At 38.5% G+C, this 63795-nt stretch overlaps 1 pseudogene across 1 annotated transcript; it reads left to right on the top strand.

Moving 5' to 3' along the window:
• Positions 1-23706: 23706 nt before the first annotated feature.
• Positions 23707-24640, top strand: LOC116527438 (annotated as a pseudogene). The gene has a single exon (XR_004258543.1). The product of XR_004258543.1 is annotated as an elongation factor 1-gamma-like (transcript).
• The last annotated feature ends 39155 nt before the right edge of the window (positions 24641-63795 follow it).

Here is a 63795-nt window from a genome sequence, read left to right as displayed (position 1 = left end):
ATCGGGGGAGTGGCTCTAACTGTGGCCTTGAGTGTAAGATTACCAGATAAAATACAGGACACTCAGATCTCAGACAAGCAACAAATAATGTTTCGGTATAAGGATGTCCACATTCTTATGTAAGAATTACTTATTGTTGGCCTGCAATTTAAATTTAACCAGGCAGTCTCTATTTTCATTTGTACGTCTATCGACATTATCCAAGGCACTCATGTTTGACAGTAGGAATAAAACTATTGACCTGTGCAGCCGTTTGGGGATTAATAGTGATAGAGATAAATCACTTAGCAGGGTGAGTGACACATAGGAAATACTCCAAGCAGTAACTACTAATATTTTTACTTTAAGTTCATCCGGAGTAAGAATTATGTGTTATAAATCTGCATATCCCCATTTCTGTGCACATTTTATTTGGATTCATTTTTATTAAACATGAAGTAAAACATTTCATGTGCTGGTGAAGCTATCGGTGACAGGGAATGGTTATACACTGCTGGTGGGAATGTGCATTAGTCCAGCCACCGTGGAGAGCAGCTTGGAGAGTAATCAAAGAGCTAAGAGATGAACCACCATTCAACCCAGCCTTCCCATTACTGGGTAGATGCAAAATACACACATGCACCTTCATGTTCATCACAGCAGTATTCACAATAGCAAAGACATGAATCATCCTAGGGACCCATCGAAGGGGAATTGATACAGAAAATGTGGTACATACACACCATGGAATATCAGGCAGCCATAAACAAACATGTCTCTTACAACATGAATGCAGCCGGAGGCCATAATCCTCGGTGAACTAACACAGAAACGGAAAACCAAATACCACATGTTCTCACTTACAAGTGGGTGCTAAACGTTGGGTACACATGGACATAAAGACAGGAACAATAGACACCGGGACTACTAGAGAAGGGAAAGAAGGAGGGAGGCAAGGGCTAAAATGGTACCTGCTGGGTACAATGCTCACTACCTGGGTAACAGAGTCATCCATGCTCCAAACCTCACACGAACGCCTGATTTGAAAATAAAAGTTGAAAAGAAGAAAAAATTAAAATAATTTTTGAAAAACCAGAAGTATCAACCAAAAACTGAAGTGAAACCAGAGGCAATTTCATAAGAAACCTTGCTGAAAAGCACTTAATAAGCATAAGTAAATAAAATACATATATATAAACTAAATGCATATCATATAATTTGCCCTACTTTACCGATGAACTAACTTGCTCATTAGAGTCATCAAAGTTTACTCCATCCTGGGCCTTCCCATGAAAATCTGCGTGTGGGAATGCACACTTCATACAACACAATGAATAACGAAGGATGGGCACCTGATGTCCCAGGGTGTGCCTGCCTCCAGGACACATTCAGAGGCTGAACTCGAATGCGCTTGCCCTCACAGTGCCTTTATTTCATGACATGATTTTAATGATAGTAGACTAATTGAATAGCTTAGCACAATGTCCTCCAGATTCATCCATGTTATCTCAAATTCAAGGATTTCTTTCTTTTTAAGGCTGAATAATATTCAATTGCATGTATGTGCCACATTTTCTTTATTCATTCATCTGTGGTTGGATATTTGGGTTGTTTCCATATCTTGGCTGTTGTGACTCATGCTGCTATGAACATAAACATGAACATATCTCTTCAAGATCCTAATTTCAATTCTTTTAGATTTATATGCAGAAATGGGATTGCTAGATCACATGGTTGCTCAAGAGGTAAAAAGTTGGGAGAAATGAATAAGTTCTAGCTTTCTAGTCTACAACATAATGCCTATAGTTAATAATGCAGTGTTGTGTACTTTAAAATATGTTGACAGTATATCCTATGTTGTGTTCTTATTAAAAAAAAAAAAAAGCACTAGGAAATGTAGTGCCACGATTGAGGTGATGGTATCTTGCACGGATGCAGATGTCTAAACTCATCAAAATGTATACATGAAATATGTGCAATTTTTGAATATCAACTGCACCTCAAAAAACCTTTAAAAACTTGAACAGTTTTAAAAGCAATTATTTTACAATATTTAACCAAAACATCTCCTTACCCTGATTCCTGGGGTGACAGGAAAAGAGAGGCTCAGGGCTGTGGCCCTGTGGTTTGTTCCAGTTTGCCATCCTCAGGCAAGTCTGACACCTGGAACCAGGCGGTGGGTTTGTTCTGTGAGCAGTCTTCTGGAAGCACACATAGCCCAACAAGAAGCATCATGGGTGGGGTACCTGTTCTACATAAGATTTTTAAGTTTTCAAAACAGAGACAGAGACAAAGAGAGGGGAAAGAGGGAGGAGGAGGGGAAGGAGACAGAAAATATTAAGTTAAATCATGAATAAACATATCCAGTAAATACGCAGCCCACAGCTGTCTTGAGTTTTTGTCCCCTATGGTAGGCACAGCACTATTTGCTGGAAAGAAAAAAGGAAGATGCATGAGATCCAGATCTTATATCCAAATTTATAGAATTTGAACTCTTGATCTTATGAATCTTATTGACTAACAACAAACTAAAACTACCCACAGAGAGAAACGTATTTACGCATCGGCACCTGGTCAGTTGGTAGCAGGGCTAAGCTTGGGAGAAGAATTTTCTCATCTCCAAATCTGGGCTCTTTCTACTTCCCAATTCCTCCCCAGGATACTCCACTTCCCCTTCATACCACTGCAGAGAGAGCCCTTGGGTCTGGATGAAGAAACTCTTGTATTACATTGTTATATCACCTGGCTTCCGCTCTCATCCAGGGAGTTCTTGAATATCACTTCTTTTTACCACAATGGAAACTTTCCTCTTTCTCAAATTACAATGGATGAGGTATTGAGCTAGGCTTCTTTTAGCATCCAATTATTATTTGAAATATTTTTTTCAGAAAAAATGATATTTAAGGCCAAGGCAACTAATAAATTAACTTTTTGAGACAACTGTGTTCATGATTTGGAGAACTGACTATAAAGTCATGTGACATAGTTTGTATATGTGATGTACTTTGAAAGGAAGATTTTCAAAACATTCTGTCCAATGGAAGCTGTCAGCAGGTGATACTTTGAGAACATTAGGAGGCTTCATAGGTGGTGGGGAGTGCAACCATGCACTGCTTAACATACGCATTGGCGTTGGCACCCTCACTTATATAAATCTTATCACACACTGTCTTACATATTCACACACCGGCATCAATACACGGATTGATAAATTAATATCTTGCATTTTCCCTCATCTTCAGAAGCCTAAAAATTTGAATCTGCCCAGTTTGCTTTTGGAATAAAATTGCATGTTAATATTTTCTTTCTTTTCCCTAATTAATGTACCTGATTATAACTTAAAATTTAACTTTAAATGTATTCATAACCAGTTTAATTTTCCTTTATATTCTTCCTTAGTAATCCCTGAAATCATCAAACACTTTCCTCTGGAGTTGAATCCGAGAGGTACATGGATCTGGGGAAGGAGCAAAACTTGAGAGAGTAGAGTTCTGTGATTGGTTTCTGATCCTGCTGTTTACATTGTGTACATCTTGGCACATCACAGCCCTTGGCCTTTCCGTGGTTAGGCATTTACCAGGGGTGGTGGGAGGGAAATAAGTGGAAGGAAATCGAGTCTTTGGAGTCTGTGTCCAAAAGAGCAAAACTGAAAGATCTGCCAAGGCCTTCTCCTTGAGACACATACATGAAAGTTACCGTAACTGCAACTTTCTTCCAAACTGACAACAAGAGAAACAACCGTATACCCACATACACCAGTGACTTCCACATGTAATTTCTGTGTTGGGCCCTTCTGCTGAAGTCCAAACCCACATATCCAAGAGCCTGCTGGAAGTCTCCTCTGAGATGCATGGGCCTGACTAGAGCACCTAACACTGAGTCCATCATCTCCGCTCTTTCTCATCTGTAACCCGCCCACCATCCACCTACCAAAACCCAGATGATCCAGTGGGGAGTGAAGTAGTCAGAGTTCCTGCCCTAAAGGTAGTGGCTTCCAGTTAGAGACAGCAGGCAGCTGGCCCACCCCAGCCTCCCTGCTTTCTGCCCCTGGGAGCTGCACTTTCCTGTAAACTACAAGGCCCTGGTCACAAGGAGGCAAATGTCACATGATGGAAACTCACAGATGCTTCAAAGAGCACCCTGTTTTCTTAATATTGGACATGCAACTATTCTCCATAAATGGGCATTTGGATGGTTCCCATATTTGCACTAACAGACAATGTCACATTTAATCACAGTGTTGCTGTGAGCACAAGATTCAATAGATGATGTGTTCACAAGCAGAAGTGCTGGGCTTAGAGTGTGTCCCTTTTCAAATTTACTGGTTATTTCTAAATTTCTCTTTAAAGTCATGCCACTCTGTGGGCCCTCAAGCAAGCAAGATATCTGCCCACATCCTCAGCAGCATTTGTATTATGACACTGTTGTATTTTTGCCAATCTGATTTGTGTGAAGACGTTTCTCAGTGTTGGCTGCATGTCTATGACTCTGATTACTAGGGAGACTGAGAATCTTTTAGAAGTTTATGAGTCATACGTCCCTCTTATGTGAACTTCTTGTTCATATTTTGGCAAGTTATCTCTCAGATTGTTTGTTTGCTTTCTCATTTCGATACATTACTTTAATATTCCGGATATTGATCAGTTTATTATAGATGTTATAAATACTTTTCCCAAATGCTTTCTATTTTTTAGCTTCTGTTACAGTGTGTTTTTTCAAGATGAGGTTTTCAGATAGATGTAAACTAATTTTTTTCTTTACTAGTTACTCTTTTTACATTTTGTCTAATATATACTTACCTTTTCAGATCATAAAGCATATTTTTCTATGTTCTACTAACAATTTTCATTTGAGATATACATATATTTTTCTTGATTCTGTCTTCTGTTTCATTGATGTATGTATTCATCACTAAGTTAATTTTATTATAGCTTTAAAATAAATGTAATATGTAGCAGGCCATGTCTACCTTCTTTGTTAAACTTTTTCATAAACTTTGCTCTCTTACTTGAGTTTTCTTACTCCAAATGCACTCTATAATCATGTGTCAAATTCTTATTATTTATTTGGAAATAAGTTGTACAGATTGATTTATCCACCAATAAAATCTTCATAACTTTGATTCTTATCACAATTAAATATGGACTATGTCATTTTAAATTAAGATATTCTTTTTTTGTACAGGCAGAAAACAAAGAAATTTAATGTGATCACAATGTTTTTTTATACAAGGCTGGTTTAAGATTTACAACAAATTAATTACAGTGTGTTTTCTTTTCCTTACATTTTGTTTTCTTTTCTTTACAGTTGGTTTTCATTTGTTTTCAAATCTAGGGGTATATTTAACATTCCATCTTAAGAAAATGTAATAGCCACGAAGTCTCTGTGTGAGAAAGGTAAAAGGGAGGTTATTCTAAAATGAAAGTCAATAGTGAAGAGGGAAAGGATCTTCCACGGTGCACTGCAGCCACTTACAACATTTTTCAAAATTAAGATATTCTTTAATACTTTAATATCTTCAGTATCATTTTATATATGTTTTCCATATTTTGGTAAACACTTTGTTACCTTGATTCCTGCATGAACCCATAGTTTTATTTCCTTTACAAGTGGTGTGTTCATGCACCTATTTTTCCTGGTTACTTCTCACTGGTTTACTCTAATGCCATTCATTTTGTGCTTTGATCATACATCCAGTGATTCTGATGAACTTTCATTTAATTTTAATGGTTACTGGATTAATACACCTCTCTGAGCCTTACTTTAGTTTCTTCTATGAGAAAGTCAGAAAATATAGTATCTACATTTCAGATTTTTTTCTGATTATTAACTGAAATATTTATAGTATAAAGTCATAATATTTGGTATACATTACTCATATAATGAGTATTCATTCATTTCTTTTGCTTTCTCTATCTCACAGATAAATGTAGTAACAAATACAAAGACATTTTATTCACTAACTCTATGCATTCAGGAGATCATAAAGTATGTTTATGATCTAGGCAGTGGATACTACCTAGAATTCACGCTTTTTGAGAGCAGGTAGTCTATTAATCTACTGATGTGCCCCAGGGCCCAGAACTGGGTGTGGCATATAGTGAGCATTGAATAAAGGTCAAATAAAGAAATTAATATATTCAAACATGTAGTAACTGAGGAAGATCATAATTTTTTCCCCAAAATGGCATTCAAATGGGATTTGCTATTTTGAGCAACTTACTTTTAATCCAATATTTTAGGCCCTATTTCGTTTAGTCAAATTGTGTTGAGGCAAATTTTCTTTCAGTCTCATAATCTACCCCACCTATTAATTCTGGACTTACTCTACATGGACTCTCCTTCCATAAAGATCTTCCTCTTATTTCACATTACTTATCTCTCCTTGAATCTTGCACAGCTCTTAACCTGCACGGCCCTTTGACAGTTCACCACTATCTGACTCTTATGCCCTAGGTATCCCACACAAGACTCTATGCCCCTCAGAGTGTGTCTTCAGGAGTTCCCTGGGTGTCTCTGAGCCTTCCAGTCTCGGAATGACTTCCAACTACAACACAGGTACTTATCACCTAATGCATGTTGAACGCATGTGAGAACCAATGAGGGGATAGCTCCTACATTTCTTCACACATTTGGCTCCTCATTACATGTCTATCCCCTCTCCAGATTAACACTCTTCAGCAGCTCCCCTCACTCAGGGGTCTGCCTCCGGGACTCCTCCCATGGCCTGTATGCCCTTATTCATCAAGCCTCCAGCCAGCTTCCCACATCCATGCTGCACATGAGTCACATCAAATATCTGTGTATTCCATCATGGAGCTTCATTCTTTTCTGGGTCTCCAGCCTGTGGACATGCGTTTCTCATATAGACTAAATTTCTCTACACCACACTTGGGCTATTCCTTTTCGTCTTTCGCACGTGAGCCACGTGTCCCTTCTGTCTTCTGCCCATGTCCCGTGTTCCTACAATAATTGCTGATGTTCCACCATTGGCCTAAAGGTCCAAAGAGGACATGTGCTATGTTATTTTATCATTAAAACCCCATCAGCTACGACAGCATCTGGCAAAATAGAGATGATCTATAAATATTAAACTCAGTGCTCTGTTAGAATAACAGATTTTTTTTTAAATTTCAGAGGTGTGTCCTGAAAATGGAGGACAGAGATTTGGCTTATCAAGATGAATAAAAAGAGCTGGGGAGATGTCATGGAGGCTCCTTCAGCAGAGAGTGGCTGATGACAGTAAATCAACGTACGTAGAAAGCCAATCAACACAAGCGTGTGCATGCGGAGACTAATTGACCCATAGGACTAGCAACTCGGCATTCATTTTTCTTTTACAACTGTTTTATGTATGTCATGAATGTATACATCCATGTAGAAGATAAAAAGACAAATATATGTTGGCTTTAAATTACATTAAGCTTGAAGATCATTTTGAAATCATTTTAATCAGTATACACAGCCTAAATTCTTTGACTTTATGGCATTCCTGCATCCTGTTTTCTATGCATATGCCACTGTTCACAGCAGGAATCAGCTCTTCCCCAAAATAAAGCAAGAAAAAATATTTTTGTTTATCTCAAAGTTGTAACAGATATGCAGATTTAAAGTTATTTTCCAACCCCTCTCAAGAATAACCATTGATGTATTTTTTGGTATTATTAAAGACAAGACAATAGATTTTCATTGTTGATGTTGATCAGTAGCTAGTTTTTTAGATGAGTAAATATATACATAAATGAAAAAATACTTGTTTTCATTACTAAATTGCTTTTATAAAAACATCTAAAAATTAACAATGAAATTCAGTTATGGTTATGGTAAGTGTCTTTTATAAGTTTTGAAGCACAAATAAGGAAATATTTAACAACTGAATCTTAAATTTACCAAACCACTTTGCAAGGGATTTGGTTATTTAGGGAATTTTTTTTTTTTACTTTGTAACAACAGAATAAATGTGGATGAAATTCAGAAACCTTGGGCAACATCCATTGTTTCACAATAACTGTGTGCACCAGATTCCCCATGGGCCACTCCATGTGTAAATAATAACGCCAGCTATACCGGGAAGTTGAAATGCTTCCATGTGTAACAGTGCTGGGGGGTTCCTCTGAAAATGGAACGCTAGACACGGCATCTTTTTCTACCCAAAATGGTCCCAGATACTCGGCGACAGATTTAAAGTTGAATTGTTTAACATGGACAAATAAAAAAATTATCCAGAAAGACAAAATGTTGTGGCAGTATTTTTTTCTTCTTCTGATAGAATCTTTATTATAGTCAGATACCTACTCCCCCAGGTAACCTGTTTCCCTCTGGGAAAGCATAAACTCTTAGACCCCTGGGCACAATGAATTTAACTACAGTCACAACCTGTTCCCCATATCAGTGGGCCTCTAGAACAATTAAGGCCAAATCAGTGCATCTGGATATTTTCCTGTGGCTTCTAAAAAAATTAGCTTTTGGTTCTCATCCTCTCTTCCTCTTCCCTTCTTTCTCCTCCCTTTCTCCCCCCACATCTTCTGTCTCTAGCTCCTCCTCCTCTTTTCCTTCTCCTCCTCTTCCTCCTCCTTCTCCTTCACTTTCCTTCTCCTTCTCCTCTCTCCATGCTTTAATGGAGAAATGTGAGAGACTGAGAATGGAGGGCAGAGATATGAATGGACAATGGCCAGACCAGATACAAAAATAAACCTGACCCACAATCTATGGCAACCTGCCCAGGAAGCCAACTCACACACTACAGTACCAGCCCAGGAAACCAGCCCACGATCTGTGAGTCAGACTGATAGGAAGCCAGCCCACTCTAACAACTGGTTCAGGAGGCTAAACAATAACTCCTGTAATACTTGGCTGCAAATGACTAGGACATGATTAATAACTGGCAGCTTCCCTGATGTTGTCCCTGCTTAGGACCAACCAGAAGAAGCCAAATATGCTCCCCTAACCAATCATGTAGGCAGCCCTGCTTCCAGTGGACTGCCTCAGTTTCCCCCGGCAGGCGGTCTGCACTGCAACAGGGCTCACCTGAGCTGTCTGTTTCCCACTGTGAAGCTTCCCCTCTCCTCTGCATGCCTGTGATTCTTGAACAAATGCGATGATGGTGGCCGGCCCCCTTGCTAGAGCAGCTCTGAATGAATGGCCTTTGCCTGTTATCTTTGGGTAATCTTCATTAATTCCCGTAGATGTGAAACAGATCATCTCTCTGCCTGTCAGGGCTTAAATGGATGTGCATAAGAGGGCAGACCTTCGAGCATCTCAGAATCAGAACTGGGCCCTGACTGAGCACATCCTGAGGGGTCCCTGACTCAGATCCCGAACTGGTAAACTCATAAGTGTCTTTCATTTTTAATGCCAATTTTCCTTTCAGTTTCTATCACTTTCATCTCAAAAACTCCAAGTCAATACAGAACTTAAAATCGAGATTTCAAAGTCAACATAGAACTTAAAATTGGGAGTGCTCACATAATGGACTGAAATCTCAGGCTAAAAGAGTGAGGGGCAGTGAGGACTCCCCTCTGCTAGGTTGGGAAGTGGATTAAAGCACTGTGTTATGGGCCAAACGGTACTCCTGCATTTGGAAATATGGCAGGAAACCAGACAGTCAGGAGAGGACTGTATTCAGGCTATTGGGAAAGGGAGAATATTTATTAATAAAAAATGGAGGGTCCTGGCATTTTAAGGCAGCCAAACAAGAGAGTTAAATGTAGTCTTATCAGAGCCATGTGGAAGGATAGCAGTGGCTCTTATTTGGCAATATGTGGAGACAGAGTAGGGGGATTTCCAGGAGCTCAGGGACTCAGCTGAAGTTCAACATTGTCATCAGCACGTGTTGACTTGCGCTCTTCCTCAAAACCACACGTCAAGAAGCAGTAAGGCTTTAGGCTGAAGGTGACCTGCCTGAAAGTAAAATGGCAAGAAAGACCAAAACCTTCTTAGCCAGTGGAGCAAACTTCAAAAGGAAGACAAAAAGTTGAGCCATCTTCTGGGGTTAAGAAGATGCCATTTGGTCCCAAGTAAAAATCTGTTAGAGACTAGTTAGGTAGGTGCAAAGTTTAGGAGGAGGTAGATGAGACATGAGACAAATCTGAACCCTGCTGTATGAGTTTGTTCTCATGCTGCTAATAAACACAAGCCTGAGACCAGGTAATTTAAAAGAAAAAAAGGCTTAATGGACTCACAGTTCTGCATGGTTAGGGAGGCCTCACAATCAGAGTGGAAGGCGAAGGAAGACCAAAGGCACATCTTACATGGCAGCAGGCAAAGGAGCATGTGCAGGAGAACTCTTTTTTATAAAACCATCAGGTCTCATGAGACTTATTCATTACCACAAGAAAAGCACGAGAAAAACTTACCCCCAAGCTTCAGTGACCTCCCACCAGGTCCTTCCCACAACACATGGGGATTACTACAATTCGAAATGAGGTTTTGGTGGGGACACGGAGCCAAATTATATAACCTGCTGAGCACCCCCTCTTAGGCACTATTGACCTAACAGAGGGGAAGGCAATCTCTGAGAAGGTACAACTCAGATGCATCCTGATTCTTTGATCTTTTTTTCACCTAAATGTCCCAAAGCTTTGGCTGGAAGAAAGTTGAGTCTTTTAAACTTGATCCTAGGGGCTCAGTGGCAGCAGCATTTTGCTAAGAGACAGAAATTTCCAGACTCAAAGGAAAGGGGCAGTCAAGACCATCAGTTGCCTAGAAGAAGACAGTAACCATTTAAAGGATTCAAACTGCCAAAGAAATCCAAGTCTTGGCTTGTGTAGCTTCTAAGGTGAGCACCAGCCCAGCATCTCCGTCAGCCCAATTTGCAACAGTAAGATTTAGGTTGTTAAAGTAGAATCAGGAAGGACATCCAAGATCTCAGATGCAATTCAATGGGCAAGATGAGGCTTCCCACGGCAGAATTGAGCTCCATGGGCCTCAGGGCAGTGGAGATTCTCAGAGTGAACAGTAACAGCTAGCTGGACTTGCTGAACAAGGTGTCCACTCTGTATCTGTGCAGGGGAACTGGCAACAACCGGTCATCAGAGTGTGTTTCTCATGTTGCATCATATGAGATTGACTTTTTGATTCTGCGGCCCCCTCCTTCAATACCACTACATGTTGGCTGTTGCAGGGTGGGTTTTGCGGTAATAGGAGGAACAGAGCGGAAGCTGCACAAGCCAGAGATTCTGGACTTGGTTTTGATGCAGTAACTGGATGAGGCTTTGGGCTTCTCTATTTGACTAGAAACTCAGTATGTTTTTGTGGAGATAGACGTTTTGCATGTGAAATGAGGAGAAGGAGCATGAATCTGTGAATGCCGGGTCTCCCGGTGTCCTGAGGTGTGGGCTGTTGTATGAATGAAGGTTGACCTCACACTGAGCATGCCATAAAGCCTGGGCCTTCGTGCCAGGGAATCCTCCCTCCTCGAATAGTCCCAGCCACACACTGCTGCTCGGACTGCCTCTATGAGGCCTGTGCATGGCAAGCTGGAGCCACTCTGTGTGCATGTCACCCCGAGCTGGGGCTTATGCAGGAAAGAACATATCGATAAGATCTAGCAATAAGGGACAATTTCTGAACACTCTGGGAAGTATTTTCTGACTCTGAACAAAAAAAATAAATAATAGCCTCTCTCCTAAAAGTGGCATTACACAGCTGTGGGCTCTAAGACTGCCATAGTCATTTTCTCCCAACCTAAGAACAAAGTCAGCAAAGAGAATCCCAACCAGAAGCGTTCTTGAAGCAGAAGGGCAGCTGTGAAACTCTGCTTCTGACCTTGGGGTGCTGGCTTGTGGAAAACCATAAAGCTTCACCCTTAGACCACTTTGATTTGGATTTTCTTGCAGCTCAAATCTCCTAAAAGTTTAAACTCTCAAGCCTTTAGTTAATTAATATTTTGTTTACCCAGCAAAGTTTTGGCTCTCTGAAGGTCATTTTGTTCAGATATTTATATTCTACACATTGTCAAACAAAAAAGAAAATGAATGGTAGTTGTATTTGATTACTAGATCAAATACATTAAACAGTATAAATTTAGTGAAACAATATCAATAAATATTAATTAATATTATGAAGAACTCCTGTGTCCATCACAGTAGGGTCATTCTTTTGTTTTTCTGCCCATGATCATCCCTCTCCTAACACTAAGGTTTAACCTGGCAACTGCTCAATTCACATGGATTTAGATGGATGAACAGCACTGGCATTAGAATGCTATGGTTTTCTCAATAGCCATGCACCCAGGTACTGCTATGATATCAAATTATAGTGATGCTCAGACAGGTTCTACAGATGCTTCCACGTCAGACAAACCACAGAAAGGGAAATTAAAAGACAAGTCAAGTGATCTCAGAGCACACCCTGCAGCTGAGTGGAAGCCCTCCTGATGTCCTCATATTAATACAGACCAACTGAGGCTCTCAAACAGGTTGAAATAATGTCCCTTTCTTTTAAAGGTAGTTTAATTGCACTCTTATGACTTGTGCTTGAATAGAGCTTGACCACAGCACTAGAGAAAAGTCTCTGAAACCATTATTGGAAGAAAGTTTAGAAAGAACAAATGAGGAAACTGATATGAGTAACAATAAAACTCTGGTCTTCTGCACAGCCATCTCTGTGTGAATTATTATTTCTCTATTGCAATTCCCCTGTCTTGATAAATTGGCTCTAAGCAGCAAGCAAGGTGAACCCATTGGGTGGTTACAAATTTTGGGAGCTCATCCAGGATTGCCCTTTTGGCTACCTGCCCATGGTTTGGTAGCCTCCCTCTGGTGATGGATTCAGAGGCCAGCCCAAGAGGCTGCTTAGTTTTCTTGGACTGGGGGATGACTCTGGTACTGTCTCTACTGGTGGAGTGCTGCTGACCCAATGTGCATGGACTTAATTGCAAAAGAGAAATTGTCCTGGGAAGATGTCCCATAACTCTAGCCCTATCCCAAGGTGTCTGTCTGTAGCCCAGTAATGGGAGTGTCTGTAGCTATAGCCTTATTATGAGGTGTCTGGTTCAGTGAGTATTCTAGGCATTGCCAATGCCTCCTTCCTTCTCCTGATTGGTTTGTAGCCCCATAGTGGAGTGTCTCTCTGTAGCACCATTGCAGGATATCTGTCTTGGTTCAGTTCCTTCCGGGGTCTTAGTTGGCCTTCCCTAATTAGTAGGAAGAGTCTTGGTTCAGAAGATTTCTCCTCAATCAAGAAGATTTTGGGGATATTTCTCAGGAGGAGAACAGGAGGAGAGTTTGGAAGGGATACACTGGGAATTCTTGCTTAGGTATCTTAATTTGAAAGGCCTTCTGTATTAGTCCATTCTCACGCTGCTGTAAAGAACTACTGCCCAAGAGTGGGTAATTTACAAAGGAAAGAGGTTTAATTGACTCACGATTCCAAGGGGCTAGAGAGGCCTCAGGAAACTTATAATCATGGCAGAAGGGGACGCTAACACATTCTTCTTCATATGGCAGCCAGAAAAAGAAGTTCCAAGGAAAGGGGGGAAAGCCCCTTATAAAACCATTAGATTTCATGAGAACTCACTCTCTAGGATCATAAGAGCATGCTGTAACCACCCCATGATTCAATTACCTCCCACTGAGTCCCTCCCATGATACTTGGGGATTATGGGAACTATAATTCAAGATAAGATTTGGGTGGGGACACAACCAAACAATATCAGCTTCTGTCCATCTTGTCTGTGTGTTTCTATATGTGGAGGAGGGGATCTATGAAGGAATTGTTGATGGAAGTCCAGCAGGCCTAACTCAGAGAACCTTGCTTATTTATCAGGTCACATTCAGGGATCCCTGAAAGAAGTTTAATAGGCCTGATTCAGGATGACCACACTTTATCTTGTCCAGAGACCACCACTGAATTCCTGGTCGAAGATCACTCCTCACCATCTGGAGTGGATTGATGACAACCGGGACCAATGGGAAAAAGTTTGAGCCTTGCCAGGTCAATATTGGGTGCTAAATGAGGTGACTAGTGTCTTTTGTTATGTGTATTTTTGCTTCTGTGGGGATGAAAAACATTAATTTGGGTCCCTATACAGCCCATTGGGCAGCATCTTGCAAAACTGTGAAGCTTTTGCCTATGGATTTATAAAACAGATACGGATGATTTTCTTTTGAAATGGAGTTTGGTCTCCCACAACAATTGCCAGTCAATGGCGCCAACAAAAGCTGTTCCATTCTTCTAAAAGCTAGAGAGAAAGAGGACCTGGAAACCTGGTATGCCAGAAAAAAGAGTAAGAAATTCTTACCAGCCAAGTTTCTGGTGTGTGTGTGAGTGTGTGTGTGTGTGTGTGTGTGTGTGTGTGTGTTTGTGTGAACAATAAACATCACTGTTTGTGTCCTCTACAAGGGTTTGGTTAATAGAAAATATACCAGGATTTGTGACATAGTCTTAGGCTATAGCAAACCTGGTGCACTTTGTACTAAGAATTTGTCTTTCTATAATCGATAGGTCTCACAGAATAGAATGTGGGTTTAGGTCCTATAAAAGACTGCTTTCAAGGCAGCCCAGCAGGATAGTCAGTTACAAACTTTGCTGCAGGTCCCTGAAACCGATACCAGATGAAATTACTGTCTTCTTCTCTGTACTTAAGAGCTTGACCTTGTGACCATGTGTGGATACTTTCTCTTGGTCTCCACCATTCAGAAGACAGGAATTTTGGAGTTCATGTCATAGCCCTAAAAATTATCTTAAGTGACACTGCATGTTCTCTCTCATAGGCGGGTGTTGAACAATGAGAACACATGGACACAGGGAGGGGAGCACTACACACTGGGGTATGTGGGGGGGAAATAGGGGAGGGACGGGGGGGGGGGGGGAGTTGGGGAGAGACAGCATGGGGAGAAGTGCTAGATGTGGGTGATGGGGAGGAAGGCAGCAGATCACACTGCCATGTGTGTGCCTATGCAACAATTTTGCGTGTTCTTCACATGTACCCCAAAACCTAAAATGCAATAAAATTTTTTTAAAAAACCTACATTTAAACAAATTTTCAAGGTGATGAGTATATCAAGTCTGATAAGTACTGTATTAATGTTATAATAATAATAAACATTGGTATAATCCTATATCTGTTTTGCTGAAAATATTAAAGTGAGCTTTGATATATGTAAAAAAAAATTACCTTAAGTGGTTAAAAGCCATTGTGAGCTTGAAATTGGCAGCTCTAGGCTTCTGGGAAAAGCAATAGAAACTGTTCAATGCTGTTGTAGCTCAGTAGCTAAGGTTTTGTCTTAGCTTTTTTTTTTTTTTTTTTTGCAGATTGTCCAACAAATATTTACTGTATGCCTACTATGTGTCAGGCAGCATTTTAGACAGTGGGTCGGTCATTAATATTGCTAATGATCTGCTTACCTTATGGGAAACTGCAGATCCACAGTATGTGCAGACAAGCTCAGGGCCAGGGATACAGTCCAGAGCTTAAGGTGGGTAGTGGCCTACATTGTGCTAAGAATAATTGTTTCATGAGCTGAAGCTGGGTGTCTTTGGTAAGAGTCACATATCTTTATCCGCGGAAAACTGGGCCTTTTCCTTCTTTGCCCATAATGATAAATGATGTCAGTGGCTGAAAGACACATTGCGTGACCCAAGTTGCAGGGGTTAGGTTTCTGGGCTGCTGTGGTCATCTCCATTTCAGACACTTTGGAATGGAAAGTTTAAACGTAGCTATTGATTGAGAGAGATTTGAGTCTGTCCTGGGGCTGACTCCTGCAGAACCCTGCACCTGGCTGCAAACACACATTTCACAGAGGTGCAATTTCACTTTTATCCTCTAGAGAGAACAGACTCTTTTCCAAGTGCAGGATTTTTAAGATGCTGGGATCAAAGCTCCACTTTCATGTGTGGTTGACTCAGAGAGCCGGGAGTCAGCAGGAATATGGTGAGCCAGCTCAAGGTGCTAAAGGAACTGTAGGCAGGTTTCCTATTTCTAGCCATGTAGCCTCTCAGACATTTTCTACCAAAGGGTTTCGAGTAGGCCTCCACAGCTTTGGAACATCCCTAGCAGTCTTATCCAGAACAGGAAAATCACGCAGACAATTTGTATCATCTTCAATGGCAGGATTGTTGATAGTCATTTGACACATTTTCTGAGGTATTATCACCTTTGAGAAACGCCCAGAGATGACAGGGCCACCTCCCTCCAAAAGCTCACATTTTATATCAGGGACTTGAGCATCTGTGGATTTCGGTATCCAAAGGCAATCCTTCAGCCAATACCCCATAGACACCAAGATTCAACTTCAGGGCAGAGCAGTTGGAAGAGGTGAGCCAACAGGATTTCTGTGAGAGCAGAGGTCCCAGGAGAGGTAGAGCTGGAAGGGCTGTTATCCGGAAGGTTGTTCAAGAACTCATGGAATTAAGGAAGAGAGATAAAAAAGCAGGCTGGAAGTTGGATCTGGTATCATGCTGACTTTGAGATATGACACTTAGGTTCTGAGCCCAGTTCTGGATCACCATGTGACTCCTCCCCTGCCTTTAGTTTCTCCATCTTGCCTAGAGACCCTAGCCTCCTCGAAGACCTCCAGTAATCCCAGGTTCAATTCTTGACTTCCAGAATGATTCCTTTCTAGTTTATTATTTGTGTAACTTTGCCACTTATTGAGAGATTTTTTTCTCCATGGATAGCTTCTGATTTCCTGTCTTGAATTTTTCTTTCTCTGAACTACCCTTGGGAAGATTCTAAATCTTGTTAAACAAAGAAACTGCTTACTATCCCTTTAAAACACCTTATGTGTCCATGGTTAAATTATACCCTTAGTTGAAACTTACTAATTTCATGTGGAAGGTTACCTGGGGTAGAATTCAATAGCCAGAAATATTGGTTGCCCTGGCTAGGAACAGATTTAAAAACAATTTTTTTTCAACAAAAGAGCTCTATGGTTAAAATTAGCTTGATTAAAAATGGATGTCCAAGCTGTATGTATTTAAAAGGCCTTTACCTTTTTCTCTTCTTGAATGGTGTTTTTCTAAAAAAAAAAAAAAAAAAGTTTTTAACCAGGTGTAGTGGTTCATACCTATAACCTCAGCACTTTGGGAGGCCGAGGTGGGCAGGTCATCTGAGGTCAGGAGTTTGAGACCAGCCTTGCCAACATGGTGAAAGCCCATCTTTACTAAAAATGTAGGTTCCTCTCAAAATCTAAGACCCTATTCTGTTTTGCCCTGCATTAGGTGATGGTTTTGACTTTTAGGAATATCAAAAATAACTTTGCATTATGGGAGAGCTTTTAGCTTTGGTGTATTATAGCTAGGTAGAAAATATACTTTGAGGAAGGCTAATGCAGTTAGGAAGGGATACTTGGCTCTTTGCATGCTTGAACCAGAGACACATGCTCTTGGCCTCCTGGAAGATACAGGAACATTCCCACCTTCCACTGACAGATGAGAATCCCATGAAGGATGGGCTGATTACAAAATGAGCTGATTAGCTTTAAGTTGCATGGTAGAAGCACAACCCTATCTCCTCCCATTGTATTTCTCTACTTTTTGGGGAACCAGGATTCAGTACCAAATGAAACCCTTAATTTGGGGGATCTGTTCTTGCCTTCCAGCTGTGCCTGCTTCTTAGGCTGTAGAAACTGCAAGCTTTCCTCATTCTCTTCCTCTTCTATTTATGTGTTGTGTGTGTGATGTGTATATAAAAGAGCTCAAATTAATTGGCTTAGAAAAATAAGCACTTAAGTCATATTTTGTCAGAAAAATAGAAACTTTAATGCCTTTTCCTTCACGTAGTGTTAGTAATCTTTTGGAAATAAAGACAGTTTTAAAGATTATTGGTAAAATAAAAATGTCTTCAAAATTTAGACATTTGGTCTAAATTTAGGTCAAATATCAGATTTGCTAAATGCTTTAAGGTCATAAATTGCTACTTTGGCTTTTAGAAAATTGTTCGCTTTACCTAATTTGGAGCGTTAGAGTCTAGATAAGGCCTGGGGACATGCAAAGGTAGCCATGCCTCCTAGCCATGCTGAAAAAAGTCAGATCGAATCTGCACTTTGGTCTGATGATCTAGGCTTCACACCTCGTACATAAATAAATTGCTTTCACCAAAAACAAAACTTGCTTAGAGTTAAAGTTATAACATGTAATTGAGGCTACTGGAGAAACAGCTTTACATACAAGATGTGTAAGGAAAGTAAAATGTGTTTTTGGTAAAAGATTATAAGATGACATGCGAGTGTGATTTTTGTTAAAGGGAATGTAATTTTGTCTAGTTCAGAAGGTTTTAAAGATTGCTTTAAACTAAAAGAGTAATAGGACAAATCGAAAGTTTAAGCAAATTTAAAAGGGTCTGCAAAGAGTTGGTCTTGTGAGGAAAGTTCTGTTTATATGAGCAAGTTGACTAAGATTGAAGGGGATTTTTACTTTTTCTTTCATAGGTTAATCACTGAAATAAGAGCACACAAATGTGGTGTCCGAATCTAGGCCCATGAGCCCAAATAATGGGATTTTCGTAGAAAATTAATCTGCTGTTTAATGGAAAATTGTAAAGCATTCTAAAAAAGTTTATAAAACTATTGCCTTGTGGTCAAATTACTAAAAAATGGATGGATTTATAAAATTTTATTTAAAAACTAGCTTTAGCATTAAAGATGCACTAAAGCAAACATAAAATTTGGTTTCCTCTTTTGAAACAATTTTTTGAAATACTAAGAAACAATAAAAAAATGTTTGTTTTCCTTTTAAGTAAACTACAAAAACAAAAAAGGTGGCAGGGATGGGGAAGGAAAGAAACGGATTCCGTTGGCCTCATGCTATAGTCATTGAGTCTTGTTATTTGGAAAGCTGAGTTTCCTCTCTATCAGAGTAAAAGTTTTTCCTTTTTTAAATTTTTTTAAATTATCATTTGGCTATATAAATGACTTATGGTAACCTGGATTTCTATTTTGTGATATCCAATGTTTTAAACTTTTGATATTTAACAAAATTTTCAAGATCCTATTCTAAGTTAATAATAATAGTTAGAATCCTAAAGTCCACAAAGACATTTGCAGCTTATTTAATGTATTAACTGATGGAAAACTGAAGTAATTTGGTTTTGGCTGTTTTTACTTAAAATGTTGCTGATACTTTGCGTTTTCCAGAGCAACGAAGACTTTTCATTTTAGTTATTTACAGCTTTCAACAACTGAGTAAAACATACTTTTCCAAACAAAATTTGGAGCATATTTTTTTTCTGATTTCTCCAGAATTTGGAAACTAGTTGTGAGTATTCTTACCTTATGATGATAGTGATTTGCATGAGTTCATTAAGAATGTTTTCTTTTGCAACAGGTCACAATTGGAGAAACAGTTTGAATTTATGGGTATTTATTTTATACTTTGGATTGTAATTCAATATGATTTTATATATTTTGGGGTCACATTGCTCTAGGTTTAGCCTTTTGGAGTTCTTTAAGCAGATTCCTATGTTCCTTCAACATATCTGAATAAGTTGTTTTTGTTTGTTTTTGGAGTATTCCATTATTTGCCAGCACTGCAAAGTGGCTCCAAGACCATCTTGTATAGTCCCAGTTCCAGTCCGAGAATCAGCCATTTCTCCAAGAAGACCTGGTTTGTTTTATTGGAAAATAAGATTAGAAATCAAGATCCGTGTGTGAGATGTGCTTGTTGCTTAGTATGGTCTTTGCCTCTAGACCCACGTCTTATGGAGCAAGGACACAGGTGTGTGGATTATTGTTTGTGTTCATAATGCATGTGTGTATAAATACATAAAAATACATCCACACCTCTATCTATAACAATTTCAATGTGTAAATATCTGTGTCTATCCTAACCTAAATATGAGTCTACACTGATATTTCCAACTTAACTACCACCTGAATTATTCTAGCCACCTCTGCTTGCTGTCTATAAATTCCCACTCCAACAGTGACAAACCTGGCTCCCACCATCTACTATCCATTTACTGAACTGTTCAATCCGGGTATACATACCCAGTGGTTTCAGAATTGCCACTGTTCTATTTATCAAATAGAACAGCGCTTATTTATTTACAGTTTCTTTTGTCTTCAGTGACAGACCCGAATCATTTTTAAAGTTTCTTAGGTCGGTACCTCCTCCCCATACACTGACTTTATTGCAGTTGTTTTATACATTTGTATACAGTTAGATTTTCCTGTCACAGCTTACATTTCTTCCTGAGATCTCCTGACTTCCTATTTATTTATTATTATTATTATTATTATTATTTTGAGACAGAGTCTCACTCTGTCGCCTAGGCTAGAGTTCAGTGGTGTGATCTCTGCTCACTGCAACCTCCCCTTTCCGGGTTCAAGTGATTCTTCGGCCTCAGCCTCCTGAGTAGCTGGGACTACAGGTATGCACCACCACGCCCAAGTAGCTTTTGTATTTTTAGTAGAGTCGGGGTTTCGCCATGTTGGCCAGGATGGTCTCGATCTCTTGATCTTGTGATCTGCCCTCCTCAGCCTCTCAAAGTGATGGGATTACAGGTGTGAGCCACAGCGCCCGGCCCTGACTTTCTATTTTTAAAAACGTTTGCACATATGAAAGTTTACTCTTTGTGCTACAATTCTAGGTTTTAACAAATGTATAAAGACATGTATCTACCTGTCTCAATCCATTCATATTGCTATAAAGGTACATCTGAGACTGAGTAATTTATTTTTAAAAAAGATTTATTGGGATCACAATTTTGCAGGCTGTACTAGAAGTGTGGTGTCAGCATCTGCTTCTAATGAGGCCTCAGGAAGCTTCCACCCATGGTAGAAGGGGAAGGCAAAGAGTAAGGGATGCAGCTCTGTCACATGGCAAGAGAAAGAAAGCAAGAGAGACCAGAGGAGGTGCCAGACTCTTGTTAACAATCAGATCTTGCAGAAACTAATACAACAATAACTCAGTCGTTATCCTGAGGATAGCACCAAGCTATTCATAAGGGAACTGTCTAATTACCCAAACAACTCCCACCAGGACCCATCCCCAACATTAGCAATCAAATTTCAACATGATGTTTGATATTTAGAGGGGACAAATATCCAAATTATATGTGTCCCTGGCCCCCCAAATCTCATGACCTTTCCACATAACAGAATACAATCATTCCTTTCCAATAGTTACCAAAGTCTTAAATTGTTTCAATTCAACTCAAATGTCCAAACCCTCATCTGAGACTCAAGGGAAGTTTGTTTATAGCTGTGAGCCTGTAGAAACAAAAACAAGTTATTCACCTCCAAGACATAGTGGTGGTATAGACATTGGGTAAACATATCCCAAAAGGGAGAAGTTGGCCAAAATCAAAGAGTAACAGGCTCCATGTAAGTATGAAGTCCAGCAGGCCATACATTAAATCTTAAAGTTCCGTAATAACCTCCCTTGTGTTGCATTCTGGGCACACTGGTATGAGTGGGTTCCCAGAGTCTTGGGCACCCTCACCCTCATGGCTTTGCTGGGTACAGCCTGCATGGCTGCTATCACTGCTAGGAGTCTGGTGTTTGTGACTTTTCACACTGAGGGTGCATACTGCTGGTGGCTCTAACATTCTGGCGTCTGGAGGGTGATGATTTTATTCTCACAGCTCCACTAGGCAGTGACCTAGTGGGGATTCTGTGCAAGGGCTTCAACCCTACATTCTCCCTTGGCATTCCCTTACTAGAGTTTCTCTGCAGGGGTTCTCCTTCTGGGGCTGGCTTCTGCCTGGGCACCCTGGCTTTCCAACACTTCATCTGAGACGTAGGTGAAGTTGCCGAGTCTCCACCACTTTTAGATTCTGTGTACCTACGGACTTAGCACCATGTGAAAGCCACCAAGGCTTATAGCTTGTGCCCTGTGGAGCAGTTGCCTGAGCAGTACCTGGAGCCCTTTGAGCTGCTGGGACTGGAACTGCAGGAACACAGGAAAGTAGCATCTCCAGGCAATACAAGGCAGCAGCACTCTGGGCCTGGCCCCTGAAACTTTTCTGTCCTATTAGGCCTCTGTGACGAAAGGAGCTGCCCCAAAGATTTTTGAAATGCTTTTGGGAACTTTTTTCCACTGTCTTTACTATTAGCACTTGGCTGCCTTTGAGTTATGCTAATCACTTTAGCAGCCTGCTGCTCCTGCTCAGTCATAATGTTGAATTCTTCCCTTGAAAATGCTCTTTCCCTCCCTACTACATGGCCAGCTGTGAATTTTCTAAAGTTTTATGCTTTGCCTCCTTTTTAATTATAAATTCCAACTTCAAATCTTTCCTTTGCTCCCATATCTGATTGTAGGTTGTTAGAAGCGGCCACCCTACTTCTTGAGCTCTTTGCTGCTTAGAAATTTCTTCTGCCGGATACTCCAGGTCATCGTTCTTCAGTACAGCCTTCCACAGATCCCTAGAGCATGAACATAATGCAGTCACATTCTTTACTAAGGAGTAACAAGGGTGACCTTTGTTCTACTTCCTAAGATCCTCATTTCCATCTAAGTCCCCCATCAACCTGAACTTCAGTATCTATATTTCCACGAGCATTTTGGTCACAACCACTTACCTGCAATCTTTCTTCTTTCTAATATGTACATTTTATAATGTACACATTTAAAGCTATAAACTCTTTCCAAGCGTTGCATCCACTGCATCCCATCAATTTGGATAAGTTGTGTTTTCACTTTCACTTAGTTCAAAAAAATGGTTTTCCAAGTCTTTAAAAACTTTCTAGCTATCTTTATTACTTATTTCTACTTCAATTCCATTGTGGTCTGAGAACATACTTTGTATAATTTCTTTATTCTACATTTGTTAACGTATGTTTTATGTCCCAGAAGGTGGTATACCTGGGTGACCTTGAGAAGAATGCATATTCTGCTGTTGTTGGATGAAGCATTCTATGAATGTTCATTAGATAAGAGTTGTTTGATAGTGCTATTTAGACTGACAGTATACTTACCAATTTGTTTTTGTTCCACATATCATTAGACTGTGTGCATCATGGATCATTATGTGTTTTTGAATTTACCCCTTTATCAATAAATGGTGTCCTCTGTGTTTCTGATTATTTTCTTGTTCTGAGAGGAAGGTGGAGCATGGTCTTCAGTGTATCCATGTCCCTGGAGTATGACCAGCACTGTGTTTCTTACATTTGAATTCTTCCCCCACCCTCCACCAGTGAGGCAGGAAGACTAGAGCAGGCTGGAGGTTTCTAAATAGCTTTCCTTGCAATATACTTTCTTTATAACATCTAATTCTAACATGAAATTAAAATCTAGAGTTTGCTTGTAAGTTAAGCTGAACCAAATTTCCCTTATATTAATAAATATTCTCAGCATTATAACCACATTTTAACTGCTCTTAAGTCCTAAAACCATTTGTTAAATATATATGTGTATATTTTAAATGGGTATACATTTAAACACATACATAATTTTTAAAAATATGTGTATATATAAAATTTCTCCATAACTGATATAACCACATAACAAAAAAAAAAAGTACAGAAAGGAAACAAAGGAAGAAAATGGTTACAATTGCTTTTCCCACAGTTTGGGTTTTTCACATTGGAGAACAGACAATGTATAAGTGAGAAAAAAATGCCACCAGAAAGCTAACGAAGTTGTACGTTAAGCAATTCAACCTTTGTTATACATATAAAATTTGAAGTTAAGAACGTGTTAGGTTGATATCTGAGGAATACACTGTAAATGTGTGTATATATATATATATATATATATGTATATGTTTTACTTAGTTTCTAAGTAGGGAAACCTTGTCAGATCACAGTAAGTAAAGTTCTACAAAGAAAATGCCTTGCTTCCTGAATTCTGGGGCTGCTGGATGCTCACTTGAAGACGAGGACTTTTCTGGTGGGTGAACGAGTGACATTGGCTGACATCACAGTTGTCTGCACCCTGTTGTGGCTCTGTAAGCAGGTTCTAGAGCCTTCTTTCCACCAGGCCTTTCCCAATACCAACCACTGGTTCCTCACCTGCATTAACTAGCCCCAGTTCCAGGCTGTCTTGGGGGAAGTGAAACTGTATGAGAAGATGGCCCGGTTTGATGCTAAAAAGTTTACAGAGAGCCAACCTAAAAAGGACACACCATGGAAAGAGAAACGTTCACAGGAGAAAAACGCAGCTTGCCCGGCTTCTGGGAGGAGACTGATGAATATGAGCAGGTGCAGGTTGCTGAGCCCAAGGCCAAGGACCCCTTCGCTCACCTGCCCAAGAGTACCTTTGTGTTAAATGAATTTAAGCGCAATTACTCCAGTGAGGACACACTCTCTGTGGCACTGTCATATTTCTGGAAGCACTTTGATAAGGATGGCTGGTCCCTGTGGTAATCAGAGTATTGCTTCCCTGAAGAACTCACTCAGACCTTCATGAGCTGCAATCTCATCACTGGAATGTTCCAGTGACTGGATAGGCTGAGGAAGAATGCCTTTGCCAGTATCATCCTCTTTGGAACCATCAATAGCAGCTCCATTTCTGGAGTCTGGATCTTCAGAGGCCAGGAGCTTGCCTTTCCGCTGAGTCCAGATTGGCAGGTGGACTACGAGTCCTACGCATGGCAGAAACTGAATCCTAGCAGCGATGAGACACAGCGGTGGTTCGAGAGTCCTTCTCCTGGGAGGGGGCCTTCTCGCATGTGGGCAAAGCCTTCAATCAGGGCAAGATTTTCAAGGAACGACTCTTGCCATTACCTAGCTGCCTGCACATCCCCTTCAGGGAGATGGGAGTCATTAAAGGAAACTGAACATTGAAAAAAGAACAAGAAGAAAGAAAATGCCTTTCTTCCAAATTCACAAAATGTGTTTACATTTTATTCCACACAGGTATTAAAGGCTGTGAAGAAATCCAAGAATAATAAAATCTAGCAGGGAAGATGAAAACTGCTTACATTGAAAGGTATACTTAGAAATCTTATTTCTGTCCTCGAATTTTGGTTTCCTCACATACAGGATTAAAAGGTACAGCTACTTGGTTTGCAAACTTTTTTATAACTCTTAAAATATGTGATTCTGTAATTAAAATAAATTATAAGTGATAAACATTAATTAGAGAAAAACTCATTTTCAATAAGATGATAAAGAAAATTTGAGAAGAATTAATACAGTATCTTTAGAAAAGAGTTTGACATTAACTACAAAATTTGAAGGCAAACATTTCCTAAGACTCAGCAATCCACTTCTAGACAAATTCATGCACATTTGCATCAAGAAACACACAAGCAAATGTTAATTCAAATGTTATTTGTAACATCTCAATCTTGGAACCAACCCAAACACCTAAAGACATTTATAGAATAGATAAGTACACTGTGGGAATATTTATTATACCATGCAATAGGATATTATCCCATGCATAAACTGTCTTGATGTAGGATAATTTAGATGAAACTTAGGTAATATTAAGTAAAATAATTCACACCCAAAATAAAGCATACTGTATTATTCAAGTGAAATAAAGAGCTTCCATCCACTATCTGTGAAGCCCTCCACCTGCCTGACATCAAGTTTTTTCCTAATGTGTATGCATTGCTAAAGGTCCTGTGTATTCTTCCTGTGATAAAGGTTGAAAATAAGCAGTATGAAAATGGACGAAAACGTCTTAACGCATATTTGAGGAACACTTTGACAGACCAAAGGTTGAGTAACTTGGCTTCGCTTAACATAAATTTTGATATAAAACATGACCTGGATTTAATGGTGGACACATATATTAAACTCTATACAAGTAAGTTAGAGCTTCCCACAGAGAATTCAGAAATCATGGAAAGTACCTAAGAGACTTTTAAAAATAGGTTTTCTTATATTTTATATTTGGAAGAAAAGCTGTAAGGTGTATGTAAGCCACTTAATCACTAAATATCTTTGCCTATAGGACTTCATTGAATACATTAACCATTGATAATCTACCTGTGTAAATGACCCTTATTTGAAATCTCCTGCTTTGAAGGCCTATCTGTTCTTCCAGAAGAGAACGCTTAAAGTGCCATGTTTCCTTGTGTGTGATCTCTGCTGGTGGCACTCTGGAATTGTTTTAGTTAAGTCATTTTAGACATAGCATTTATTATATCTGTGGACCTCTACTCATTGGGTGTTATGAATTCTTTGAAGAAATATATTTTGAAGAGGTGTGGGAGGAAGAAATACATTTTATAAAATGTTATAGTGAAGCTCACAGTTGACCTTTGACTAATAGGAGTTTTAAGTATGTTAAAAATCTGTACTGGACAGTTATAAGAAATTACCAGAGAGAAGCTTGTGAGATCACCAAAAAAGGATTTCAGTGTAGATTCTGTCTTTCTGAAATGAACTTAAGGAACAAATGACAGTAAAAGTTTGAATGGAGGAACCTGCCATTGTTCCACATCTAGTTGTTGGCTGTTTACATTCCTTTGTGGAGCCTACATCTTCCTAAGCTTTTCAGCAGGTATATGTTGAACACTTCTGTTTCATGGTTAAGACAGAATCAGAGACCATGGATCCTGACAACCGATTTGTCTGTTTTTTTTGTTTTGTTTTGTTTTGTTTTGTTTTTTTTTTCTGTTTTTTTCCATGACTCTTATCTACCGCCTCATCTTGATTTATAAGCAAAACCTGGAAAACCTACAAAAATAAGTGTTGTGGTTTATCTAGAAAAATATGGAAAATGTTGCTGTTATTTTTGGTGAAGAAAACCAATTTTGTATAGTTTATTTCAATCTAAATAAAATGTGAATTTTGTTAAAAAAAAAAAAAAGCAAAACTGAACTATCGTGATCGAACTCAGGATAAAAGAGGAGTGACCCAGAGGACGCAACTAGCGGGTTGGGACTCTAGGCTCTGGCAGTGTGTTGATTATTTGGCCTCTGTTACGGTTACATGAATGTTCTCCTGTGATAATTCATTGATCTGTATATTTCATCCCAAGCGCAGGATGTTTGGAGGATTTTTTTTAATTGTAAATTTTCTCTATATGGGCTTCACAATAAACAAAAAGGGTTTTGTTCATTTTTGTTTTATTTTGTTCTGTTTCATTTTTTAAGGAAATGAATAAATGCATAATACATAGTAAATGCAGCATATTAACAGTCACAGCATTAAGGCTGGCAGGATACAGAATTTTGGGGGAAGCATGGATCCTAGGGCCGAGAATGCTAAAATATACTATACTCAAAATTGAGGAGAAGCTCTGAAGCTCTAAGACCTTGTAATCCTGCTTACTCACAATGGGAGAGAAATGAGATTGGTGTCTATAAAATGGGATGTGGTTGCTGCAGGACCATTCTCCGGGGATTTTGGATAGTTCTCCCTTTTTTTCTTGGCTTTTAGTTTTCAAGAATAACTGTAGTATGTGCTGGGAATGCAACATTCCAAAATTAGCAAGGAACTGGCCAGAACAATCTGTTCTCTGTTCTGGCCAGCCCTTCTTACCCCAAATAGGAGGTCCTTCAATGCTTTAGTACGGCTCACAAGGCCCCACAGTAAACAATCCAGGGTGGGCTGCCTTTCAGAATCTCTAAGCTGCAGTGCAAATGGAGCACATAAAGAGGAGGCTCCATCTGCCCTAGGCAGTTTTCTCAAGTTTTGGGGGACTGGCTCACAATGGATCCTAGGCTTCTGTTGGCTTTTGCTGCCAATCGTACTTAACAAATCCATTTCACGTAACTTTCTGGGCATGAGAGTTCTGTCTCACCAAACTCAGATAAGTTGGTAACCAGCACATAGCAAATCGGCTTCACAGTTGCTCAGGTACTCAATTATAAGCTTGTATTTAAAACATGTCTGTAATAAAGTGAATGTGAGATAAACTAAGCCTACAAGTGGACATAAATAAATTGACTTACTCAGAATTATATTCCAAAGAAGTAGAGCATTAACTTATGGGAAACTTTACGGGGGATATACCTTGACAGAGCTGATTTCACACAACCATTGTTGAAGCAAAGACATGTTGATTTTGCCTCAAATCAATCAATGAATAAAATACTCATAAATACCATAAAACTCCAATTTTTAAAAGAATTGTAATGCAATGTAAACAAGAGCCAAACTGAATCCAAAACAGCCCTTCCCCTCTCTCTCTCTCTCTCTCTCCATTGTCAGCCTTCCAGCCCGCTGCATGGAGTTTGGTAAGGTGGAATCAGGGTTTGGGTACGCGTAAAGGGGGACAATTTTAAAGGATATTGTTTGGCAGATGGCTCACTCCTCTAGAACTGGTGAAGGACGGGGCAGCAGACGTGCTCATGGCACACACATAAATCTGGCCCGCAGTGAGGAAGCCTCTAGGATAGACATGGAGGTCACTCTTTCTTCCCTCTTGGGCTAATGGTGAAACTTCCAGAATGCAGCACGTTGCTTTTGGTACGAACTGCTCCACCTTAAGTCCATCTGAGGAGGATGGCAGTGACAAATTTATTTAGAAGGATTATGCTCTAGTTGTAGACAACTGGAAGACAGAAAGCTGTGTTAACGGATGTTCACATTACTTTTGAGGCATATGTGTGTGTGGGTGTGTGTTCTTGTGTGTCTGTGCTGTATGTGTTTTAAGAGATAAAAAGCAGAATAATTGTATCACAAAATCTAGGCTGCCCACTTGATGCCTTCTCATAGCAGCGGATAATGAAGGCCTTGCAAGTCTGTCTACCTTCTTGGTTCGTTGGTTCCTACAAATGCATACATTTGGAGGAAGTATCAGAGATACACATTAAATCTTTTTTACATATTATGTATTTTTCTCAGTATATTATTAAGGAACAAAACTTCTTTCACCCTTCTGTATTTTTAGTTACACACAACATTAAAAACCCAATAAAAAAGAAAAGAAAAATATAACTTATCCAAAAGTTGAATTTTTGATTTGTCAACATCTGTCCTCTGTCCCAAGATCCTTTTTCCTAAGATCTAATGTAATAGGTACAGTTTTACACTCTTCTTTAGCACATTGTTTATGCTAACATTGGCTTGTAAATGCTTGGCTGTGACAGACAGCATATTAAGCTCCCTGTGATCTCTGAGTGGCTATGGTCTTTCATCCTAGAGATGAGCACTAATTTTCATTGTCATTACTTGTTACATAAGTACTTTTCCCTGTATTGCTGCTAAGCAGCTTGTCTCTGATTATACACTCTGACCTAGGTGGCGTTTTTTTTCACTAGAGTAAAAGAAGCTACTTGCAGCAAGTAGTACAGAAAAACTTGTTCCCCGTGTGCTGGCCACTGGCCTACATGGGCATCCAGCCCTACTGTGGAGTATGTTTTCTTTTCTGCAAGCAACAATATAACATCATCACAACTGGGATGCTTAGGACAGGGCAAGAAGTCTCATAACTATGATTTTTTTTCCTTTGTGCTACTCTTTTTATGGATCACTGGAAAACCTCCCTGCCACATTGGGTATTGTACTTTTCCCTAAAGTTATCCACTTATCCATAATTTCGTTGAGCTAAAAGGGACTCCAGAAATCAATGTATTCAAGAAATATCATTTGATGATGTTGTTTGTTCATCTGAAGTGAACTAATTATCTATCAAGGTGTGAAAGTCTTATGATGTGCCCAACTCTCTTTTTCAAAGTACAATAAATTTCTTCAAAAGACTGTAACAGTAATGAGCCCCGAATTTCTAAGAACAAGCTCATCCAAGAAGTCTGTATACTGTCCAACACCCCCCCTCCCAAAACATAACTGGTCATCCAAGCTGCAACTCTATTATTTTATACAACAAAAAGGGAGAGATGTCCAGCTGTCCAGGCACTATGCTAATTGTTGGGATTATACAACATGCATCCAGTGAAAGAATCCTTGTCCTCAAGGTTCTATTCTACTGAGCAAGAAACATATATAAACAAATACTTGCAATAGGGTATCAGAAAGTTAAGGATATAATTCAATGCAGGATAAAAATGAATACAGATTCAGCATCATCCACTATTCCCTGGAACATCAGAGAATACTTTAGAGAGTGTTAGTCTCAAAACAGTCTAAATGTTCAATAAGAGTTTTTAGTTATGAAATGGGAAGGTGATCTCAGGAGAGATGTGATCAGATACTCTATGGTCGAAACTGCATGGGGATCTTGGGAAACTAAACTAATTGGGCATGGTCAAAATTTAAAATCCGATCCGATCTTGCTATGAGAGTTGAGATAGGAGAGACAGGCACGAGACTGGTAATGGGGACATGCTAGGAGCTCTCGCTTACTCCTCAAGTCCTCCTTAACCTCACACAAGTAGAGATCAGGACCTCATACCTTAGAAGTCTTCGGCTTCTAAGATTCCATAATACACTATTCAAATTTCATAATCATATATTACAATGTGCTTTTGAGGACTATTATTATATTTGTCTGAAACATTCTCTCATGGCTCATTATTTCGCAACCGATCTTCATGCATAGGACACTGTTTATGTGTAGTGCATTCTACGAAACATAAAACCAATGTCCCCAAGACACTGTTTTACCACGGTACATCTAGATTCCAAAGTCCACAATAAGCCTGATCATCGGCATGGTAATTTCATGCTCTTCACAGGTACATGCTTCTGCATTTTATCACTTCTAACAATACTGACTCAACTCTCCCCATCCCAATTCCTTCTGGGAGTGAGAAGTTATGCTTCTTACTCTCAAACTTCACTCCAAGTCCTGACTTTGCTAATTCTAAGTCTAAAAAAATATATATATATATATATAAAAGAAAAGCAGCCCTCCTTATAACTTCAAAACCCCTCAGGGTCACCAAAAATCTTACCTCTAATATGAAGGACTTGCCAGTAATAGCTAATGACTATTTAAACCACAGGACTCTAAACTCCATGAGATTAGAGGCTGTTACCTGTGAGATCCTTGACATTTGGTGCTCAATGAGCATTTGCTGAGTGAGGTGAATAACTGATTAACCTCCTGCTGTGTTCCATGAGGGCAGGGATCATACCTGATTTATTCCTGCCACTGTGTCTGGCACAAAAAAAATTGGTTAATAAATGTTTGTTAGATGAACTTTCCGTTTTCTCACAACACGAAACACAACTTATGTTCTTGGTACATGATCTATATTATGTTCTTGGTATGTGATTATCACCACATGACTATGTTATTTTTGCTGCTTTGCTGCTTTAGTACCTTTTTTTTTTTTTTTTTTTTTTTTTTTTTTGAGACGGAGTTTTGCTGTTGTTGCCCAGGCTGTAGTGCAATGGCTTGATCTCGGCTCACTTCAACTTCCAGGTCTCCTAGGTTCAAGCAATTCTCCTGTATCAGCCTCCTGAGTAGCTGGAATCACAGGTGCATGCCACAACATCCAGTTAATTTTTGTATTTTTAGTACAGACAGGATTTCATCATATTGGTCAGGTTGGTCTCGAACCCCTGGCCTCAGGCGATCTGCCTGCTTCAGCCTCCCAAAGTGCTGGGATTATAGGTATGAGCCACCACGCCTGGCCATGCCTTTGTTTTATGAATTCATGTCTTCTTTCTCTAACAGAAAGCAACTTTGTTCATTATTTTCCTCTGCTTATTCAATGCAGCACACATTCACTAAGCCTAGCAGTTCTGTTAGTCATTTAAAGGATACAACAATAAATAAGATGTAGTGACTCAAGGAACAAACTCATGAAACTAACATGTTAACACCTGATGAACACATTATGCTCCAGAAAAGTTGACAAGAAAAGATGTTTATTTCTAATGGAGAGAAAATGGAGGACTCGGAAGAAAGGGTCTCTTGATTTGCCCATGTGGAGGCAAGATCATATATGAACAAAAGGGGGAAAAGCTTGGGAAAGCCTAGAAAAATGAGTGTAACTAGGATGTAGAATAGATGAAAAAGAATAATGAGGGGAAAGGTGGAGCAAGGTGGCAGAATAGAATGCTCCACTTATCACCCCCTCAACAGGGACACCAATTTAGCAACTATCTACACGCACAAATCACCTTGATAAGAACTACCAATCAGGCGAGCACTCACAGTATCTGGTTTTAACTTCATATCACTGAAAGAGGCACTGAAGAGGTAGGAAAAGAGTTTTGAATCATTTATGCCTCCCCTACCTCATCCTTTGGCAGTGGCACAGCAGAATATGGCACTGGCCAGGGTCATGAGGCCCCCTTTTCAGGCCTTAACTCCTGGCCAGCATTTCTAGACACATCCTGGGCCAGAAGGGAACCCGCTGCCTCGATGAGAAGAACTCAGTCCTTGCAGGATTCATCAGCGGCTAACTAAAGAGCAATAACCAGCTGATAGCTATGCAGTATGTCATGAGCTTTGGATGAGTTACCGAAGCTTGCTGGCTTCAGGTAAGACTCAGAACCTTCCCAGCTGTGGTGGCTATGGGGAGAGATTGTTTCCGCTTGAGAAAAGTGGAAGAACAAGTAAAAGAGGCTTTGTTTTGCACTTTAGGTACCAGCTCTGCCACAGGGGGTAGAACACCAAACAGTCTCTTGGGGTACCTGAGCCAAAATATCCAGGCCTTGGCTATTAGATGATATTTCTAGACCAGCTCTGGGCCAGAGAGGAGCCCACTACCCTGAATGGTGAGTCCCATATCAGGCAGCACTCACCACAAGCTGACTGAAAAGCCCTTGAGTCTTAAAGAAACATTAATGGTAGTCTAGCTGCACTCTCTGTGGCCTGTGGTGTCAACAGCCATGGGGCGAGGCTCTTCTGCCTTTGGAAATGGGAGGGAAGAGTTGGAAGGACTGCATCTTGTGGTTTGAGTGCCAACACAGCTCCAGTATAATAGAACGCCAGGTAAACTTTTAAGTTTTTTAATTCTCATTCCTGGCTCCTGGACAGCATGTCTGGACCTGGCTAGGGAATTCACTTCCCTGAGGGAAAGGGCACAGACCTGGCTGGCTTTGCGATCTGCTGGTTGTAGAGCCCCAGGGCCTTGAGAGAACATAGGTGGTAGGTAAGGGATGATTCCAGCAAGCCTTGGGTAAGACCCAGTGCTGTGTTAGCTTCAGTTCTGACCCAGCACACTGCTAGTGGTGATGGCCACAGGGGTGCTATGTCATTTCATCCCTAGCTCCAGGCAGCTCAGAACAGAGAGAGACTTCATTTGTTTAGTAGAAAGTAAGAGAAGAGAACAAGAGTCTGCCTGATAATCCAGAGATTTCTTCTAGATCTTGTTCAAGACCTTTAAGGTAATACCGGTATGAGTCTGCCAGAACCACAGCATTACTGGGTTTGGGGTGCCCCCTAATGCAGATACAGCATAAATCACACTGAAGTATTTTGAAACACCTGGAAAGGCTTCCCAAGAAGGATGAGTACAAACAACCCTAGACGGTGAAGACTACAGTAAATATCTAACTCTTCAATGCCCAGACACAAATATCCACAAATATCAAGTCCATCCAGCATAACAGGACCTCACTAAATGAGCCAAATAGAGCACCAGAGACTAATCCTGGGGAAACAAAGATATGTGACCTTACGGACAGAGTTCAAAATAGCTATTTAGAGGAAACTCAAAGAAATTCAAGAACACACAGAGAAGGAATTCAGAACACTATCAGCTAAATTTGGCAATGAAATTGAAATATGAAAGAATTGAAATTTAAAAGAATCAAGCAGTTCTGGAACTGAAAAATACGATTGGCGTATTGAAGAATGCATCAGAATCTTGATAGCAGGATTGATCAAGCAGAAGAAACAATTAGTGAGCTTGAAGACTAGCTATTTGAAAATACATAGAGAAGACAAAAGAAAAAACAAGAAAAAACAATGAAGCACATCTACAGGATCTAGAAAATAGCCTCAAAAGGGCAAATCTAGGAGTTATTGGAATTAAAGAAAAAGATATGAGTAAAAAGTTAATTCAAAGGGATAATAACAAAGAACTTTCAAACATATAGAAAGATCTCAATATTCAAGTACAAGAAGGTTATTGACTACCCAGCAGATTTAACCCACAGATGACTACCCTTAAGGCATGTAATAATTAAACTCCCAAAGGTCAAGGATAAATAAAGGCCCTAAAACAGCAAGAAAAAAGAAACAAACTAACATAAAATGGACCTTCAGTATGTCTGGTAGCAGACCCAAAAGACGTTGGCATGACATATTTGAAGTGCTGAAGGAAAAAAAAAATTACCCAAGAATAGTATACCCAGCAAAAATATCCTTCAAACATGAAGGGAAAATAAAGACCTTCCCAGACAAACAAAAGCTGAGGGATTTCATTAACATCAGAACTGTACTACAAGAAATGCTGAAGTGAGTACTTCAATCAGGAAAAAAAAGGACCTTAATGAGCAGTGAGAAATCACCCAAAGGTACAAACTCAATGGTAATAGTAGGTGACCAGTGACCAGAGTATTATAACACATAACTGTGGTGTGTAAATTACCCTTAAGTAGAAAGACTAAACAATGAACTAATCAAAAATAATAATTCCAACATTTTAAGGCATAGCATAATAAAATGTAATAGAACTAGCAAAAAGTTAAAACTTTTTGGGGGGAAAGGTAAGGTATAGAGTCTTCATTAGTTTTTTTTTTCTTATCTGTTAGTTTATTTATGCAAATCATGTTTTCACATTTATCATGTATTTATATTCAATGTTGTTACTGATAAGTAAAAACTTACTTCTGCCATTTTGTTGTTTTCTGGCTATTTTGGGAAAACCACAAAATAACCAGACCATTATATTCAATGTTGTTACTTATAAGTAAGAACTTACTCCTGCCGTTCAGTGTTGTTACAGAGTGGCTGAATGGATAAAAAAAAATAAGACCCAATAATCTGTTGCATAAAAAAACATACTTAATCTATAAAGTCACACATAGACTGAAAATAAAGGAATGAAAAAGATGTTCCAGTCTAATGGAAACAACAACAACAAAAAAAAGAGCAGGAATAGCTATACTTATATCAGACAAAATAGATTTCAGGACAAAAATTTTAAGAGATAAAGTCACTATATAATGATAAAGTGGTCAATTTGGCAAGAGTATCTAACAGTTTTAAATATATATGCAACCAACATTGAAGAACTCAGATATATAAAGTAAATATCATTAGCACTAAAGAGAGAAATAGACCCCAATACAATAATGGCTGCAGAATAAATATTCTTTTTCTTAGCACATGGATTATCCTCAAGGATAAGCCATCTGTTAGGTCACAAACAAGTCTTAAAACATTCAGGCCAGGCATGGTGGCTCATGCCTGTAATCCCAGCGCTTTGGGAGGCCAAGATGGGCTGCTCACCTGAGGTCAGGAGTTTGAGACCAGCCTGCCCAAAGTGGCAAAACCCCATCTCTACTAGAAATACAAAAAAAATTAGCCAAGCATGGTGGTGGGCACCTGTAATCCCAGCTACTTGGGAGGTTGAGGCAAAATAATTGCTTGAACCTGGGAGGCAGAGGTTGCAGTGAGCTGAGATCATGCCACTGCACTCCAGCCTGGGCAACAAAAGCAAAACTCCGTCTCAAAAAAATAAATAAATAAAATAAAATAATTAAAATGATATCAAGTATCTTCTCTGACCACAATGCATTAAAACTAGAAACCAATAACAAGAGGAATTTTGAAAACTGAAGAATACATAGAAATCAAATAATATACTCTTCCTGAATGACCAGTGGGCCAATGAAGAAATTAAGAAGGAAATTGAAGAGTTTCTTGAAACAAATGATAAAGGAAACACAAAATACCAAAACCTATGGGATACAGCAAAAGCAGTACTAAAAGAGAAGCTTATAGCTATAAGTGCCCACATATAAAAAGAAGAAAAGCTTCAAATAAATGTCCTAACAGTGGATCTTAAAGAGTTGGAAAAGCAAGAGCAAACTAAACCCAGTATTAGAAGAGGAAAAGAAATAATAAAGATCGTGCAGAAACAATCGAAATTGAAATAAAGAAAACAATACGAAATATCAATGAAATAAAAAGTTAGTTTTCTTAAAGTCACAGATGAAAATTGAGACATTTCAAGTAATACTGAAGAAACTCAAAGAATCATTAGTGGCTGCTATGAACAATTATATGACATTAAATTTGAAAACCTAAAAGAATTGGAAAAATTCCTAGACACATCCAACCGACCAAGAAGAAATCCAAAATTTAAGCAGACAAGCAATGAGATTGAAGCTGTAATAAAAAGGCTTCCAGTAACAAAAGAGCAGGACCCAACAGCTTCATTGCTGAATTCTACCAAACATTTAAAGAAGAAAAAATACCAATCCCACTAAACTATTTCAAAACTAGAGAAGAAAGCAATATTTCCAAACTCCTTCTGTGAGGCCAGTAATTACCCTGACACTAAAACTAGACAAAACATTGAAAACTATAAGCCAATATCACTGATGATATTGATGCAAAAATCTTCAACAAAATATTGGCAAATTAAATTCAGCATCACTTGAAAAGATCATTCATCATGACCCAGTGAGATTTGTCCAGGAATACAAGGATGGCTTTACATATGCAATCAATGTGATATGTCATATAAACAGAGTGAAGAACAAAAATCACGATTTTTTACACTGAAAAAGCATTTGATAAAATTCAACATCCCTTCATGATAAAAAATCCTCAAAAAACTGGGGATAGAAGGAGCATACCTCAACATAATAAAAACCATATGCAACAGACCTATACAGCTAGTATCAGGCTAATGAGGAGAAACTGAAAGACTTTTTTCTAAAATCTGGAACACAACAAGAATGCTCCCTGTCACCACAAATATTAAACATAATACTGGAAGTCCTAGCTAGAATGAATATACAAGAGAAAGAATAAAAACCCTCCAAATTGGAAATAAGTCAAATTAGCTTTGTTTGCAGATGATATAATCTTATATTTGGAAAACCTAAAGACTTTACCAAAAAATTATTCGAACTGATAAATTCAGTAAAGTTGCAGAATACAAAATAAACATAAAAAATCAGTAGCATTTTTATATGCCGGCAGCAATTAATCTGAAGAAATCAAGAATGTAATCCCATCTATAACAACTACAAATAAAATACAATAACTAGGAATTAACTTCATCAAAGAAGTGAAAGATTGCCACAATGAAAATATAAAACCTTGCTGCAAGATCCAAACAAATGGGAAGATATTCCATGTCCATGGGTTAGAAAAACCTATATTGTTAAAAGATCCCTACTTCCCAAAGCAGTGTACAGATTTAATGCAATTTCTAGCAAAATACCAATTACATTCTTCACAGAAATAGAAAAACCTATTCTAAAATTTATGTGGAAACACAAAGGACCCAGAATATCCAAAGCTATCCTAAGCCAAATGATCAAAACTGGGCCAGGCACAGTGGCTCACGCCTGTAATCCCAGCACTTTGGGTTACTGAGGGGGGCAGATCGCAAGGTCAGGAGTTCAAGACCAGCCTAGCCAATATGGTGAAACTCCATCTCTACTAAAAATTCAAAACTTAGCCAGACTTGGTAGCAGATACCTGTAGTTCCAGCTACTCGGGAGGCAGAGGCAGCAGACTGCTTGAATCCGGGAGGGGAGGTAGAGGTTACAGTGAGCACTGCCTGAGTGACAGAGAGAGACTCTGTCTCAAACAAACAAACAAACAAATAAATAAATGAATACTGGAGGAATCACATTATCTGATTTCAAATTATACTAACAGCATGGTACTGGCACGAAAACAGACAAATAGACCAGTGGAACAGAATAGAGGACTCAGAAATACATTCATACATCTACAGTAAACTCATTTCAACAGAGGTTCCAATAACAGACACGGGAAAGAACAATGTCTTCAATAAATTGTTCTGGGAAAACTGGACATTCAAATGCAGAAGAATTAAACTAGACCCCTATTTCTCACCACATACAAAAATCAAATAAAGATTTAAGCAAAAACTTAAATCTAAATCCTTAAACTTTGAAGCTAGTAAAAGAAAACATTAGGAAAACACTCTGAGACATTGGAATGGGCAAAGAGTTCTTGAGAAATACCACACAGGCACAGGCAACCAAAGCAAAAACAGACATATGGGATCATACGAAGTTAAAAGCCTTCTGCACAGCAAAGGATACAATCAACAAAGTGAAGAGGGAACCCACAAAATGGGAGAAAATATTTTCAAGCTACCCATCTGACAAGAGAGTAACAACCAGAATATATAAGGAGTTTAAACAACCCCATAGGAAAAACCCTAATAATTCAATTTAAAAATGAGCAAAACACCCACATAGATATTTCAAAAAAAAAAAAAAAAGACATATGAATGGCAAACAGATATAGGAAAATGTGTTCAAAGAAAAAATTGATTATCAAAGAAATGCAAAACAAAACTACAAAGGGATATCATCTCACCCCAGTTAAAATGTTTTTTATCCAAAAGACAGGCAATAACAAATGCTGATAAGAATGTGTAGAAAAGGAAATCCTCTTACATTATTGGCGAGAATATAAATTAGTGCAACTACTATGGAGAACAGTTTGGAGATTCCTCAAAAACTAAAAACAGTTACCATATGTTTCAGCAATCCCACTACTAGGTATATACCCAACAGAAAGGAAATGAGTATATCCAAGAGATCTCCACACTCTGGTGCTTATTGCACCACTATTCACAACAGTCAAAATTTAGAAGCAACCTAAGTGTCCATCAACAGACAAATGGATAAAGAAAATATAGTACATATATGCAATGGAGTACTATTCAGCCATAAAAAAGAAAGATTCAGTCATTTGCAACAACATGGATGGAACTGGGGTCATTATTTTCAGTGAAATAAGCCAGGCTTACTTCAAAAAGACAAATATTGCATGTTCTCATTTATCTGTGGAAGCTAAAAGTCAAAACAATTGAACTCATGGACACAGAAAGTAGAAAGATGGTTCCCAGAGGCTGGGGAAGGCACTGGGAGATGGGGAGAAGAGGGAATTGTTAATGGGTACAAAAAGCAGAAAGAATAAACAAACCTAGTATTTGCTACCACAACAGGGTGATTATGGAAAAATTAATTTAATTATACTTTTAAAAATAATTAGAGGAATATATTGGATTGTTTGAAACACAAAGGATTGAGGTGATGAATACCCCATCTACTCTAATGTGATTATTATGCATTGCAGGCCTGGATCAAAATATCTTCTGTAACCCATAATATATACACATACTATGTACCCACAAAATTTTTTTTAATTGTTATGAGTGATGAGATCTGAAAAGCTGCTTACGATACAGCTCATTTGGCACTTTTTGAAGGTTATTGGAGATTCACCAAATGCACTCAGGGAAGCGACAGAATTGATCTCCTGTGATTGTTTAAATACCCAATATATTGACAAAAATTCAGCCTTCCCTTTTCAATCAACTATTTTGAATACTCCCCCACCATCTCTCTCACTTGGAAATCTTATCTAGACCTAACCATTTAAACACCTTGTGGATCAGGCAAGTTTATTAGTAGCTTTAAGAAGCTGTAGGTGGCTCCGGCTGAGTAAGCAGAAGGCATGTTTATTAAATTATATGAGAGAGTACTCTGAAGAGCTGGAGGAAGAGTGCCCATCACTGGGCTGCAAAAGGGGCTTGATGATGGAACTGTTTGTTGTCACTGCTCCTGCCCCACCCAAGTGTAGAAGAAGCCAGAGCCAAGGTTTGGAACCCGCTTTGTACCAGTCCTTTGACGGCACGGTTCCTGGAAACTGCACTCACTCGCAGCCACCAGCAAAGGCCACGTGCTCCACCAACACCTGACCCACACCGTAAAAAAGGAGAGTTCCTGCAGAGCCTGCATCCTCACGCTCCTCTGCCATATTTCATCTATGGGCACAAGATAGGCATAAGCTGGCTCTTTGCTTTTATTCAGCTGCAAGAGAGAGGGCATCTGGATGTTGCCTCTGCAGTTAGAGGAAGAGAAAACACAGCAAGAATACTTTCCGAAAATGGAAATGCTAAACAAAGGAAAATGGACAGCCTTCTCATTACTACTTATGTTCCACTTCCCCTTATGAACAACTTAGTCCTGCAGCTGTTGAGTAGGGAAGCTGGGAAGGCATCTACGCTCATAAGTGGGGGACAGGGACATGAAGTACTGGAGCACGTGTCACAAAAGAAGACATAAAATAATACATATTGCATTACTTCATTTAAATGAATTTTTGAACAAAACTAATCTGTGGTAATATAAAATAGATCACTGGTTGCCTGATGAGGAGAGTAGAGGGAGCTGATTCAGAAAGTACGTGAGAAAATTTCTAGGAACCTAGGAATTGTTTATATCATAATAAAGACATATATTTTGTATTATATATTTGTCAAAAGTGTACAACTAAAATTTCTCAGATTCATACATTTGTCAAATTATAGAAATAAAAACATGTAAACCTAAGATTTATAGATTTCAATTTATGTAAACTTTACCTTAATAAAAACTTTAAAATATAATTTAGGACTTAGGCTTTACCTTAAGATGCAGAAAGCTACAAAGCAGTCATTCTGCTTGTACCACGGCCCTGTTTTGTTTAGTTGTTAAGAGGTTTATTTTTGTACTTTTGCAGGAGGAAATTTAGTAAGCTAGAACTGGAAGGTACTTTAATTTTTTTAATATATCTGTTTTTCTTTAATGAAAGCTTGATTACTTGAAATGTAAAAATTTTTGCCGAATGCAAATGGAAAAAGTGATGTGTATTATATCATATTGCTTTTTGCCCATCTTTGTGGTTTATTTTATTTACTCCATGTTTTTCCCTTATAAAATTGTCAAGCTAGCAAAAAAAAAAAAAAAAATTCTTGTTTTCTTAATCGGGAGAGAAGAGACCTGCCAGATTATCCAAACTCTTCATGTCTTAAAAGACCATTTCCTGTAAAACTGTTCTAGTAGACAAACTGAATTTGAAACAGACTGTGAAGTAAGCTATAACTTGTCATTTTAATTTTGCTTAACATGGTTACTAACTTATATAACGTACTGAATATCAAGAAAAAGAAAAATGCTTCTAAAAACTATTTAGAATTCTCTGGGTCACCAAGTCAAAGAGCTATTGATCTGTGTCAATCTGAGTAACTTATTGTCTAGCCTATAAATAAATTCCAATTCAAAAAAAAAGACCTAAAAGAAATCTGTTATAACGTTGTGAGAGTTCTTAAAAACAACTTATAAATAGTATGTGATTATAGATGTTACAGCTATAGACATGTGTGATAAATCTAGGTCCATAAAAGCAAGTGAGGGCTGGGCACAGCGTCTCACACCTGTATCCCAGCACTTTGGGATGCTGAGGTAGGCGGATCACCTGAAGTCAGGAGTTCAAGACCCCGGCCAAGATGGTGAAACTTCATCTCTACTAAAAATATAAAAAGTTAGCTGGGCGTGGTGGCACATGCCTGTAGTACCAGCTATTCAGGAGGCTGAGGGCTGAGGCAGGAGAATTATTTAACCTGGAAGGTGGAGGTTGCAGTGAGCCGAGATCACACCACTGCACTCCAGCCTGGGCCACAGAGTGAGACTCCATCTCAAAAAAAAAAAAAAAAAAAAAAAAAAAAAAAAAAAAAGTGAGGCAAGATTCTGTGTCAAATTACCAGATAGAGAGGATTTTTAGAAAAACAATCTAGCCTTACATTCCTTGTGTGTCAAGGAAAAAAGCAAACTAAATACATAAAATAAAAATAAATTATGAATAAATGAATGTAGAAGGAAATGAGTTTTGAGAAACTTTGCCCTGCCAATTTGCATCTTTCCCCCCATTGCCTTTAACATTTTATCTGAGACATGTACTGAAAATCATCAATATTGAAAGATTCTAGTGGAGATTCTATAAGTTTCATATTGCTAAATCCTATCCTGTCAAGCCCACCATTTTGAACCAAGCATGACCATAATATTAGCATTTAATATTGTATAATATATGCATGACATTTGTATTCCGAAGTAATTTCACTTATCCTGCCAAATTACTGATAAGAATCCTAATGATAAGCAAAAATGATAGCAAAGGCAATTTGAAGCAGCAGGATTATATACCATAATGTTTTGTGTAGACAGAGATTTTAAATGCAATTGGGTACATTAGTAGGAACGCAATTGCTGTGTCATATTTAACACTGCGCTTTAGTTTTGTAAGAAACTACCAAACTTCTGACAAAGTGGTTGCACCATTTCACATTTCATCTACCAACAGATGAGAATTTCTGTTGCCCCTTGTTAATTTAGTTTACACTGAAATCACCAACCTTTTAATTACTCATTATTTGTATAAGATTTGCTCTAAATAAACCTTAATTCTTTTCTGAAATATTAGAAAAGGCTTATTTGTGTGACTTGCAGAGATATCCAGAAATATGCATTTAGAGAATGCAAGTTCCTTTCCTCAGATGCCAAGTTCAGTACCTTGCCTTTGCATTGACATCTTGCTACTTCCATGGACAAACACACTGAGAAAGGTGCTTTGTACAAAGAAAGGGCATTAGTGCCCACAGCAAGAAGATTGCTCCTTACCCATTAATGAATTGGCATTTAGGTGTGTGAATCAGATCCTGTAAACTTTGTTAGTGTGAGTCACTCACCCAGAGCTGTTTAGTTGTAAATGAACTTCCACCTTGATTTCTAGAACTTTAACATCCAAAGTTCACAGCCAAGACAAGTGGTCATTTTCCAGCATGGAGAATCAGCTGGTCCAAATATTTCTGTTTTACCAGTTGTCACCGATAAAGCCTGTGTTATGATTCTCATACATGAAGAGGAGCAGGTATTTAGAATAATTTGGAACATGTATAATTAATTGACCTTGGAAAGGAAATATGGTATGTTTAAAACATAAGCTTTGAAGTTGGAACTAAATTTAAATTTGGGGTCCTTCATTTATTGGCAGTATAACCTTGGTAAATCTCATAACTTCCACAGTCCTCGGTTTTCTCATTAAAAGGATGTGTGTGTGTACGTATATATATATGCACACATATATACACTCACATATCTCATTAGTTTTTTGCAGAAATTAAATGAAATATCACTTGCTAAGTTATAAAGCACTGTGTATAAAGCACTGTGTCAATATTGGTCACTATTCAGTAGTTAAACTGAGAATTACAGGATTGAGAATCAACTTTGTTATCACTAGAATTCCATGGATATTCTAGGAGCCTCAAACAGGCCGGCCTGATTTTGAAAAATTGTTAAAGAGAAGTCAGTTTCCCTTTAACACAATTTCACCCAATGCATATGTATATAATTGGAAACAAATAAAATGACAAGAATACACGATTCTACCTAAGCATTTGTCTCATTGGTATGAAATTATGTTGACTAATCTTAAATTATTTTTATTGGTAATTTGGTTTTTAGTTAGGTTATATTATATTAACTGGCTAAGCAACCCAGGGATTCATGCTAATAGGTTCTATTAAGTCAAGGTCCCAACCTAATAAATTTTCTTTCTGTCACATTTTAAGTTATTTCATTAGTGTACTCATAAAGAAATTATCAAGTACATTTACTATTTGGAAAATAAATACAATAATAATAACAATCAAATACTAGTTTACCCTAGTTGGTTTTTTTTCACAAGCTAGGCACTATGCAGGGGCACTTCCTAAATATTTCTCCATTTTCATGTCATATCCAACTGCAATAGAGTTTTTATTTCAAGATTGCAGATGAGGAAAAGGAGTATCTAAAAGGGTAGTGGAGTCTCTATGGCAATACACAAATGCCACTTTACTATTTTTTTACCTGCCTTCAGAGAAAAAATAGCCATTTAGTTAGTCATGTTTCACCCTTGAAAACTATGTTCTTAATAACCCAGAATCAGAAGTTGTACAAGGGGGTAGTACCAGGAAAGAGCATGCTTGATTTAGCACAGCGGTTAATAGTAGACACTGAACAATCCAAAGCTGTGAAATAAGCAGTTACATGACACACAGTTCTTTGAATTGTAACTTAATACCCCGCCTTCTCATGTCCTTAGGTGAATACTAAAAATTCAGTTGCTCACAGCTCTCAGTAATGCATTTCTCCACAGGACAGTTGGAGATGAAAGAAGAGGGAAAACTTGCCTTTGTAGTGAAAGCACGTTCAAATTTGTTCAAATTACTCAGGCAGCCACTCATCAAAGAGAGTTGTAGTCTGCGGAATGGCAACACTACTGGCAGCCTTCTGAAGGGAATGAAAACCCATAATAGAATTTCTGGTCTGCCCTTATCTTATATATTTGCATTAAGGCATTATTTGTGAAAATGAGAGGTGGAATAAAATACATAAATAGAAAACTCACTGCAGGTAGGATACCTTTTAAAGTTATCCAAGTATTCCTCCTGAGTCTGCCAGCCTCCAGAGCTTCAGCCTGTGGACTCTTGCATGGCTGCATATTTGCCATCTGTGTATCTTATTTGATGCAGACTCTGTACTACAATTTTGCCCATTTTTAATTGGGTTTTCTTTTGTCTTATTATTTCAGTTTTAAGAGTGATTTGTATATTTTAGATACCAGTCCTTTACTAGGCTTGTGTTTTTCAAAGATTCTTTTCTAGTATGTACTATATCTTTTCATTCTTTTACTATTTATTTTGCTAAGTAGACATTCCTAATTTTAACAAAGTCTGACTAATCGTTTTTTTCTTTCCTTTCATAAATTATGCTTTTTGTGTTGTATCTACAAACTCATCACCAAGTTTAAGGTCACATGAATTTTATCCTGTTTTCTTTTAGATTTTTACTTTGCAATTTTACATTAAGGTTCATGATTCATTTTAAGATAATTTATATGAAAAGGGGAAGCGCTATAAACTTTCAAACAATCATGAGGACTCTTTCACTATCCCACCCCCCATGATCTAATCACCTCCCACCAGGTCCCTCCCCTGACATTAGGGATTATAATTCAACATGAGTTTCAGATGGGGACACAAAGCCAAACCATATCAATTGCCTCTGTCCAGATCTTAAGAGAAAAGCATCCAGTCTATCACCATCAAGTACAATGTTAACTGCAGCTTTGCTGAACATATTCTTCCTATGTTGAGGAACTTCTCTATTCTTAGCTTGCTGATTTTTTTAAATGAATTAATGGTAAATTTAGTCAAATACTTTTATCCGTGTCAATTGATAAGATCATAGTTGCTTTTCTTCAGATTGTTCATGTGGTAGATTAAATTAATTCATGTCTGATGTTTAAGAAAGCCTTGTATACCTGAAATAAATTCCAGATGATTGTGTTGAATAATTCTTTTAAACATTGCCGGATTCAATTTGCCAATAATTTGTTGATAATTATTAAATTTGTCTTCAAAAAAGATCGTGGTCTGCAGTTTTTCTTTTTCATAATGTCTTAATTTGTTTTTTTTTTCTATTAGGATGGAATAAAGCTGGCTTCATAAAATTAGAAATCGGTTCTTCTGCTTCAATTTTGTGAAAGATATTGAGAGGATTTGTTTTGTTTTTCCCCCTTAAATATTTGGTAGAACTTACCAGTGAAACAATCTCGCTTTATTTTTTCAGAGGGCTAGTATTTATTAATTTGTTTAATAGATTTAGATTATTTGGATTATCTATTTATACTTGTGCTAGGGTTGTTAGTTTGTGTCTTCATGTTATGTCAAGTTGCCAGATTTTGGGAAAGAGTGTTGTATTCATCAATCCTTTACTGTTTTTAATATCTAGCTGATTTGTAGGAAGCATCATTCTCTTATTTCTGACGATGGTAAATTCAGTCTTCTTTCTCTAGACCTTGGTTAGCCTGTCTAGTAGTTTATCAATTTTATCAATCTTTTTTGAAAGATCAATTTTTGATTATGATGATGTTCTCTATTGTTTTCTCGTTTTTAATCTCATTCACTTCTGCTTTGAACTTTATTATTACTTTTCTGCTCTGAATTTTATTATTTCTTTTCCTCTGCTTGTTTTAGGCATAAGTTTTTTTCTCTTTCTGTAGTTTATAAGGAGAATCTTAGATTATGGCTTTTACATTCTTTAAATATATACATTTAATGCTATACATTTCTAATCACTGTTTTTATTGCATCACAAAATTTTCATAGGTTATACTTTTATTTTCATTAAATAAAAAATAATGTGTAATATCTCTTCAGACTTTGTCTTTGACACATATTATTTAGAAATGTGCTGTTTAATCTTTGAATATTTGAAGAAATTCCAATTGTCTTTATGTGATTGATTCCTAATTTAAGCCTGCTGTGGTCTGAGAGTATACATTGCATTATTTCTATTACTTTAAATTTGTTTAGTTGTGTTTTATTGATCAGGATGTTGTCTACCTTGATGAATATTCCGTGTAAACCTGGGAGGAATGTATATTCCGCTGTTGTTGGGTCGAGCGTCTTATGAACACCAAGTAGATCAAGTTGATCAATAGTGCTCTTCAGGTCGAATTTATTCATTCTGACTTTCTAGTTTACATGACATATTATTTACTCTTAAGATGTCTTCAACTGTAAAGGGTGAATTTGTCTATTTCTCTTTGTGGTTTTGTCAATTTTTCTCCTCAGGTATTCTGATGCTTTGTCCTAAGGTGCTTATACATTTAAAATTATTACGTCTTCTTGGAGAATTGGCCCCTTATCATTATATAATAACCCCCTTTATACCTGATAATTTTCCTTGTTTTGAGTCTGCTTTGTCTGAAATTAATATAGCTACTTCTTAGAACTTCATTTTCTTTTCTTCTCTTTTACTTTTAGTACACAAATGCCTTTATATTTCAAGTAAATATTTTGTCCACAACACATAGTTTTTTTTTTTTTTAATCTACTCTGTCATTCTTTTAATTGGTGCATTTAGATCATTTGTATTTTAAAAATTATTCACGTAGTTGGAAAAAATGTGTTGCATATTTGAAACTGTTTTCTATTCACTGCCTTTATTCTTTGTTCTTTTTCCTTAATTTGGTTTTAGTTTTTTATGTGATTCCATTTTTCTTCTTACCAGATCAATTATACTTTCTCTTTTAGTGGTTTCTTTAGAGTAATGTGCATTTACAAGTAATTCAAATACACTTTCAAATGAAACAATACCATTTCATGGGGTAATTCAGGTTTGTTTTAATAGAGTATTCTCAGTCCTTTCCTCTTCTTCCTGATAAAATAGTTGTCTTTGGTGTCACCTGTCCAAGGCAATAATACACAATATATTTTTACTATTATCTTTAAACAATCATCTAATATATCAGTTTTGATAAAGAAATATAAAATATTTTACTGTGTTATTTATACCATCTCTGATGCTTTTCCTTTCTTTTCATATTCTTGAGCTTTTGGCCTATATTATTTCCTTATCCCTGTCGAACTTAAGTTTTTTTTTTTTTTTTTTTGCGTGGCATTTGTGCTGATGATGAATTGTCTCAGTTTACGTTTGTCTGAAAAATCCTTATTTCTTCACTTTGAAGAAAAATTTTGCTTCATACAGGATTTATTTTTCTTTCAGTACTGTAAATGTTTTACTGTATTTTTTACCTCACTTCTTTCAAAATGTTCATATTGTCTTTAGTTCTTCCTATTTGGAATATAATAAGTATTGATATTTTGTTGCTTATTTTGATTGGTGTTTAGTGAACTTCTTAAATCTGTGGTTTTTAGTTTCTGACATTAAATTTGAAAAGTTCTCAGACATTATTGTGCCAAATATGTATTCTGCTTTGTTATCTTTTACTTCTCATTATTGTAATTACAAATATGTTCACCTTTAAAATTGTTTCATTGTTCTTAACTTTTCTGTTTTTCCTCTTTGCATTTTGGTTTAGGAAGTTTCTATTCACCTCTCTTTAAGGTCACTGATTCTTTCTTTACCTATTCTCAGTCTATTGATGAGCCCATCAAAGACATTTTCATTTATGTACGGTGGCTTTTTTTCTTCTATCACTTCCTTTGAGGGTTTCTTTGACTTCCTATCTCTCTGCTTTTGTTAACTACTCATCTATTCTTGTATGTTATCTCGTTTTTCCACTAGAACCCTTATTATACTTTTGTAGTTATTTTAAATTCTCCATCGGATAATCCCTAAATCTGGACCATATCTTAATACGGTACTAATTCTTGTTTTGTCTTTTTCATTGCGTTTTTTATCCTGCTTTTTACATATCTTGTAATCATTTGAACCCTGAAAATTATACAGAAAGTGACAGGTAATTAAGTAAATTGGCCTTTAGTGAGAGGTTTTATGTTAATCTGGTTAGGAGTTGGGCTGTGTTTACTGTTTGCTGTGACCCTGGGTGCCAGAGGCGTTAGTTTTCTCCAGTGTCCTTGTTTTTGTCTCTCTTGTTGTCTACATGTTTTCCTGAGAACTATTTCTTAAGTAGACTCTGAACATTGGCAGCTTCTTCGGCTTTGATTCAATGCTATTATACTGAAACCCTCATGATGTATGACAATACTGTGTGGAACAGAGGACACACTGTATAATCCTATGAATAAATCTCAGGCTCTTAGTCATCCTAAGAGAGTGATTTTCATAAATGTTTCCTACATTCACTACCCCCCACCAGCCCCACTTCTTAAATGGGACAGAAAGAATTGATGCAGCTGGAATTAAGTAATTTTTCTTTCTCCTATGTCAGATAAGGTTATGGTAAAGTATTTAGGCCTTTGTTATGGAGAAGGCTCTGGGCATATTCCAAAAGAGTTACATTTCCTTACCCTCTGCCAAAGACACAGGTGATTTTTCTTGGCTATTTTTCCAGGAGAACCTGATGGCTTCTGGACTTAAAACCTACACTAAAAAAGTAAAGGCCCCTGTCTGTGGCCCTCAGCAGTTTCTCACACTCAAGTTAGTCCACACTCAGTCTCCAACTATTTTATAAAATTACCACTTATGTGTTTATGGCTCCATGGGCTCCTGCTCCTGGTAAGCTGATATCAGCATGTTTCTCTGTATTTGTGTGTCACTTCGGATTTCTGGGTGCTAACGTTCGCTGTGATCTCAATTCTTCGATGAATCCAAGAAAAGTAATTGATTGATTTTCATTCTGTCCTCCATTTTATTTGTCATAAGAATAGACTGATAACTTTCAAAACTTCACCTGCTAAAGCCAAAACCAGAAATTCCATTACTTTCATTTTTGACAGATAATTTTGCTAGATATGAGATTCTAGGTTGACAGATGTGGTTTCTATCCCCCATCAGCATATTAAACATGCTATTCATTGCCTTTAGCTCTTCATTATTTCTTATTAGAAATCTAATCTTAATCACATTGGTATTGCCTAGTACATGATAGCACAAAATACGTCTTTTTTTCCTTTATTGCTTTCAAAATTCCTATTTTTACTTTTCAACATTTGGAATATGATATGTCTGCATGTATGTCTTTGTTTTTATTCTCTTTGAAGTTTACTAAGCTTCTTGGATGTGCGGGTTACTGCTTCTCACCAAATATGGGTTATTTGTGGCCATTATTTTTCAAATATTTTTCCACTTCTTTCTCTGTCTCTTCTCCACTATCATTATGTGTATATTTGTGCACACATAGTGCCTTACATATGAGAGATCTCCAAATCTGTTCATTGTTTTTTATTTTTTTCTCTCTCTGTTCTTCAGATTGTATAATCTCTATTGAGTTACCTTTGAGTTCACTGATCCTTTTTTTCTGCCAGTCCAAGTCTCTTGCTGGGACCCTTTAATGCATTTTTAAAATTGGAGTATCTTACCTTTCAACTCCAAAATTCCCATTGTCCGTTTTTTACAATTTCTATATCTTTATTATTATATTCTACTTGAGGCATTATTATTTTATCTTTAATTGTTCAAAAATAATTTTCCTTAATTTTAAAACACATTTTTAACAGCTACTTCAAAGTCTTTGCTAAGTACACTAACTGAGCCTCCTCAAAGCTATTTTATATAGCTTATATTTTTTTTCCTGAGTATAGGTAACACTTTCTTGTTTCTTTCGATATTTCATAATTTAGTTTTTAAAACTGGACATTTTAAGTAATATGACAATATTTATTCATATTAAAATCATAATATTATAGTAAGGCTGTATACTAACTTTCTCTACACTCTGGGGCTTTCTCTCATTGATTTGCTTGTTTACTGACTTGAATGGATTGAGTGACGCCTACCTCCCTTGCAGTATGCATCCTCTGAAGACCCCACTCAAGATATTTTTCCTTATTTTTATCTTTAACCTTGGCTTCTTAGGGGCTGTACGTGGGTCAGAATCACTTAGTGATCAGCCACTGATTGGTCAGAAGTTTTGCATAAGCCCCCTAAACCAGCAAGATTTTCACTTTTGCCTGTTGGATTTATGTGTGGTTTAGAGGCTGCTTTCACTGTTTGGAGATATTATGAGTTTGACCCATGTTTATCCAAGGACTTATAACTCAGAAGGTCCCTCTCCAGCTGCTCCTCAGAGGAAGGTGCACTTGGGCATAAACACACATCCTGAGCACAAGAAATAACTTACTGTGATTCTAGATGGGCTCTTTTATTGTCTCTTCCCTTGATTTCTTTATTAAAATTATAGGTTGTTTGCCTTTAATGGTATTACGCCTATTCATTAGTCTCCACCAATTACTAGCTGATTTATCCATGTTTTGATCTCCTTGGTGGGGCCAGAGTATGACTAGTCTTTGAGACTTGCTCCTATCCTCCCCTGGGCAGAATGTCTGCATTCTAGAACAGGAGATTGGGGAAATGAGTAACTCATTCTTCACTGGCTGCCTTACCTTGATCCTTCCTATGGAGCAGGTGCTGTACTGGGGAAAGGGGATGACACTACCTGGTTGCCACCACCATCAAATGTCGATCTTCCACTGCCCAAAGATAGAGGGGATAAGATCTGTTTGTTTTTACCAGCTACTCAATCCACTCAAAACAGCTCTCCACAGCCCCAAAACCAGAAATGTGGAGTATATAGGAGCTATCGTTGCATTGCTAAGCCCAGTGGAGGAGCTTTCATGCAAGACAGGAGGATCTGACTCTTTATTCTTTCCCCACTCAGATACTCCTTACAAATGGGAGTTAGAGTTGGAGAATAGTAACTGCCTGCTCCCACTCAATATTAAAAAGAAAGGGGGGACCTATCAATGTTAATGGGTGACTGAATTCAACTACAACACTTATTCTATACTAGGGAGTTGAGCAGACAGGAACTGCTGAGCTTGTTGGACCGGCTCTTCCATTAGCACTCACTGAACTGAACGTCATAGTCTCGCATATTCTTACCAAGTTTCTATAGACTGTGTTCAACAAATGCTTTTCAATTTCATTTAAGTTCTTTGAATAGTCTCCAAAGATCTTAAATAATTGTCCTTGTTAATTTTGACCAGCTTAATAGTTGTCTCTTTGAGAAAGAGATTTCTCCAAGCTCCTCACATCACCATTCCAGAAGTCTCATCTACAAACCACACATTTTACTTTTGATGGTTATTCTCTGTCCTTCCTCTAGCACGTAAGTTCCATAAAGGCTGAATGTTATCCTTTTTTGTTGGTTCATTTGGTTGGTTGGTTGTTTTTCACTATTAGAAGAGTAACTGGACATAGTAAACATTCAATAAATTTAAATAGGAAAATAAAAATTCCTCTCCTAATAATGTACATAACGATCTAATGCTACCAAATCCTTTAACTGAGAATAGTTGGAAAAGATATTTTTCCAAATATATTCTTAAAGGTATTGAAAAGCTACTAAGAATAAAGGATTATCAAAAATCAAAGGATTAATAAAGGATTTTTTTTTCTCTCTCTCTCTCTCCCCTAGGAACATAAGCAAATTCCTGAGAAGCTGAGTGGGCTTCTGAGAGTATCACAGGGCAGGAAATTGGTTATCGTAATCCATGGTTGGCTATGTCAGGAGTGGCAACTTTTCTTCTTTCGGTGGGAACAGTTGCTTTCCACAGTAAGGTCAAAATGGGATTACGGGGAATGATAATAACCTTGCAAATCAATGCTGGTTTTTGAGAGTTTTTTTAAATCATTTCTTTTCTCTTTCATTTTAGCATATTAAGCCTGGCATTGTCCATATTGCCAAAATGTGAAGAGGATGCCCCATAAACCTATGACGCCTCGGTAAGAGAAGATATAGTATAAAAAAGGAAATGAGAAACTTCACTACTTTTCCGGTTTTGAGTATCTCTCCTGGGTTTGTGTTTCTGGCAAACTCTGATTCATTAGTGTCAGGTCTTCTGTGCTTTGTAGGTCACACCCCTCAGCACTATGGCAGACAGTTTTTTTCAAGGAGCCTAGGTTAGCTCTAGTTTAATTTTTCCTCAATTGTGACTTTTTATGCGTTGCTTCCCTACTCCATAACCTTAGCAGCTTAGTAAACAATAGCTCCTGTGTTATTTTGTTGTTCTTGTTTTTCCCCAAGAAAACTTGATGTGAATCATTTCTTTTTGAATGGGTATTGGAACTAAGTTCAAGTTCTACTCATGCAGTTATTGTTGTGTCCCTTCCTCTTCCAGCTTTGATTTGTTTTTCGTTGCATAGTTTCCTGTGTTTCATTTCCATTCCACACCCTGAAAACCACCCCAATGCGACCCAGAACATTTATTCTTTTTCTCCCTTGAGTGTCCCTCACCATTCTGCAGAAAATTCCTTGGGTTTGGCTTCTCATTACTTCCAAATGCATAACAATGCCTTCCAATTCACAGCTGCCCACTATTGCCAATTTCATCATCACTTTTTGCCAGATGCCAAACCGACCAGCAGGCGGATATTTACCTCAGGGCACTTACCATTATAAATTGCAAACTTTGTGGCAATTCAGTGTCCATACTCAATTTGAAAACAATCAGCAAGCCTCTTTATTCAGTTAAGCAATAACAAAACAGTAAGTGTATCATCAATTATGTTATTCATTCCATTATTTATATCAACAAAATACCCAGTTATGTTAGTTAGATAAGGGCCAAGTTATTGCAGAATTTCGTCCCAGGTGTAAGTGAGTTCTGACACTTTTTCTAAAAAGTCAGAAAAGGTAGTAATTCCATGATCATTAATATTATTCTGCTATGTATTCAGACCAGTGCAAATGTTCTGGGACATTTTCATAATTTATAAGACATTCAAATTGTTTCAGATCAGCCTGAGCCTATACAATTATCATTGTAATAATTTGATTTTAAAGAGTCACCAGTGCATTAATAGCTTTTCCAAAAAAATGGTGAAAAAGACATACATCAATTGTAAAGCACACCTTTATATCAGATACATTAAAATGTAAGCCAATGTGCACTTCAGGATCAAGAACATCCAGTAAAATCCTCAATCTTTTATACAACAACACATGTTGATCATTTTCTAACTACCAGGAACTATGCTAGGAACTGGACACACTCAGGTTAATAACACAGCATAGTCACTGTTCTTAAATTGTGCTCAGGAAGTGGAGAAGAAGAGCAAGTCAATAGATAATTGAAACACAAGGTGTCAGTTATAGGTTTAGTTCAATATCCAGTGAAGATTTTTGAGCATCGTGTCAGACATTCACTGTTAAAAAGATTTAAAAACAAAAACCATTTGTTTCAAGTCAAAGATTAATGAAGAAAAGAAAAAAGAAAAAAGTGCAATCTGTAACCCTAGACTGGAAGTGCAGAAAACAGGGCAGAGGAATCAATGGAGCTCAAAGTGGGTATGCTGGCCAGCAGGTCCCTGGGGGAGGTGAAAGCTTCGGCAAAGCAAAGCACCAGGACCACCTATAAATGCCATGGTGGGCTGCGGGCATGGCGAGCCTCTCCAAGTAGCCTGAGGATAAAACCTGAGAAGTAAAAATAATTCTAAACCTCCTAACCAACTGAACGGACCATCTTTTGGCCAAGAGGACCCCAGAGTAACCTTGAAAACTGAGTTATCCTCCATGAACTGAGGTCAGACAGGCCTCCTCACACTTCCTCCCTCACTAACCACCATTAGCTTTTCTTCCCTAAGGGCTAAACAGAAGCCAGCCTTTTAAGAAGACTCCATCGCTGATATCATCCAATCTCCTGATGCTGCCCCTCTTCTTTTATCTGATGAGAGACCACGAGCCAGAGAGTGATTCTGGCAAACCACAGAGAATGCACAGTGAGAGTTTTTGCATGCTCTGCTTCACCTTTTGATGTCAGAGGGACAAAAGTTCCGCCCTCATACTTTCCATTTTTTGTACGTGAAACCTGTCTGTGAAGAGGCACAAAAACACAACTGCCTGCACGTTCTTCCTCTCAAAAATATTAATGACTCTTTTTTTTTTTGGCTGCATAGTATTCCATTGTGTACATGAGATCATGTCTTTTTCAGAGACATGGACAGAGCTGGACGCCATTATCCTAAGCAAACTAACACATGAACAAAAAAACTAAATACCGCATGTTCTCATTTATAAGTAGGAAACAAACTTTGAATATGTATGAACACAAAGGGAGGAGACACAGTGGCATACTTGAGGGTGAAGGGAGGGAGGAAGCAGAGGATTCCAAAACTACCTATTGAGTACTATGATTATTACCTGGGTAACAAAATATTCTATACACCAAACCCCCATTACATGCAATTAACCTACATAACAAACCTGCCCATGTAAACCTGAATCTAAACATTAAAAAAAAAGAATTCATGACTTCTTCTATAACTTATTAAATATGTATATTTGATCACCCTGTTCAGCATTAATTTCTGTTCCCTTTGCCCCTTCTGGCCAGAGACTATGCTCCCAGCCTGTCAGAATGGACACCCTGCAGGCTGCAGCCCTTTAAGAGAAACAAAGTTCTCCTCTCCACATTTATGAGCCCGTCATCCTCATTCTTCAGTCGCCACACCTAAGGAAAGAGCCCTGGGGATGAAGAAGGTAAGAAGCCCTTCTTTGCCCCAGTAGAGAGAAGCTAGTATTTCCAGCCTTCCCAGAATTAGGTGAAACGAGGAGAATCCTAAGTTTCCCCTTCTCCCTTCCCTTCCCTACTTTCCCCTTTGCCTCTCTCATCCCCTCTCCCCTCCACTCTTCTATTTCCCTGTGTCTCTTTTCTCCTTATCCATCCAAATGCGTAGAAAACATTTACATTTCAAGTGTCTGGCCTAGAAATCATAGAGCATGTATGCCCAAGCTTATGCAGTAATATTAACTAACTTTGAAACCTCAGGCCTGCTTTTACCCACTCTCTTGTTGCACTTGCTCCTGGGTTCAGAGACTCAGGCTAAGAGACTTTGATTTCCGTGTTCAATTTTCGATGCCTTCTGACCTGACTGAATTTATTCTTTTCCCGCCTCTGCTGCAACTCATGGCTTCTCTTGTGCATGATGATGCTCCTAAAATGTATAAATTGTCAGTTTGCTGTGTCAAGAAGAGATGTTAGTCTTATTTGATGTGCTTAAGGAAAGTAGATTTCTCAGGTATCTTTGGGGGAAAAATATGTTTTTTCAATTAAAATGCATCCCCATGAGCTACATATTTCTTAAAGTTGCACTACAAGCTGTCCTTAACTGGAGGGAGCTCTATTCACCCTGAGTGTCCCAGGCCTCAGAAGCTCCTTGCCTGCTTACAGGCAAAGGGAGCCTGAGCAGGAGTAGCTCAGCATAGCTCTATCACTAGAGAAAGGGTTTGAATTTCAAAAACCCACATCAGAGCCAGTGAAGTTCAAGAGAGAAGAAGTACAACACACCTTTTCTCCAAGGATTACTGGATAATGGCTTTTAAATAGAGTTTTGCAAACCTCACACCTAACAGTGGCCCTGGAGACTCTTCCTGCTGAAATGGGAGAGTTCCCTGACTCACTTGCGGGATGTGTGACAGGGATGTGGTTTGTCTGTGCAGCTGCTGCTTTGTTCTCAAACCCCTACAGGATGGGGAGCACACAGACTGGCAGATGCAGGAACCAGGGCAAGTGCTTTTTGGGTACTGTCTCCATGGTAGCATCTAAGGGTGGGGCCTGTAACTCCCAAAGCCCCAGTGGGCATGTTACAGTCTCTTTTAGCTCTGCTGTCTGCAGACAGCTTAAGTGTTAACCAGCTCAGTGTCCTCTTGGTACCCAGGTCCTTTTCAGGCATTAAGGAAGAATCAGGTAACATACAGACTTGAAGATTGATGAATGTAGATGTTTTATTAAGTGGTGGAGGTGGCTTTCAGTGGGATGGATGGGGAGCTGGAGAAGGGATGGAGTGGGAAGATGATCTTCCCCTGAAGTTTGACTGTCCTGTGGTCGACCTCTTCAACCATCACCAGCCAAGCTCCCGTTGATGTCCAGATACTCCTTCTTTTCTCTCCTTCTTTGCTGCACCATTCTGCAGTTCTGCCACTCTTCTGTTCCTCTGTTCTTCTGCTTGTGGAGCCTGGGGTTTGGAGTTTATATGGGTACAGGATCGGGGGTTGTGGCAGGCCAAAAGGCAAAAATTGGGTGTGAAAGTATAAATGCCTGTTCCCATGTAGGGCTGCAGGTTTCCAGGCTTGAAGTTGGGGCCTTTGCCAGGAAACTGCCCTCTTCTACTCATTATCTCCCTGCTTCCTGTCCATATAACTGCCTATTTGGTTGGTTCAGAACTGATCAGATAAGAGACAGCTCTTCATTCATCATATAAGCGTACAGCCACAGAAAACCAAGAACATCTGCTAAGTTTCCCAAGAATATGTAATCCTCTCTTCCTCTAGCAATTGGCTAGAGGAAGAGAGAGACATAGAGAGAGACAGTTAAAGTGTGAGACTCTGTGTGGCCCTGAAGTCAAGGTTGCCAGGAAGGAAGCTGCCCAGTGTCTCCTCTCATGGTGCTGCCTGGCCAGGGTGACCTCAGGTACGATGTCACCTCTGTTCAGACAAGTCAGGCTTACTGGGCTGTGGGCTCAAAAGGGCTTCTCAGCCCAGAGATGGCCAAACGCTGCTATGAAGTGTGGCCAGTAAGAGGCTCTCCCTCCCCATGCACACCTTGCTTTTTTACCTATGTCTGAGGAGAGGAGATTGAGGTTTCCCCTTCCACTGTCTTCACCCTCACTTCTTGCTTCAAGACAGCTGGGAAGAATGCTAAGTTAATAAAAACGTCTATTCAGAAAACCCACTGAAAGGGCATGCGCAGCTAAGCCTATTCACGACAGTGAGAGGCCAACAGACAAGCCAGTTGGCCTTGAGCTCAGGCTCACTAATAATAGCATCATCCAGCCCAGCTCAGAGCTGCGGGGGACTGCAGATGGATGCAGGAGGGATGGGCAAACTGCAAGGTCCCAAGGGCTGATGAACACTGGAAGCTGCTTGAGAAAACCCAGGTATTCTCAAGCCATGAGGCAACTGTGGACTGAAGTTACTCACGGTGAAAGATCTACAGAACAATTACTGGTATGGTCCTTGGAAACTCCCCTCCTATGAGATTCACACTGAGGCACTGAGAGGGGAACAGAGGAGGCATTCTGGGAAAAGCAGATCTGTGTTGTGTCGGGCTGCACCTTCTGTGGAAGGGTGGGCATCCTGGGAACTCTTAGAGAGTTTTCAGTGTTTTCCGGTTCCTGAAATTGGCTGCTGGTAACAAGCAACGAGCATCTCGCTATAACCTGTCCTCACTTAGGCACACAGCACCTGCGCCTTTGTAAGGGCACGGGAGAAGGGTGTCCCTTCTGAGAAACAGCTGTTGGTCTACTCACATAATACAAGCCTTTGCGGAGGTAATTAGGGAATTGTGAGAGTATTGACCCTACATTAGGTTTGAAAAAAATCAGACACTAGGAAATCTCTTAAATCTCTTCCTAAGCTGAAAATATTATCAGAAATGTTTCCATTTGGACCAAGTCAGAGTTAACCCTCCCACACTCCTCACTCCCTGCCAGAAACTGACTTCATTTTTATAACATAGACAGGCTGATGATGAATGCCTCTCATGTTCAGTTTTGACCAAATTTAGAGTAAAATAATTCATATTGTTTAAATTTGAGAGCATTTATTTTGTTTTGGATTCAAAAGTGAAATTTGTTATATGTGAAGAGCTTATGTCTGAGTGAGTGGGGCACATCACCCCATGGCAAATGTTATTGACAGTTTTTTTGTTTTTGTTTTTGTTTTTGAGGCGGAGTCTTACTCTGTCGCCCAGCCTGGAGTGCAGTGGCACAATCTCAGCTCACTGAAACTTCCACCTCCCCGGTTCCAGTGATTCTCCTGCCTCAGCCTCCCAAGTAGCTGGGACTACAGGTGCCTGCAACCATGCCCAGCTAATTTTTTGTATTTTAGTAGAGACAGCGCTTCACCTTGTTGCCCAGGATAGTTACTCTTTTTTTTTTTTTGAGACGGAGTTTCGCTCTTGTTACCCAGGCTGGAGTGCAATGGCGCGATCTCGGCTCACCGCAACCTCCGCCTCCTGGGTTCAGGCAATTCTCCAGCCTCAGCCTCCTGAGTAGCTGGGATTACAGGCACGTGCCACCATGCCCAGCTAATGTTTAATTGTTACTACTAATACTAAGACTACTACCCTGGGCAGGGAAACTGACAATAGTGCTATTGTTTTATACATATATATATATATATATATATACACACACATATGTGTGTGTGTGTATATATATATATATATATATGTATGTATATATATGACTGTTAAGAATATTTTTTAGAAGGAAAGGGGAGACTTTTAGTTAGGCTGAGTCTGTCTAGGACTCACACACATGCACAGTTTCAAAAAAGGAAGCCTTTCCATTCTTTCCAGCAGTCTATTCTCATGATCCTATAAAAGACAAGGGAATGGGAAGGTCAGGATCATTCAGGTTCAATAATCATGATATGTTCAAAGAGAAACATTTCTGATGGAAGCAGAAGCTCCAAGGAACATCCTGGAGCTGAATGAATCCTTAGACTCCAGAGCTGTGATGCAGATGGTCTCAGTGGTCCTGGAGGCTCTGGATTTATGATCCCCTTGTAGACTATGCCGAGGAAGATAGCACATCCAAAGCCTCGAAGCCAGCTTTGCCTGTGTTGTTCACTCTGACTCTGAGGCTTGACCTGGGCTCAACAGAAGCTCAGGCGAGACATCTGGAGAAATGGTTGTTGTTCAAGAAACCAGCAGAGCCCAGGAACATTAAATGTAAAGGCAGCTTGATAGAAACAAGAGAAAAAACATACAACAGCTAAGCAAAACCTAGAACATAACTGCAGTTAATTTTTTTTTTTTTTTTTTTTTTTGAGACGGAGTTTCCCTTGTTACCCAGGCTGGAGTGCAATGGCGCGATCTCAGCTCACCGCAACCTCCGCCTCCCGGGTTCAGGCAATTCTCCTGCCCCAGCCTACTGAGTCGCTGGGATTACAGGCACACGCCACCATGCCCAGCTAATTTTTTGTATTTTTTTAGTAGAGACGGGGTTTCACTATGTTGACCAGGATGGTATCGATCTCTTGACCTCGTGATGCACCCGCCTCAGCCTCCCACAGTGCTGGGATTACAGGCTTGAGCCACCGCGCCCGGCCAACTGCAGCTAATTTTTAAGTTGAGAGATGAGAACCCCAGAAAAAGTCTTGCATGAAAGAAAGGAAAAGATAAAACCAGCATTCTGAGGGTGATGGAGAAGCTTCCTCAGTTTCGCTTGGAAACTTGAGCAATGCACTGATATTAAGTGCATAAGGGTAAACCCTTAAAGGTTGTGTGCTGTTTTCTTCTCTTAGCCTCCCACCAGCCTGGCCACTAAGAAACCCTATTATAACTTGAAAATTGAGAAATGTTTAAAATTAAATAATACTTGTTGGAACTCTGATGCTTCCCTTCGTGTCTTGATTTTTCCCCTGGTGTGACTAGCATGGGATTTAATAATTCTCAGGAAGAAATGTAAACCAGTGTCAACAAAACCACTTTCTACTGGGTCTCAACTAATTAACACACTTTCTGACTACCCACTAATGAGTTGGAGTATTCCAAACATGGAATAATTTCAAAGTGATCATTTCTTAATCTATTTAAAAGTTTGATTTATTTTTTTGTTAGTTTTTTTTCCTGATTTTTACTCCTGAACACAGGATCTTAATTATGCTTAAATTACGTTCCCATTAAATATAGTCTGTGTTTCCTGAGTATAAAATAAGGCATGTCAGATAAGGGAGTTCCCAAAGCCTGCAAGCATTACATATAATTAATATAATGTTAGTTGGATCAAATAGATCACAAAATGTCTAACTGTTTGATTAAAATATCAGATGATTTATAAATGAGTTATTCTTGTTTCTTGGACACAAGGAAGTCCGAGGTGGATGTTGTAGTTGTACAGGTATTTTCTTGCATACCTGTGATTCAGAGATTGAGGTGTTATTCATCTTGGGATTCCATGACTCCCTGAGGCAACTTTTTGATCTGCCTTCAGCCGGTCATCAGGAAAACAGCATGGAGAACAAACAGCTACTTCTTACAGGCCTTGAGGCAGCTATGATCATGTCATTTCCACTCACACACAACATGAGGTTTAGTGGAAGTAAGGTTAAGCACATCCACCTCTGTGCCCAGAAGAAAAGTGAAGACTTTCTGGGGCAGGTCCTATAAAAGGATAACATATAAGCCACAGATTCTCCCTAAATGCAGCATGACAGAAGTATTCAGTCCCATGGTTAGAACTTAGAGACTAGTCCATTTTATACGTATGCATATATATATATATATATATATATATTCACAAGTAAGGTAGAAAACGAAAACCCACATATAATAACTGCATAAAACTTAGTAATAAGAAATTATATGGTACTCTGAATATGGTAGTTCGAACCAAACATGCTAGCAGGAAGTTTTACCCAAGGCCAGAAGATGTGTAGGGGGAGCAGGAGGAAGAGCAATAAGCAAGTGCAACTAACCTCAAAAACTACAGAACCCAGGATGTGAAGTCTCCTCTACAATTAGGAACACAGACAAGCGATTGTGTAAATGACATACTTTCATTTTCATAAAATTGGGAGAAGATGCCAGAGGCTCCCACAGTGTGTAAGGGCACAAAAACCTTAAAAGGGCTGTGAAAAGATCAAACAGCACTAGAACTTAAGTTCTTGGGGGTTCCAGAAATAGTGTGCAATACACTCTGAAGATATACTGCCAGGAGCTGAGGTCAGAGATATTGTGGGTACAGAAGAGAGACATTATTGAGACACTGGCTTCAGAAGAGAGAGATCTCTGAAAGTATTAACTTTGCAAAACAGAGAACTTACAGCCAGTACCACCAGCTTGAAAAGCAAGGTCCGTGAGGATCTGGACAATGCAAAGTTACAGGCAAGTGAACTCCAAAATAGGCTTAGCCCTGGCAGATTCAGATGTGGCTACAAAAAAAGGGTGCATATATCTGAGCACCTCATAGTAATAATGGAGGAGGAAGCCCTGGAGTCGTAAAGCTGAAAAAGAGCTCTGTCCCATCCCTGCCTAACCTCTCCTCAGTGTTCTCCTGGTAGTTCAGGAAAACCCATCTCGTTTAAGCATGGGTAACAAAACAAAGTTACAGTCAAAACATATTTAAATTTATTTTAAGGAAAGAAAATAGCCAGGTGTGGTAGCTCACATCTGTAATCCCAGCAGTTTGGAAGGCCAAGGCAGGCAGATCACCTGAGGTCAGGAGTTCAAGATCAGCCTGGCCAACATAGTGAAACTGTCTCTACTAAAAATATAAAAATCAGCTGGGCATGGTGGTGGGCACCTGTAATCCTAGCTACCTGAGAGACTAAGGCAGGATAATTGCTTGAACTCAGGAGGCAGAGGTTGCAGTGAGCCAAGATCATGGCACTGCACTCCAACCTGGGTGAAAAAGTGAAACTCCTTCTCAAAAAAATAAAAAATAAAAAAATCAGAAAAAGAAAAAAATAAAAACCAAATACCTTCTAACAGAAAATAGAAGCACAACAGAAGGAAATGGATTAGATACAATGGACATTTTTAAATGAAGAACAATGAACTAAGAAATTGAAAAAATATCTATGAATGAACAACACAGTAAAAAAAAGTTTAAAAATAATATGCCTAGACTGTGCTCTACAAACATTAATGTGCCTAGGGATCATAATGTGGTCTTGCTAAATGCGGATTCTGGTTCTGTAGGTCTGGGATAAGGCCTGAGACACTGTATTTCTAGTAAGCTGCCAGGTGATAAGGATGTTATCTGTCTGTGGATTCGACTTTGAAACACAAAGGTTTATACCAACAATTGGCATACTATGACAACAACTGTGGCCAACTGCTTTTCTAGATACATGAAGATTTAACAGGACACAGCAACGTCCATAAGTTTACATATTGTCTATGGCTACCTTTGTGCTTCAATAGCAGAATTCATCTTTGTAACAGTGGTCTTACAGCCCTTTACAGAAAGCTTTGTCAATCCCTGGTCAACACAACAATAATAGTGTATGAATAGAGAGAGAAAGAACCACAACAAGGAACTAAAAATATATTCAGAAATTAAGGTTCAATCTTTAAAAACTCAAGAGAAAATAAATACCAATTATTATGGAATGACAATTGTTATGGAATGTTTGTATTCCCCTGCAAATTCATATGTTGAAGGCTTAATTCCCAATGTGATAGTATCCAGAACTGGCCTTTGGGAGGAAATAAGGGTTAGATAAGATAATGAGGAGAGTACCCATGATGAGATTAGTGTCCTTATAAAAATATAAACCAGAGAGCTTGTGCTTCCTCACTTTCTCTCAATGAGCTCACAGAGAAGCAGTTATATAAACACACAGCAAGATGGCAGCCACATACCACCAAAGAAAAGAGCCTTAGAATGAAACCTATATTTCTGACACCTTTATATTGGACTACTCCATCCTCACAACTGTGAGAAAGAAACATTTGTGGTTTAAACCCCACATTCTATTGCAATTTGTTATCATAGTTGAAGCTGGCTAAGACATCATAGGAAACATGGTACAAAAAGTAGAGAGTTTTTTTTTTAAGCCAGAAACAAAAGTACCAGAAATAAAGAAAGAGAAATTTTTTATATCTTTCAGAGAAATTTGGTAAGTATAGATGTCAGAAAAATACAGATCATGAATCAATTCCAGTTTGCACTCTGTGTTTGTGTAGTTACTAATCATAAAATCATTTTGTACATTTTTAAAGTATAAAATCATTTTGTACATGTTTGAAAATGAAAGAGGAAGAAGAAGGATAAAAAAAGAAGAATAAAAATGAAGAAGGAGGTGAAAATAAGGGGAAAGAGAAGAAAAAGAAGAGATAATACATGGCCTGCAAAGCCTAAAATACTTTCATAAATGTCTGCCTAACCCTGCTGTAGAAGACTGGCAAGGGACATTCAACATACATATAATCGGCTTCCCCAATGAAGAAAATGAAAGCAATGGAAAAAGCAAACATTTAAAACTGTAGTTCAAGAAAATTTTCATGAAACAAAAGACTTGTAAATGCAAGTTGATACCTAGTTAAAAGGTACATTGTATACTTACAAAATTTGATGCGGTATGATCCACATGGAGAGAAAGCCATTTTGAAATGAATATGTGTGTGTGTAAAGGGAGCTGTCCTATTTTTATTGTTAACAGCACCTTCTTTTACATTCTCAAGTGCCCTGCTTTGAGCAACAAATTATAAGGTTATCCTCTCGGAAAGAGAGTAGCATTAGCCTTTTGATACCAACATTGCATAGCAGAAGTCACATAGAATTATGTTAACTATGTTAAAGGGAGGAAAATACAAGCATCGAATTTAACATATTGCAAAAAGTCCTCAATTCTTAAAGTCTGCAAACAAATGGTTCAAAAATTAAAGGAGCATAGACATAGAGACTATTTTTCCCATGAGCCCTTTCTATAAAACATATTAGAGAACAAGAATGAAAAAATAATTAAAGAAAACTTGCCATAATATCTAGGGTGAGGATTGAGTATATTTAATTGTATAATTCAGACTAATATTTCAAGAAAGGGGTTATAAAATATTAGGCAATATTAGACAGATTGACAATGCAACAAAATACAATTAACAAAAAGGAAAGGGAAATAGAGTAGGCTGAAGGATGAATAAACTCATAGATTAACTCAACGGTATCAGCTAAACTTAAAATAACTTAAAAGTGGGAAGAAGAAGGTTGATAAAAATAAGTTTGCTAAGTCTATGATTGCTCACAGTAGTTA

The sequence above is a fragment of the Sapajus apella genome, unplaced genomic scaffold (genome assembly GCF_009761245.1).
Source record: "Sapajus apella isolate SASKATOON/1434 unplaced genomic scaffold, GSC_monkey_1.0 scaffold54, whole genome shotgun sequence".
In the NCBI taxonomy this organism is placed as follows: domain Eukaryota; kingdom Metazoa; phylum Chordata; class Mammalia; order Primates; family Cebidae; genus Sapajus; species Sapajus apella.
The sequence above is the reverse complement of the archived record's forward strand: the minus strand, read 5'-3'. Positions and strand labels throughout refer to the sequence as shown.